This window comes from Trachypithecus francoisi, unplaced genomic scaffold, assembly GCF_009764315.1.
Source record: "Trachypithecus francoisi isolate TF-2019V2 unplaced genomic scaffold, Tfra_2.0 Lachesis_group13, whole genome shotgun sequence".
Classification (NCBI taxonomy): Eukaryota; Metazoa; Chordata; class Mammalia; order Primates; family Cercopithecidae; genus Trachypithecus; species Trachypithecus francoisi.
In genome coordinates, this window is record NW_022681458.1 from 13,212,068 (window position 1) to 13,284,156 (window position 72,089).

Genomic DNA, 72,089 nt, shown 5'->3' on the forward strand with positions numbered 1-72,089 from the left:
GTGTGAGCCACCGTGCACAGCTCAAGGACAGACTTTTGAAGAAATACAATTATTTAGAGAAGAATGAGCATGCACGGTGGTCTAAGGAGAGGAGAGGGGGGAAAAGCAGGAAAACAGAAAGGGTTTGGCTGCTCAGGGAAGAGAATGTTTGAAGCAGGAAGAAGTGATCAGTAGTGGCCAATGAAAATGAGAAATCAAGTAGCAGGCTGCTGGAATGTTTTCATTGCAGTTGCAAACATGGAAGTTATTTTTGACCTCAGCAAGAGATGTTTCTATTTAGGAGACAGGATACCTTCAGGTGAGTTTTAAAATGAGAAGGAGGAGAGCAGATAGAGACAGTCAACAAACTGCACTTTTGACCTCCCAAAGTGCTAGGATTGCAGGTATGAGCCACTGTGCCTGGTCAGATAATTGCACTTTAAAACCCAGAAGTGCAAGTGGAAATTTTTCTGTAAATGTATATAATGTTCAGATTATCTGGGTACTGTTAGAACCATTTAATAAAAGATACCAATTTTTACCATTTTAACATATTTAACATTATATATATGTATAATGTGTTATGTATACTTATATATCAATATGCTGGTTCCATTTCTCTGGAGAACTCTGGCTAATAGAATAACCAATTATATATCAATATGCTGGTTCCATTTCTCTGGAGAACTCTGGCTGATAGAATAACCAATCTTACGGTATATACTTTGAAAATATTAATTCATCCAGTTTATGTTCATTGAGCACCTACAAAGTACTAGGAATATAGCAGGCACTAAGCTGGATAAAGTCCCTTCTGCTCTAGCTCTATTTTAGAGAGAAGCAGCAAACAAAAAAATCATTAAGCATATAACAGGCAGTGACAAAGCAAGGTACAAAAATAGACAGTGACCCAAGGAGGCCCATTTTGGAGAGTGGTCTGGGAGGTCCTCTTTGATAAGGTGGCATTTGAGCACTCCGCGTGCAGTGAGGCGGCAAGGCTGCAGGTGCCTGGAGTAAGAGCGTTCTAACAGGTGGAATAGGTAGACCCAAGGCCTGAAGACGGAGTGCACTTGACTGGCCTGGGGATTGTCATTGCACATACAACCGCAGGTAATAATATTTTGGTCCTACGGAAAGTACCTTGAGCTACAGTCCAGAGAAAGTTCCTGTCACTACATAGCAGTCATTTTTCTCTTCCGGTTTTTAATTCCTTAAGGAAAAGATGAAGAATCAGGACCAGGTAGGTGTTTCCTATCCAAAATACCCAGAAGGCATTCCTCCCACAGCAGTCCTGCCTTCCGCATCCTCCTCCCAGTGGTTTCTAATGTACAAATACAGGTTCTAAGAACATTTTAATAAAGGAGTCTGTGTAACTTTAACTCAGTGTTTCCAGCTTTATTTGGTCTCAGACCCTATTTCTACTATGAACAAAACTGGAGTCACTGAAAACACGTTTAGAAAGAGTGAGCTCAAAGAGCAAATTTATCTCTAATGTTCTCTGAATAATGGAAAATAAAATTGTACACCTCAACAGCCTCAGCTCTCCAGCTAATGAATATATATGATGGTATATATATTCCCCTTTGCCCCAAAATTCATGTCCTTCCCACGTGCAAATTCAAATTAGGTGCACCAGAATCTGTGTCGGCTTCCTAGGGTGGCTTTAACGAAGTACCATAAATACTGGTTGGATTAAAACAACATAAGTTTATTGTCTCACAGTTTTGGAGGCTAGAATGATGTTAAAATAAAAAGGCTGGACATGGTGGCTCACGCTTGTAACCCCAGCACTTAGGGAGGTTGAGGCAGGCGGATCATCTGAGGTCAGGAGATCGAGACCAGCCTAGCCAACATGGTGAAACCCCATCTCTACCAAAAATATGAAATTAGCCAAGAGTGGTGGTGCATTCCTGTAATCCCCGCTACTCGGGAGGCTGAGGCAAGAGAATCTCTTGAACCCAGGAGGCAGAGGTTGCAGTGAGCCGTGATCGTGCCATTGCACTCCAGCCTGGGCAAAAAGAGCGAAACTGCATCTCAAAAAAATAAGTAAATAAAATAAAAAGACAGGAGAGAGAAAGAGAAAACTTTTAACTTGTTTTTAGCAGCAGAACCTTTTCTGCCTACATGAAACATCCGTAAACAAAATTAAAAACCTCGGTCTGGATTCAGCGTGAAGTCAATCCGCTCTCCATCGCAGTAGCTGTAATCACACTGCCCTCTAGTGTAACCCTCAGGGGAATTACAGCTAAAATGACTACAGAAATCTCTTTCAAACTTTCAGCCTGAGAGCTGGCCAAGACGGCTGTGAGCTACGCAGTGGTTCTCAAGGTGAGGTCCACAACCAGCAGCAGCAGCAGCGGCGACACCTGGGAATTTGTTAGAAATAAAAAATTTTGGTTTCACACCCTCCTAACACGTCCTACTGAGTCAATAACTGGGGATGGGCTTAGCCAAGCAGTCCTTAATCCCGCCAAATGAGAAACAAAATTATGGCTCTGCCCAGCACCCACAGGTAATTTTTTTTTCTTTTTTCTTTTTTCTTTTTTTCAGACGGAGTCTCACTCTGTCTCCCAGGCTGGAGTGCAGTGGCACAATCTCAGCTCACTACAACCTCCGCCTCCCAGGTTCAAGTGATTCTCCTGCCTCAGCCTCCTGAGTAGCTGGGACTACAGGCGTGCGCTACTATGCCTGGCTAATTTTTGTATTTTTTAGTAGAGATAGGGTTTCACTGTGTTAGCCAGGCTGGTCTCGAAGTCCTGACCTTGTGATCCGCCCGCCTCGGCCTCCCAGAGTGCTGGGATTATAGGCGTGAGCCACTGCGCCCGGCCAGGGGTAGTAATTTTTTGTACCATGTTGTATTCAATTAAGAACAAAAAAGCAGACTCAGGGCAGCCTATTGAAAACCAAAAAGTTCATAAAGAGAAGAGTTTCTATGCTTAGCATTTGTTCAGCAGTTTTCACTTGATGCTGTGCTTTCAGATTCAATAGGAGTTACATCCACCCCAACAATAAATCCCACTAGACCCAATTTCATTGTAGCACTGCCAGGAAGTGTAACAACAGGTTCTAGAATAGACTGAGTCATCTTTGCTTTGAAAATTTCTGCGGATGGAGGTAATGCTAGTTATGAAAAACAGGTTTTGTATTGAGAAGTCGAGGTGAAAATTCTGTAAAACTAACCTGTGTCGAACATATATATAGGTTGGTATTTCCAGCTCAAGTGTTCGTTCTGGCCAGCCGTGCAGCAATTAGGCTCTGTTCATGACCGGGCAGGCTGAATAAAAGTGTGGATCGGTGCAATTTCCCCACAACTGCAAAAAAAAAAAAAAAAAAAGTAACTTTCTTCCTTCCAATCATCCTTCTTCCTTCTCCAAATGCTGCCTGAGCACTTAGGGTAGATGAAGCCTGTGTTAGCTGAAAGCATGGATCCCACCCAAGGTTCCCTTGGAGCATCACCCTCCCGGGCAAGAGACATCTTCATTTCTATCATGTTACACTTGCTCCCAAATATGATAACTTGATAAAGAAGAGAGACCTGTAAAAAAGACAGCAATGGTTACAAACATTTGAATCTCAGAGGGGAAAATCCATATAAAATAAATTACAAATCGAGTAATGACTAAACTATTTTAAAATGTATACATTTGTATATGAAAATTGCCATTTTCTTAAAAAGGCAGGTCATCTAAAAGGGTTAAGCACTCCTTTATCATGTCAGCATTTCATATAGTATCTAGTTTTAAAAAATAACACTGTAGGTCAGGCGTGGTAGCTCATGCCCGTAATCCCAGCACTTTGGGAGGTCAAGATAGGAGGTCAGGAGTTCAAGACCAGCCTGGTCAACATAGTGAAACCCCGCCTCTACTAAAAATACAAAAATTAGCCAGGCGTGGTGGCATACACCTGTAATCAACACCTCTTTTTTTTTTTTTTTTTGGAGATAGGATCTCGCTCTGTTGCCCAAGCTGGAGTACCATGGTACAATCATGGCTCACTGCAGCCTCAATCTCTCAGACTTAAGCAATCCTTCGGTCTGTCTTAGCCTCCTGAGTAGCTGAAACTATAGGCGTGTGCCACCACGCCTGGCTAATTTTCTATTTTTTGTAGAGACAGGGTCTCACTATGTTACCCAGGCTGGTCTCAAACTCCTGGGCCCAAGCAATCCCCCCACCTTGGCCTCCCAAAGTGCTAGAATTATATTCATGAGCCACTGCGCCCTGTCAAAAATATAAACTCTTTATGGTGGAAAACAGCCTTGCCTAATCTTTCAGTTGTGCAAAAACAATACTCCAGGACTTCAATGCATATTATCATTAACCTAAAATGAAGCCATCCCCACTAAAGAGTGTAAGTCTGGCTGGGTGCGGTGGCCCACGCCTGTAATCCCAGCAATTTGGGAGGCCGAGGTGGGCAGATAGCCTGAGGTCAAGAGTTCAAGACCAGCCTGGCAACATGGTGAAATCCCACCTCTACTGAAAATACAAAAATTAGCTGGGCATGGTGGCCAGCACCTGTAGTCCCAGCTACTCAGGAGGCTGAGGCAGGAGAATCACTTGAACTCGCAAGGCAGAGGTTTCAGTGAGCCAAGATCGCACCATTGCACTCCAGCCTGGGCAACAGAACAAGACTCCATCTCAAATAAATAAATAGATAGATAGATAAATAAATAAATAGTGTAAGTCTTAGAGGATAAAATGAAATTTTGTGGTGAGGGTGGCGCAGGAGAAAAGTTACTGACAACCATGTGAAAAATCCTCGCAAGATTTTCCCCTCTTTATTTATAAATATTAAGGCTGTTTTTAACTTTTACTGCAGTCACAGGAATAAAAGTCCTAAGAAGCCTCTAAGCCAGTGCTTCTCAAAGTGTTGTCTCTGAACCAGCATATCAGCATCATCTGGAAATTTGTTGGAAACGTAAATACTCAGACCTCGCCCCAGACTTATTGAACCTGAATGTCTGTTTGTGGTGGTGGTGGTGGTGGTGGTGGTGGTGTTTGAGACAGAGTTTCGCTTTTGTTGCCCAGGCTGCAGTGCAATGGCACGATCATAGCTCACTGCAGCCTGGAACTCCTGGACTCAAGCAATCCTCCTGCCTCAGCCTCCCAAGCTGCTAAGACTACAGGTGCCAGGCTAATATTTACTTTTTTATTTTTTTGGAAAGAGAGGGTGTCACTGTGTTGTCCAGGCTGGTCTGGAACTCCCAGACTCAAGCAATCCTCCCACCTCGGCCTTTCAAAGTGCTGGGATTACAGGCACGAGCAATTGCACCCAACAATTTTATCTTATTTTGCCTCTCTTTCCTAGCCACCATCTACGTTCACCCACCTCACACCAAGTAGATTTTGCCTTCTAAACCAATCCACCTTTTTTCTTCACAATAAACACCAGTACATCCCATTAGGTACAAACTGGTTTAGCTGGAAGCTATGACTGGGCTGGATTCAAACACCAGAGATTGTCACAAAAAGCATATCTGGCATACAGCTTTTCCCATGTTGGTGACTATACCCAAAAGCCAAAAACAGCAAGAATAAAGTTCTACCAAACTTCAAGAGTGCTTGGGTAAAAGTCTACCTGGGAACCCAAAGCGTAAGGACACAGATTAGGTCATAGCAAAGGGCATTCTCGGGCTCAGTAAATCTATGGGTTTATTTCGGTTGTCTAGAAATTCAGAGGACAGGGATTTGAGAAGGTCTACCCCAACCACCTTTACGTCATCCTCCACCCACTGTACATTCCCCTTAGAGAAAATAAAATAATCACTTACTACAGATGGGCTCAGATAATTGGCCAATGCCACCAGTTCCAAGAGAAACTGGGGCCAAAACTGACTTGAACGAGAGAGCTACTAAGTAGTTTCTTATGATTCCTCCAGGGCAGCCCAAAAAAGTAAAGCGAAGAAAACGGGAAGAGTAGAAAATAAACTCACACATACCTCTTTCTCTGACATTCAGTCTCAAACTGGTCATTTGTTCCATATTTTCCTGATCACCGAGATGGTATCGCAATGGGCTCCTCATTTTTGTACTGATGGGTATGAAAGGGAAAGAAGGTGGTCAGGTTCTTCCAGTACTGAAACACCCTTTTTGACCTTTTGGTTCTGACTGTGAAGAAGAATAAACTACGCTGTTACATGCTAGTAAGCAACAGTGTCTGAGCAGCCCTAGCTTGTTCTGGAAATCCTGTCAAGTGTAAAAAGATTAATTTATCCATTACGGCCTCTTTTCCTAGCCTCCATAGCTTATTGCAGATCAAATTACATTTATAAAGTTTAAAAGGTAGATAACTAAGATAATAGCTGCTGTGGTTTTTACACCGGGAAGTATAAATTCACACCTTATGAATATCTGTCATTCAATTTTTTCCCCTGAATTTCAGTTTCCCATTGCTTTCCAATGTATTGTTAGAAATTAATGTAAACCATGAAACTAGATCCACTTTGGCAAAGGCCAAGCAGTGCATCCTGGGGTTGATACATGTCATCTTGATAATGGTAAGAGTCAGAGCACCAGGGTATACATCACATCCTGATTTTTTTTTGTCTCTGTACTCTCCCCACTTAATCTTGCAGATGACAGATGAGATCTTCCCCATTTGGACGTACTGCTACCTGGTGCTGCTGCTGCTTGTGTTTGTCCTCACTGATTATGTCTGCTACAAGCCGCTCATCATCTTGCAAGGTATCAGTTTCATCATTACCTGGCTGCTGCTCTCGTTTGGCCAAGGAGTGAAGACCATGCAGGCTGTAGAGTTCCTCTACGGGATGGTGACCGCCACCGAGGTGGCCTACTATGCCTACATATACAGCGTGGTCAGCCCCGAGCACTACCAGAGAGTGAGCGGCTACTGCAGGAGCATCACGCTGGCCGCCTACACGGCAGGGTCCGTGCTGGCCCAACTCTTGGTATCCCTGGCGAACCTGTCGTACTTTTACCTCAACGTCATATCCTTGGCCTCTGTCTCCGTGGCCTTCCTTTTCTCACTTTTTCAACCAATGCCCAAGAAGAGCATGTTTTTTCCATGCAAAACGCAAAACAGAAACTCCTCAGAAGGCACCGGGAGAGGATGCCATCTTAGAGGGATCTCACAAGGATTACAAAGCAGTTCACGGAATTATCCACTGTTTCCGGGGACCTGGATGCCAGCAGTGGGGCACCCCAAAGCCAAGCAATGTGGCTTTGAGAGATTTGGTGCAGTGGTCCGCGGATTTGCACGAGTGCTACGCCTCAAAGCGTCTTTTTTAATGGCCCCTGTGGTGGGCTTTTTCCGCAGCAGGTTTTAACCAGATGTTAAACTATGTTCAAATCCTGTGGGATTACAAGGCACCATCTCAGAGTTTCACAATACATGTATTAGTCAATTTTCATGCTGCTGATAAAGACATACCCAAGACTGGGTAATTTATAAAGGAAAGAGGTTTAACGGACTCACAGTTCAGCACGGCTGGGGAGGCTTCACAATCATGGCGGAAGGCAAAGGAGGAGCAAAGTCACTGCTTTCCTGGCAAGAGAGAATGAGAGCCAAGCAAAAGGGGAAACCCCTTATAAAACTGTCAGATCTCGTGAGAGTTATTTACTACCATGAGAACAGTATGGGGGAAACTGCCCCCGTGATTCAATTATCTCCGACCAGGCCACTCCCACAACACGTGGGAATTATGGGAGCTGCAATTTAAGAAGAGATTTGGATGGGCATACAGTCAAACCCTATAAATATATAATGGAGCAGTAGAAGCCCTTGAAACCTTTGGGTCTAGGTATATAAGACTTTATCTAATTAATGTGCAGAAAATGTGCTGCTCCATGTTTTTAAGATACTCCACGGTAAAAAAAAAAAAATTAGGCCTGTTTGGAAGTAACTCCAATCAATGCATTTCAGTGCAATAGAGCCCTGAAAAAAGTAAGATAGTAAGAACTGATATTACAAGACCTAAGCTATGTCAACTATACAACATATATTTGACATTTTTGCTGTTTATAATGAAGCTAGTGAGTATATTTAAAACACACACACACACACACACACACACACACACACACACACTGGGCTCAATCTTTATTTATTTATTTATTTATTTATTTATTTATTTATTTATTTTGAGAAGGAGTCTCACTCTGTCGCCCAGGAGGGAGTGCAGTGGCACCATCTCAGCTCACTGCAACCTCTGCCTCCCGGGTTCACACAATTCTCCTGCCTCAGACTCCTAAGTAGCTGGGATTACAGGTGCACATTACCACGCGTGGCTAATTTTTTGTATTTTTAGTAGAGACGGGGTTTCACTATGTTGGCCAGACTGGTCTCGAACTCCTGACCTCGTGATCCACCCACCTCAGCCTCCCAAAGTGCTGGGATTACAGGCGTGAGACACCATGCTCGGCCCCTGGGCTCAATTTTTTATCTATGTTCTATCATTTGCCAAGTAGGCAAATCAATGAAAATTCTAGCAGTCTGTGTTCTCTTCTCTTTTTGAAGGCCAGAACAATATCTACTAGTTTATTTCACAGGATTGCTTTTTTTTTTTTTGGAACGGGGTCTTGCTCTGTCACCAGGCTGCAGTGTGCAGTGGCTCACTGCAGCCTCTAACTCCCTGGTTCAAGCGATTCTCCTGCCTCAGCCTCCTGGGTAACTGTACAAGATTGCTTTTAAAGATCAAAAGATATCATGCATTGGGAAGTATTTGTGTACTGTAGTATCTTAGGTAAAAATTAGTTGTTTTTATTTAATTTTCCTGAATGTAAAATAAATAATACAACTTTCAAATTTGTATTATTCAATAATCCTGTTGTAGTGATTTCAACACCAACTACCAAATGGTTTGAAAAAGAAGAGTTTTGTCACAAATTTAAAAGAGGCAACTTATGTAATAAAACTTTGAAAAAGATATACGTGGAACATAAAGTTACACTCATCCCTAAAAACAGGAGCTACAAACTGATGTCCTACTGGTCAAATATGGTTGGACCATGCAGAGTTAGATGGTTTAAGGTTAAACTATCAAAACTCTTTTCAGGCAGGCATGGTGGCTCATGCCTATAATCCCAGAGTTTTGGGAGGCTAAGGTGGGGAGGCCAGGAGACCAGCCCAGCCAACATAGTGAGACCCTGTCTCAATACATTTTCTTTTTTTTTTTTTTAGTTAGCTGGGCATGGTGGTGTGTGCATGTAGTCCTAGCAACTGGGGAAGCTGAAGGTAGGAGGGTCACTTGGGCCCAGGAGTTCTAGGCTTCAGCAAGCTATGATTGTGCCACTGCTCTCCAGCCTAGGTGACAGAGTGAGACTGTCTCATAAAACAAACAGACTGGGCAAGGTGGTTCATGCCTGTAATCCTAGCACTTTGGGAAGCCAAGGTGGGTGGAGCACGAGGTCAGGAGTTCAAGACTAGCCTGGCCAACATGGTGAAACCCCATCTCTACTAAAAATGCAAAAATTAGCCAGGCATGCTGGCATGCACCTGTAATCTCAGCTACTCAGGAGGCACAAGAATTGCTTGAACTTGGGAGGCGGAGGTTGCAGTGAGCCAAGATCTCGCCACTGCACTCCAGCCTGGGCAACAGAGCAAGACTCTGTCTCGGAAAAAAAAAAAAAAAAAAATAGAAAAAAAGCCTTTTTTCTTTCTGGAGTCTTTCAATAACTCTAGTCTTTAAAATGTGGTTTGAAAGGCCAGGTGTGGTGGCTCATGCCTTTAATCCTAACACTTTGGGAGGCCGGGGCAGGTGGTCCAGCCTGGACAATATGATAAAACCCCATCTCTACAAAAAATGCAAAAAAATTAGCTGGGTGTGGTGGTGTTTGCCTGTAGTCCCAGCTACTCGGGAGAATGAGGCAAGAGAATCACTTGAGCCCAGGAGGTCAAGGCTGCAGAGAGCTGTGATTGCACCACTGCACTTCATCCTGGATGACAAAGTGAGACCCTGTCTCAAAAAATAATAATAATAAAATGTGGTTTGCAGACCACATTACCATGAGGTGGGCACACTCAGGTAATGGTCTGCAGACCTGATATGCATAAACTGACCTAAGCCATCGGTGACCGCAGCTCATAGTTTTACCTTTTTAAGGGATTGTAGAAAAAAAAATGCAACAAGAGTTGTAAAAAAGGATATGTGGCTCATAAGCTGTAAATATTCACTATCTGGCCCTTTAGAAATTGTGGATCTTGAACTCAATATAGTGGGTTGCTGACCAGCATTTTTAAAACAGAGTAGACTAGTCTAATATAGAATAGGGAGCATATCAGCTCGTAAGGATACATTTTGTTTTGCAAGAATTCTGTTCACACACATATATATGCACTAATTAATATATAAAATATATTTTCCTCAGGCTATGGTTAAAGAAGTTTGAAAGCTTCTGCTCTTGGAGCTATCTTATACATATCATAGTTCCCAGCAAGACAAATAACATATTTGCATATTTCCTTAACTGTACATACGGGGATTTGCCAAAGCTTGTTGCCCTCTGATTTAAGACTGTTCTCTACACCCAGCTTCCTCATTCTCTACCATATCCAGATATTTATTTGCTCAAACAACAATTAACCCCAGAATGAATTCTTTTTGTTTGTTTGTTTGTTTTTTGTTTTTTGAGACGGAGTCTTGCTCTGTCGCCCAGGCTGGAGTGCAGTGGCATGATCTTGGCTCACTGCAACCTCCACCTCCTGGGTTCAAGCCATTCTCCTGCCTCAGCCTCCTGAGTAGCTAGGACTACAGGTGCCTGCCACCACGCCTGGCTAATTTTTTGTTTTGTTTTGTTTTTAGTAGAGACGGGGTTTCACCGTGTTAGCCAGGATGGTCTCAATCTCCTGACCTCGTCATCCACCCACCTCAGCCTCTCAAAGTGCTGGGATTACAGGCGTGAGCCACCGCACGCCCGGCCCAGAATGAATTCTTATAACTGCTCATTCTATCTTCTTTCCACAACCAAGTTATTGTATTATCCTGTATAATTTTCTGTTTGGCCTTGTATGCATATTATGTTTTTATTCCATTGTCTTTAATAAAAACCTCAGACACAGCACCCCTTAACAAGTAGTAATCCTCAATTATGGTGATAATGACAGCAGGAAACAAGTGCCCTATGAGAAAGGCAAGGTGGGGGGTGGTGGATGAGGCTGGCCCTCCCAGTGGGTGTGTGTGCCTGAGCATCATTGCTGTCCCTTGAGTTGGCTGGTGTCTCCTTCCTCCTTATCTAAAGATGAATTTCTGGTACTGTGTGTTGTCTGACAGGAAAAAGGCAGGAAGACTGAGCAACAAAGAGAAATCTTGGGCTGGTCTCTGGGGGATTGAGGATTTTCAGCTTCCACTACTGGGTTCACCCTTCAAGCCCCCTCCTGGGCCTTCTGCTTGGGCAAAACCTTCCTCCTGGCTCAGAAGCTACAGTAGTTTGGAGAGTTTTAGATAATTGTCCAGGCACTCCTCGTCTCTCACAGAATATACTTTGTGAGGTTTAAAACACTCTTCCAAAGAGAATGTGGTGCAAGGAGGGAGAGGTGGGCTGACACCGACATTAATACTCCCGGGGACAAAGGGCAGGCCCCAGAGCCATCTTTGAAGTCAGCCCAACAATCTGCATGTACTTTCCTGACAAAACAAAGTTTTCACATCAAATGAGACTTTGAAGCTATTTATTCTAAAGCTAAGTTGTTCCACACCCACCTGTTTATTGAACAAAGCGGGCCCCATTGTTGAGCTCACATTCTTCTCACTTCCCTCCCTGAAAATTCCTAACGTTTGATTGGTTAGGTCAGGGCTCCGATTGGTGTTTCATCCTCTGCACTGCTGGCCTCTTGGGCTGGGCAATTCTTTGTCGAGGGGGACTGTTCTGAGCTCTGTAGGATGTTCAGCCACATCGTATGCCTCTAAGCCACTAGCTGCCAGGATGCACCCCATTGTGATAACCAAAAATGTCTTCAGATATTGCCACCTGTCCACTAGAAGGCAAAAATACCCCTGGTTGACAACCACTAGATAAGATTTGGATTAGGGTCAGAGCTTTTCTTTGGGGGGGAAGTGGGGAGGGATTGGAGGGGGACGGAATCTCGCTTTGTCACCCAGGCTGGAGTGCAATGGCGTGATCTCAGTTCACTACAACCTCCACCTCCCAGGTTCAAGCAATTCTCCTGCCTCAGTCCCCCTAATTTTTGTATTTTTAGTATAGATGGGGTTTCACCATGTTGGTCAGGCTGGTCTCAAACTCCTGACCTCAGGTGATCCACCTGCCTCGGCCTCCCAACAGAGCTCTTTTATAATCCTTATCACACTGTATTTTTTTATTTATTTATTAACTTAAATTTATTTATCTAATTTCCCCACTAGGCTCTATTGTTTTCAAAGCAAGGACCCAAAGTTTACCACTGTATTGTTCCACAGAGAAGCTCAAAAGTACTTGCTGGTTTAACAAATGAAGGAAAGAAGGAAGGCAGAAAAGAAGGAAGGAAGGAAGAAATAAAGAAGGGCATGATCAGGCCAGGCATAGTGGCTCACATCTGTAATCCTAATATCTGGGAGGCCCAGATGGGAAGATTGCTTGAGGCCAGGAGTTTGAGACCAGCCTGGTCAATATAGCGAGACCCCATCTCTACAAATAAATATATATATTTATAGATTTATAGATATAAATATATAGATAGATAGATAGATATAAATATATATAGAGAGAGAGAGAAATATATATATAGAAAAGTTTGGCATCTGTCAGGCATCTTGAGGAAATTTTTTTTTTTTTTCTTTTTGAGATGGAGTCTCGCTCTGTCGCCCAGGCTGGAGTGCAGTGGCTGGATCTCGGCTCACTGCAAGCTCCGCCTCCCGAGTTCGCGCCATTCTCCTGCCTCAGCCTCCCGAGCAGCTGGGACTACAGGCGCCCGCCACCTCGCCCGGCTAGTTTTTTGAATTTTTTAGTAGAGACGGGGTTTCACCGTGTTAGCCAGGATGGTCTCGATCTCCTGACCTCGTGATCCGCCCGTCTCGGCCTCCCAAAGTGCTGGGATTACAGGCTTGAGCCACTGCGCCCGGCCGAGGAAATTTTTTTAAATGGTGTTGCAGAAAGGAAAGAGAAAACAGAGACAAGGGCAAAGAGAGAGAGGCCATCCTTCCTAAGGCATTGGTAATAGGCTCAGAGAAAGGGCGTGGGAGAAAAGAGCGGCACCACACATTAGGAAACTTTAGACTGCAGACCTTGTGCACCTCAGTCCAATGACCGGGCATTCACAGTTCCCCATTTCTTACCCTCTGTTTGTCTTGACCAGACTTTATTCAAGCTCCTGGCTTTCCTACAGGCCCCTAAATGTTGCTTACTCCAAACCCTGAGCAAACACAAAAAAATGTGGAATGTGTCCCCCTTATCAGCTCCAAACGGGAATTGGCTGACCACAGTGGGATACTTTCCTGTCAAACTCCACTGACCATTTCCCCCTGTGAATCCAGCTTCCTTTACAGAGATTCTGCTTATCTCTGCTTGTACCCTCTTTACCCTATAAAAGAAAATCCTTTTTCTGTTTGATCTTTTTTGAATCATGCAGATTTCTGCAATCAGAGAGTTCTTTTTATTGCAATAGCCTTTCTTCTAAATAAAACCTCTCCTATCTAAGTCACATTTTTTTTTTTAATTTGACACCAGGTTTCTAAGCCTGAGTTTTAACATCTGCAAAGGGAAGAGGAAAGAAAAAAATGGCCCTCTCCATGGGTCCTCTCCAGTCTATGATTTATGGAAGCCTAAATTCGGCTGGTCTATTTCAACCCTTAAGAGAAAATGATATGTACAGTTCACAGAGGTGGATCAAGCAATTTTTCATTCAAAGTATACAATAAGTCAGCATTTTTTTTTTTTTACTGTATTCTGAAAATGCTTCAGTGCTTCTGTAACTGTGGATTTTAACAAAACTGTGTGCTATTTTACTATACATGGATTAACAAGATGTAGTTTATCTTATTTTTTAATTTTAATTTTATTTTAGGGGCCATGGCAGCCTTCACAGTGGCCACATCAAAGTCGACTGGGATCTTCTGGGTGAGTTATCCTTGGTGATCTTCTCAGGAGCAGATGCAGATGCTCTATTTCTCATGCATTTCACAACATATTTGGGTGTGCTATGCTGGTCTCTTGATATTCAAGTCAAGTGTTATGTTCCTTACAACCATAGCTGTGTAAGTATTTGCCATCTATTTATTTTAACTACTTAAACTACTTAAAGCAACAAAACATGTTTATTTATTCTTCCAGCTCCTCTGAATAGCATTTTGCAATGTTATACCTAAGGCTTCCTACAAGAGACAATGAAACGATATTCCCACTTGAATCAACTTTCTCTTACGACTTGACTAAGATTCCTAATCAGGAGGATAAATGAAGTTCTTACAATTCATAAGCAGTAATATGTTGTTAGGCTTTGATTTTGTCTGATTTAGCAACATAGTATAAGATACGATTCTAATTTTGAGTAAGTTTAGTTTTCACTCCCATTTTTCCTGCTTGAATAGTCAGAGCGTATCTATTTCTTTTTGAAACAACTTATCAGATATTCTCAGGGCTGTTATAGAAGTGAAGCTGTTCTATTAACCTACATATAAATACTGTATCACACAGTAGTTTAAAAATATGAAGTATTTGATTTAGATGAATCATAAAGTAAAGAAAATGAGCTAAGGAGGTGGTAGATACTGGTCGGAGAACACTTCAAGGAATTCAATGCTACTTCTCATTTCCTGTGTAACAATGTATTTCATTCTATACACCAAGTTAATCAGAAATAAACATCGGAAAATATTTTCATTGGCTAAACACTACCGGCAGCATTACTGCTCTGTGGCCTTAAAATTTTCTAGTCTATTTGTCTATAAAATGAAGATGAGATGCATTTCTTTCTAAGGAGTATTAGTAATAATGACATCTGAATTTTCCACAGAAATACTGGAAGCCAGAAAACAATGAAACAACATTTTAATTTTTGTTTCTATTTTTTTATTTATTTATTTATTTATTTTGAGACGGAGTCTCACTCCGTTGTCCAGGCTAGAGTGCAGTGCACGATCTCAGCTCACGGCAACCTCTGCCTCCCAGGTTCAACTGATTCTTTGCCTCAGACTCCTAAGTAGCTGGGACTACAGGTGCACGCCACCATGCCTGGATAATTTTTGTATTTTTAGTAGAAATGGGGTTTCACCATGTTGGCCAGGCTGGTCTCGAACTCCTGACCTCGTGATCCGCCCACCTTGGCTTCCCAAAGTGCTGGGATTACAGGTGTGAGCCACCACACCCAGCCTATTATTTTTATCTTTTAAAAATAATTGCACCTTTTAGTTTAGATTCAGGGTGTACATGTGCAGGTTTGTTACGTGGGTATATTGCATGATGCTGAGGTTTGGGATACAATTGATCCCATCACTCAGCTAGTGAGTTAGTACCCAATTGGTAGTTTTTCAACTTTTGCCCTCTGCCCAAGAACATTTTTAAAGTGTGAAAACTAAAAAGCTGCTAGCCTAGAATTTTATACTCGGCAAAAATATTCATCAAAAATTAAGTCAAAATAATGATATTTTTAAGACAAAAGTTAAGCAAAATTATTGTGGTTTACACTAAAAAAATATAAAGGGAATTCTTTAGGCAGAATGAAAATGATCACCATTAGTATTGCAATAATATAGGAAAAATAATACTGGAAAAAATAAATATGTAACTAAATCTAAGCAAATCTTGGTTTTTGAGACAGAGTCACACAGGCTGGAGTGAAAGGGTGCAATCTCAGCTCACTGCAACCTCTGCCTCCCAGGTTCAAGCAATTCTGGAGTCTCAGTCACCCAAGTAGCTGGGATGACAGGTGTGCACCACCATACCCGGCTAATTTTTTTATATTTTTTGTAGAGAAGGAGTTTCACCATGTTGGTCAGGCTGGTCTCCAACTCCCGGCCTCAAGTGATCCACCTGCCTCAGCCTCCCAAAGTGCTGGGATTACAGATGTGAGCCACCACACCTAGTCTAACATTTCTAGTTTTAAAAATATATGTAGAGGCCAGGCCTGGTGGTTCATATCTGTAATCCTAGCACTTTGGGAGGCCAAGGTGAGTGGATCACTTGAGGTCAGGAGTTCGAGACCAACCTGGCCAACATGGTGAAACCCTGTCTCTACTAAAATACAAAAATTAGCTGGGTGTGGTGGCAGGTACCTGTAATCCCAGCTACTTGAGAGGCTGAGGCAGGGAATCGCTCGAGCCCAGGAGGTGGAGATTGCAGTGAGCCGAGATCCCACTATTGCACTCCAGCTTGGGCGACAGAACAAGACTCCATCTCAAAAATAAAAATAAAAATATATGTAGAGTTAAAATTTATGATGGTAATAGCACAAAAGGAAGGGGAAATAATAGATTTAAAATATTGCAAAATCCTTTTATTGTCAAAGAAGTGGTGAAAATACTATTTTAGGGTAGATTCTGCTAGGTCAAAAATTCATGCTGTAACATATATGGTAACTACTAAAAGAATAATACAGTAAGATAGTACTAACAAGCTAATGAAGGGAGGGAAAGTGTTTTTAAACTTAATTAATGTAACAAAAGACAAGAAACAGATCAAGGAACATAAATCAGGCAGGACAAATAAATGGTAAATTTAAAACCCCGTATAGCAGCAAAATCATTAAAATGTGCCTGAACTAATTACTCCAATTATAAGATAAAAGCCAGCTGAATGGATTTTAAAACTCAAAACCTAATTATGTTTCTTTCAAGACACACTTCTTGAAAATAAGGGCTCCAAAGGTTGAAAGTTAAAAAATGGGAAAAAATATACTGTAGAAACGCTAATACAAGGAAAGCTAATTTAGTTATCCCAGTATCAGATGAAACAAGCAACAACACCAGAGTGATTTGTCTTTTCGTTATAAGTTTCATAGTCATTTCATAATGATAAAAGTGTTAATTAACAACCAGGTAAATAAAGCTGTTCTTTTTTTTTTTTTTTTTTCTGAGATGGAGTCTTGTTTTGTCACCCAGGCTAGAGTGCAGTGGCATGATCTCAGCTCACTGCAACCTCCATTTCCTGGGTTCAAGCAATTCTCCTGCTGTGGCCTCCTGATTAGCTGAGATTACAGGCGTGTGCCAACACACCCGACTAATTTTTGTATTTTTAGAAGAGACGGGGTTTTGCCATGTTGGCCAGGCTGGTCTCAAACTCCTGACTTCAAGTGATCCCACCCACCTCGGCCTCCCAAAGTTCTGGGATTACAGGCGTGAGCCACCATGCCTGGCCAATAAAGCTATTCTGAATTTGTATGCACAAAAATCATAGCCTCAGAATGTATTAAGCAAAACGCCAAAAACATTTTAGAGAAATAAAAAAGTCCACCCTCACAGTTGCAAACATGAACACAGCTTTCTCAATAACAAGCAGACGAAAAACATCAGTGAGGATTAGGAAGATTCAAACTACATGTCGAATAAAGTCGCAATGATGGATATGTGGCAACTGTACACACTGCAGGATAAAGACTATTTTCAAGTTAACATAGAAGAGTGACCAAAAACAGGTTTGGACTGGTCCAAAAAGTAGCCCTCAATAAATATCAAAAGATTGAAATCATACGGAAAAAGTATTCTGACAACCATAATTAAGCTAAAATCATTAGCAAAATTATAATTTAAAAATACCCAAATGTTTTATAATTAAAGAAAGAACATGGTCAAAAAATTATACTTGGAGTTAGAAAATAATTTGAACTGAATGACAATGAAAATATGAAAAATCACAGCTTACAGGATACAGTTAAGCAGTGCAGGGAGAGAAACATACAGTCTCTAATGCATTTATTTTTTTAAAAGAGAAAGGACAAAAATTAAGTTACTTAAACATTCATCTTCAGAAGCTAGAAGAGAACAGCAAATGAAACTCAAAGAAAAGAAGAAAATGTTAGAGATAACAAAAAATAAAATCAATGGAATAGAAAATAGTACAAAAGGAGAAATTACCAAAGCCAAATTAGTCATTTGAAAAGTCTAATAAATGTGAGAATGCTCATGCATAGAAGGGAAAAACTACAAGTTATCAATATCAGAAATGATAAAGGGGAGATGATTACGTATCTTTCTCAATTCACTGCAACTTCTGCCCCCAGAGGTCAAGTGATTCTCTCCCCTCAGCCTCCCAAATGGCTAGGACCACAGGTGCGTGCCACCACACCCAGCTGATCTTTTATATTTTGTAGAGACAGGGTTTCATCATGTTGCCCAGGCAGGTCTTGAACTCCTGAGCTCAAGCAAGCTGCCTGCCTCAGCTTCCCAAAGTGCTGGAATTACAGGTGGGAGCCACCATGCCTGGCCTCTTTTGCCCACTTTTTAATCGGGTTCTTTGATTTTGGCTCATTAATTTGTGTAAGTTCCTTATAGATTCTGGATATTAGATTTTTGTTGGATGCATAGTTTGCAAATATTTTCTCCCATTTTGTAGGTTGCCTGTTTACTCCGTTGATAGTTTCTTTTGCTGTACAGAAGCTCTCTAGTTTAATTAGGTCCCATTTGTCAATTTTTGTTTTTGTTGCAATTGCTTTTATTTTAATTTTAATTTTTATTATTTTTATTTTTATTTTTATTTCGAGACAGAGTCTCACCCTGTCGCTGGAATTGGAGTGCAGGGGTGCGATCTCGGCTCACGGCAACCTCCACCTCCTGGGTTCAAGCGATTCTCCTGCCTCAGCCTCCCATGTTAACTGGGATTACAGGCACCCGCCACTATGCCCAGCTAAGTTTTTGTATTTTTAGTAGAGATGGGGTTTCACCATGTTGGCCAGGCTGGTCTCGAGCTCCTGACCTCGTGATTTGCCCGTCTCGGCCTCCCAAAGTGCTGGGATTACAGGAGTGAGCCACCATGCCCGGCCTATTTATTTATTTTTTTGAGACCCAGTCTCACTCTGTCTCCCAGACTGGAGTGCAGTGGCACAATCTCGGCTCACTGCAACCTCTGCCTCTCAGGTTCAAGCTATGCTCCTGCCTCAGCCTCCCGAGTAGCTGGGACTACAGGTGCGAGACACCACACGGTCTCCCCAAGTGTTGGGATTACAGGTGTGAGCCACTGTACCCAGCCTGCAATTGCTTTTAGATTTTCTGTTTTTATTTGATTTTCACCAGTTTATGCCTATTTTTTCTTTATGGAAAAATATGATTTTTAGCTTACCTTGCTCTTTACTTAGTGTAACAGGAAGTAAATCTCTATCTTCCCCCAATATTCATGCTAAATATTTTGTTTTCTCTTAGCAATCTCTTGATTAGGAAAAAATAATTCTAGCCAAACCTAAGTCAGTTTCGTTTCATGGTCAATGGCTATACTTAGGAAGGAGAACCTGAAAGTTAGTAAAAATAATAATAATGATTTTCAGTCATTTTTACTATTCCTGACTATAACTTCCACGTTGTTAAAAGATAAATATATATTAGTATTTCAGAACATATTGGTTCACAGCCATATTGCATTTCTACTGCATGTTAACCTCATTCTACCGATGGATGCAAGTTAACATCATTCTACTGAGGAAACAAGTAGGGAAATTAGAAAAATATTAAAAACTAACTGTCAGGATGTGAGATATTTAGAAAAAACAAAATTCTTTAATGAATTAAGAAATGCTCAGAATGTTTTGTTATGGACATGAAAGCAGGGAAAGTTTAAGCCACATGAATAGTGAGAATCCTGAGATTCTAAGAGGCCGTCAAATGAGACTCGTTGTCTAACTGTTAGGGTTCTCCCAGAGAAAATGTTCAGAGTTTTCTACCAAAGGTCTGCACAGCCATCTTTTATCTAATTTGTCAATTTGGTCAGATAGTCAGTAAGTTTAGTGAAGAGAAAAATCATGTCAGACATAATTAATTTGGGATACATTTTTTAAAGTAATTACTGGGCAAGGATTGAATAAACCTAGTATTTTAGTGTCTGGAGACATACTCAGTAGAGGAACAAAAGGAACTTGACCAAATAGATGTGTGAACTTTGGCACTAAATAAAATGATCATTTACATATCTAACTCAACATACTGACAAAATATCATTTTCTACATATGTGAATTCAATCTCTGTAAGTTCATTTACATCTAATTACTGCTCCAACTTCTAGGCAACTTATAAATTTAGCAAGTGTAGAATAAATTTATCTCATGCAAAGGGTTAGTATTCAGGTTTAGAAGAAAGTCTAAGACTGTTGGCCATCCATGATTTCAATCATTATGTGATAGAAGTTTACATAAAATAATTTGTGATTTCTTTATTTTTATTTATTTATTTATTTATTTTGGAGTCTGGCTCCATCATCCAAGCTGGAGTGCAGTGGTGTGATTTCAGCTCACTGCAACCTCCAACTCCTGGGTTCAAGTGATTCTTGTGCCTCAGCCTCATGAATAGCTGGGATTACAGGCATGCGCCACCACGCCTGGCTAATTTTGTATTTTTAGTAGAGATGGGGTTTCGCCATGTTGCTTTCGCCATGTTGGTCAGGCTGGTCTCAAACGCCTGACCTCAAGTGAGCCGCCCGCCTCTGCCTTCTTAGCTGCTGGGATTACAGGCGTGAGCCACTGCGCCTGACCTAATTTGTGATTCTTATATAAAAAGATACTTACTTCGCATTTTTTTCATGACATAAAAACTGATCAATTTAATTAAAAATTAATCAAAGCAGTTATCTGGTACTAATTTATTCCCTGATGGGGTGCAAGCTCCATGGGTGCCTCATTGTCTGGCTTGTTCCCTGTTATGGCTCTGGTGTTTCCTCTAGTTCTCGCTTTATGTAGGCACTTGGTTAGTATTTCCTCCAAAAAAAACAAAAATACATACATACAATATGAAAATAAAACTTTGAGCTATTGAAATTTTTTCTGTGTGTGTGGTGGAGTCTCTCTCTGTTACCAGGTTGGAGTGCAGTGGCATGATCTCGGCTCACTGCAACCTCCGCCTCCCGGGCTCAAGCCATTCTCCTGCCTCAGCCTCCCTAGTAGGTGGGACTATAGGCATGTGCCACCACGCCCAGCTAATTTTTGTGTTTTAAGTAGAGACGGGGTTTCACCATGTTGGACAGAATGATCTTGATCTCTTGACCTCGTAATCTGCCCGCCTCAGCCTCCCAAAGTGCTGGGATTACAGGTATTAGCCACCGAACCCAGCCTGAAATTTTTTTAATTTAACCATTTCATTGTCATACAGGCACAAACTAATTTTTTTATGCTTTAGCATATGTTCCTATTACTTTCCTTTAAGTTATAGAGTAAATTGGGAAATGCTAATCTCCCACTTATATAATACACAATATATAAATGATTGAATACAGCTTCAAGGTAGTTCCATTTTTAAAATTACAGACAATACTCCAGAGACTCATCTGTACTTAGTGCCAAATACCCAATGGAAGAACATAAATACAGCAATTATTTTCTAAGAACTTGCTAGTCCTAGGCAATGTTCTCTGCATGGTAGCTCAGTGTCTCCACAGCAACCAAGTGGAGGCCACTGTGAAATAACCCAGCCGGAGCTTCAAGATAAGGTTTTAGATAGTATGATTACATGCAATTTCAGGTATCTTGGAAATAATTTGGGGGTTTGGACTAAAAATCTTAGGATTCAAAGCCACTCTGAACCCACCCTCAGAACTGTGTTTTTCTCTAATCCATCACATGTAGAGGTCTTATCCAAAACCAAATAAATCACTGTCAAGCTGCTTAGGCATCTGAACAGATTAAATCAAGATTCCAACATGAAATAATTTGCATACTAAAAGGAGGAAATCTGCCATTTGATTTCATCTAAGTTTTAAAAGCGTCAATGTAGTTCCACATTTGTTCAAGCGAAAAATTGTTAGCTGAACAAGAAAGACCTGAAGTTACAAGTCCCATTTGGACCACCTGTCATATTCACTGTGTGGGACCTCGGGTCATTTATGGGTTCTGCTGTGTTTAGTTGGTAGTATCTTGCAGGGAAATAATGCCTTTTCATTAAATTACATAGTTTTAAAATGCTTCTATTTGTGTTTTTATGTAAAGAATTTTGGAAGGGACACAAAAATAGTTCACATTTTTCATTTGGTTCATTTTGTAAATAGATTCACATTACAAATGTTTTAGCTAAATTGCATGGAAGAACTTTAACTATGTATGTCAATCTTGACGGACTAAATTTAACATCCCAGTACAATTATTTAAAATGAATTAATTACCAGATTGAATAAACTATGAAAGGAAATAATTTGTGGATTTTGTGGAGAAATAGTCACTAATTAGACTCTGAAATTGCTAACTCAGACCATCAATAATCCAGTGATTAAATCTTTAAAAAAGTAAAAAAATTCATCATGCTGACCTGTTTTCACATATTGATAAGCTTAATCTTTTTTTTTTTTTTTTTTTAACAGAGTCTTCCTCTGTCTCCCAGGCTGGAGTGCAGTGGCACGATCTCAGCTCACTGCAACCTCCGCCTCCCGGGTTCAAGGGCTTCTCCCGCCTTAGCCTCCTGGGTAGCTGGGACTACAGACATGCCCCACCACACCCAGCCAATTTTTGTATTTTTTGGTAGAGACAGGGTTTCACCATGTTGGCCAGGCTGGTTTCAAACTCCTGACTTCAAGTGATCCGCCTGCCTCGGCCTCACAAAGTGCTGGGATTAAAGGCACGAGCCACCGTGCCCGGCCTGATACGTCTAATTTTACAAGTGACTTGCTAAGTCATATTTATCTCAAATAACGTTCAATGTTTTCTAGTTGCAGAGTATTTTGAAAATATGGTTTAATTTTAGATTTGGTTAACTAGTTTTAAATTCTTAGCATACTATGTCCCATCCCACGGAACGTTAAAATACATTGCACCATCCCATTTGTCTATTTCTTCAGGGTATCTCTGCTGAAAGAGCTTTTAGAAAGAAACTGTCAATAGAAACCTGGGCTTCCTCAGCAGAGCAAAGCCTTGAGAAGAACACAATTTGCTGTTTTGTATTTGAATGCGCATGTGTGCGTCCTTTTAAAACTCTTTCCATCTGTACAATGACAGATTTCAGATTGGAGTTAATCTGAGCATGGAAGACTACGCCCTGGCATTTGGAATTAAACCCTTCATTGCCTTGATGATTCAACCCATCATGACTATGACTGTGGTTGACAACAAAGGACTGGGGCTTCCCTTTGACATTCAGGTAAGTTCATGGCCACTGTGCTCTCATGGACAAAGAGGCATTTTTTTTTTTTTTTTTTTGAGACGGAGCCTTGCTCTGTCGCCCAGGCTGGAGTGCAGTGGCCGGATCTCAGCTCACTGCAAGCTCCGCCTCCCAGGTTTACGCCATTCTCCTGCCTCAGCCTCCCGAGTAGCTGGGACTACAGGCGCCCGCCACCTCGCCTGGCTAGTTTTTTGTATTTTTTAGTAGAGACGGCGTTTCACCGTGTTAGCCAGGATGGTCTCGATCTCCTGACCTCATGATCCGCCCGTCTCGGCCTCCCAAAGTGCTGGGATTACAGGCTTGAGCCACCGCGCCCGGCCATATTTTCAAAACTATGTATCTATATCTATTTATCTTTATACTTTTAAAAATCAGATTTATTGATAAATAATATATGTGCAGTAACTTCACACTTTTTATGTACAGTTCTGTGAATTTGGGCAAATGTACAGCTGTGTGACCACCACCACCATGAAGATAAAGCAGAATTCCATCAGCCCAAACAGTGCCCTTGTTTCTCTGCCACCAATCCCCTGTCCCCACTCCTCGTCCCTGGCAACCACTGATTGGTTTTCTACCCATATAGTTTGTCATTGGTTTTCTATCCATATAGTTTGTCATTATAGAATGCCAAATCAATGGAATTATTTTTTATATAGCCTTTTGTTTCTGATTTCTTTCCTTTAGGACGATGTCTTCAATAGAATAATTTTGTATTGAGAAATGGAAATATGATGTAGTTAAGGTTCTATTTCTTAAGAAACATTTTCATTAAACAGGTGACCTTTTCACTAAACAGGTGAAGGAATGAAAGACCTGTGTAAAATTAAAGCCATGAAGTCATTCCAGTGGAAGTGGTTCTCATTAGCTACAGCTAAAGGTTTTTCCTTGCCCTAGCTAAAGTTCAATCTTATTAAAGCTTAGTTCACAAATTCTGTAAATCTACTCTGTCTCATGGAAAAAAATCGTCATTCTTACCTATCTATAAATAGATAAGAATTCCCACAAAATATTTAGAAGCTATCTTCTTTAAAAGCAAAAAGGCAAAAAGAAATCATTTCAGAATACAAAAAATGAAGTAATGCCAGGACATTTTTTAAAAATCTATTTTGTAGTCACACTTGTTCAACAGAGGAAAGGATTGCTTCCATTTAATAAATGTTAGCACTAAGATTCATGTAGATTCAGTACTACACACTTGTTCAATACAATATGCTTGTTTGAGGCTGTTCAATGTGCAAGCATTACTTTCTAAAATAAAATTTAAATTCCTCATTTACTATCTGGTTGGCAAATTGCTCTTCAGTTTTTCAGAAATTATTCTCTGTATCATATGTTAGCAAGAGAACAAGCTTGAAATCAGCAAAATCTGGTTTTGAATCTTGATGTTTATAGTGATGTGTTAAAAACTTTTCATTTTGGAAAACTTCAAATACATACAACATTTTGAAAAAATAGTATAATGAAACCTCATTTTCTCCTTACTCAACTTTAACAAGTATCAATTTGTGGTCAATCTTGTTTCATCTGTACCCCACTCCCCATGAAATTTCTCACCCTTGCTTCTAGATTATTTTAAAGTAAACCCTAAAGATGTAATCTTTTCTTAATATCTCAATTTTCTTATGAATAAAATGACTATAAGAATAGAAATGAATATAAGACTTACTGCATGAGTTCTTACATAGGTTAAGCGCCGGCCTCTAAACCACACTATTCCTGGCCTTTAGTGTTGTCAATATACAAACATCTCTCTCTCTTTTCCTAATTGAAAAAATAACATCTATTTACATTAATCAACATGGTTAGGAGGCACTTACCTTTTCGAAGGATTTTACGTTAATCAGCTCCAGATATTTCCTTTACTTTTCGACAAATGCATTATATCCTAAGTTGAAATGAATGCATTCCTATAACTGAATTAGTTAAAATACGACTAGAAATAAAAATGACCCATCAATCCTTCTATTCTCTTTTCTGCCACTATTTTGTGTATCCTAATTTAAAATTTAAGTGTCTTCTTTGTTGGCAAATCAATACCTTTTGCTCTTTCTTCAAAAGGCAGGGGGCCACACAAGCATTAAAACCTGAAAACAAGTCTAAAATTTGGCAGAAAAATGCAAGTTTTACGTTTTGTATCCCCTGATACTTCAATATTTCTGAATCCTTTTATCTTCTTGACCAAGAGGAATATATTTAAGTCACTCCTTTAAAATATTTGTATTGCCACCAGATCTTCTCTGCTAGTCTCTGCTGACATCCTCAATGCTGGAACAACTTTCAGATCGGTTCTTCCATGGAAAGCTATTTTTAAGCTCAGTTGCTAAAGAAGAGGCCAGTTTACCCAGGTACAGAGCAGGATGAGCAAAAATATACAGCTCAAAGGTGTAACAGAAGACAAACCCTATTCCTATATACAAAGAAGAAAAGATGCTATTATGAATGGCTGGTCTTGAAAACTGTGCTTCTTAAAAATTGATTTTTGGGGGGCCGGGCACGGTGGCTCAAGCCTGTAATCCCAGCACTTTGGGAGGCCGAGACGGGCGGATCACGAGGTCAGGAGATCGAGACCATCCTGGCTAATATGGTGAAACCCTGTCTCTACTTAAAAATACAAAAAACTGGCCGGCGACGAGGCGGGCGCCTATAGTCCCAGCTACTCGGGAGGCTGAGGCAGGAGAATGGCGTAAACACGGGAGGCGGAGCTTGCAGTGAGCTGAGATCCGGCCACTGCACTCCAGCCTGGGTGGCAGAGCAAGACTCCGTCTCAAAAAAAAAAAAAAAAATTGATTTTTGGTAGGAATCTAATTAAATATGCTTTCAGTAAGTTTTTAAGAGCCAGTAATATGGAAGTACGTTGATTAGTAATTCCCAGATCTCAATCATAATTGTCCATTTATCATTGACTCTATCTGCACTCATGATATTCCACTAATAGGATGCCAAATGCCATTTTTAAAAATTGGGATATAAAAGGTAGAAAGTGCAAACTGAATCAGCATTTTTCTCTGACACAGAGATTCAGCAAAGAGTAGGATGCAGCAAGACTTCCAGAAGCGATTCCTTCATTTTCCCAGCGTCTCTCAAACTGCTATCACAACATGGAACTATTTATGGATTTTAAAAGATCTTAATGGATTTATGAAGATCTTAAAAAGAGGTTTTAAGACACATCTTTGAAGATGACTGAAAGACTAGAGGAAGAGGCCCATGAGAAAAGCTAAAAGAAGCATTTTTATCTCAACTAGAAAAAGCTGAAGAGTAATTTAGTAATAATCACCAAGCCAGTTATGGACAGAGTGGTAGAGATAATCATCTTTACTGAGGGCGTAAGAATATACTGTGGTTGACTAATGATATAAAATGATTTTCTGGCAGAATCTTATTTCCAAAAATAGATGAAATTCACAAGTTTGAATATAAGAGGGATTTGGAGGGGATGGGTAAATAACCATACAACATCTTGAATAAGGTTAATTTTTTAAAATAAGCCTTTAATTAGGTAAACAAAGCAATAACAACCCACAAGTTTTACACCAGAACACCCACCTCTTGGTTACCTGTTACCAGAACTCTTCATCCCTCTCATCAGCCCCCACTTCCCCACTTTCACCCCCCAGTTTGCAGAGATAACTTTTGGAATGAGAAACAGAATGAGTAAGCGCCATTTCTTCTTGATCAAGGGAGTTGAAAGTAAGACCCCTCCGTCATTCACTAATTTCTTTGCCTTCACCCTTCTCCTCCCCGGATGGTCTTGAGGCTTAAGACATGAAAAGCAACTCTTATCACCAAGTTTGGGGAGTATACACAAAAAAGAAAAGGGAAAGGCCAGTGGCCCCAAGTGCCCCCTTGATATCACAGAAACCACAGCTGCTGTGCTGCTCTGCCTTCATTTTCCTCACTGGGAAATACACAGAGACCCTGCCCAGTGCTCACAGCCAGCAGCCGTTGCACTCAGCCACTCTGGGACCAGCTGATGGCCTCTGATTGCACCCTCCATTAGATTAACCAGCTACAATAACTGGTACTTTAATCTACCTTTAATTAAATAAAAGTTAGAATCATGAAAATGCATTTTTAGTTGCAACCCCAAAGGGATTAGTAAGGAGAGGGGCACTCTGCGTAGAAAGATGACCTCCCAAAAAGTCAAATACAGCGATGACATTATTTTAAGTGCATGAAATGGGGATTCGTCTGGATTTGGAATAGGCTCACATATATCAAAATGGATATTGTTCAGTGTGTGTGGAATATGTGGTATTTGACAGTCCAGATAGTCCAGATGAGTGTTCTCACTTCATAGTCATGGACTCAAATGCAGGATGTGTGTGGCCCATCAGCCTTAGGTTCCACTATTTCATAAGCTATTTTTTGGTGTCTTAACTCAAAGGACAGCTGAAGTCAAAGGCCAGATTTTCTTTCTTTTCTTTTCTTTTTTGAAACAGTCTTGCTTTGTCGCCTAGGCTGGAGTGCAATCTCGGCTCACTGCCACCTCAGCCTCCCGAGTAGCTGGAATTGCAGGCACACACAACCACACCCGGCTAATTTTTGTATTTTTAGTAGAGGCGAGGTTTCTCCATGTTGGCCAGCCTGGTCTCGAACCCCTGACCTCAGGTGATCCACCCCCACCTCAGCCTCCCAAAGTGTTGCGATTACAGGCCTGAGCCACCATACCTGGCTCACATTATCATTATTAAACAAAATAAACTCCTTAAATGGATTTTCAGTGAGTTTGGGTCCTGATCATTTAGACATTGCCTTGTTTTCTTACTTTTCTATCCTGATGGAGATGGTCTCCATGCAATTACCTTAGGGGGAATGGGATTGAGGGGTTGAGCTTAAAGGAGAAAGGGGTGCCATGGCTGGAATACGACACCAAATCTCATGCTGAGGCTTGGTCCCTAATGTGGCAGTGTTGAGAAGTGGTGTCTTTAAGAGGTCACTAGGTCATTCAAGAGGGATCAATGCCTTTCTCCTGAAAGTAAGCTCTTGCTCGCTTGGGAATGGATTAGTTCCACTCGAGTGAGTTGTTATAAGCAAGGCTGCCTCCCATGTTTGGTCTCTGCACATGCGCTTCTCCTTCCTTAATGGATTTACCTGCTGTGTTATGACACAGCACAAAGCAAGGCCCTCACCAAAAGCCAGCCAGATGCTGCCCCCTGATCTTGGACCTCCCAGCTTCCAGAACTGTGAGCTAAATAAGCGTCATTTTTTAACAAATGTTTTAGTCTCAGGTATTCTCAGTCAACAGAAAATGGACTAAGAGGGGACTTTAGGGTTGTTTGAAGTTTAAACAAATTTCAGTAAATGTTTTTAAATTTTTTTATTAAGAAAAGCTTATTTATTAAAGGCAATAAGCTTTTTAAAAAATGTTAAAGTAAGAAAGGCTTACTTGCATTAGGCAACAACAGACTGGATATCAGAAAAATCTTTACACCACAAAACCCTTGGATTTCATGGATATACATTTAATTTAAAAAAAAATAAATGGCTGAACTGGTAAGAAACTAAAAAAAATCCTCAGATGCCAAAGCAAGAACAGGAAGCCAGATAGCTAAGGAAGCATTGACTCTGCTGTGTGCTCAAGGCATCTGCTGGTTCCCCCAGAACCTAAAGTTTTGGTTCTAGTGGCAACCCCAAAGGGCCACATCATCAGTGAATGATGAATCAGAACAAAATACAAAATGACAGGGGGAAAATCCCCTAAGGAAGAAGACTAATCTGGCTAGAGTCTGGAAAATATACGCTCAGCATTTGTCTGTATAAACCAGCACTCACATGATTCTGGAGTCCTATTCCTACAGGCTAAACTTTTTTCTTTCAAGCTGAAAATTTAGTTTAAAGTGGTCCTGATTGGCAATGTCTCCAGGCACCTATATGTAACAAAGACAAATGATTTCTGAAAGAATGTACCTCAATACAGGAATCAAAATATTGCCACAAATAAAATTCCATCGAATATGAGATTATGATTTTTAAAAATTCAGAATCATACAAGGATATAAAGTTTCAGGAACAAGCCAACTGAAGTAATAGCAAAATCAAACTAACAACGATTTGACATAGAAGAACTACCAGTATTCGAATATAAAATGTTTAATATGTTTACACAAGGAGGAAAATAACACCATAAGAATAGAACAAGATACATAAATAGAACATCCTAAGAATAGAACAAAATAATCATGAATTTGGGGAAAAATAGAACTACAATCATGGGAAGCGTAAGTATGTTTTGGTTAATGATGGACCATGTGTATCAGCAGTCCCCACCCTTTTTGACACCAGGGACTGGTTTCGTGGAAAACAATTTTTCCACAAACCAGGGTGGGGGAATGATTTCAGAATTTCAAATGCATTATATTTTTGTACATTTTATTTCTATTATTATTGCATTGTAACATATAATGAAGTAATTATACAACTCACCATAATGTAGAATCGGTGGGAGCCCTGAGTTTGTTTTCCTGGGAGACAGTGACAGATCATAAGGCATTAGATTCTCATAAGGAGTGCACAACCTAGATCCCTCACATGCAAAGTTCACAATAGGGTTCACGCTCCCATGAGAATTTCATGCCGCCACTGATCTGACAGGAAGCAGAAGTTCACAATAGGGTTCACGCTCCCATGAGAATTTCATGCCGCTGCTGATCTGACAGGAAGCAGAAGTTCACAATAGGGTTCACACTCCCATGAGAATTTCATGCCGCTGCTGATCTGACAGGAAGCAGAGCTCAGGCAGCAATGTGAGCAATGGGGAGTGGCTGTAAATACAGATGTAGCTTCTCTTGCTCACCCGCCACTCACCTCCTGCTGGCGGCTGGTTCCTAACAGGCCAGGGACTGGTACAGGCCCTTGGACTGGAGGCTGAGAACCCCTGGCATATATGACAGTGGTCCCAGAAGATCGCAGTGGAACTGAAAAATTCCTATCACTGGCCGGGCGCGGTGGCTCACGCCTGTAATCCCAGCACTTTGGGAGGCCGAGACGGGTGGATCACGAGGTCAGGAGATCGAGACCATCCTGGCTAACACAGTGAAACCCCGTCTCTACTAAAAATACATTAAAAAAAATTAGCCAGGCGTGGTGGCGGGTGCCTGTGGTCCCAGCTACACAGGAGGCTGAGGCAGGAGAATGGCGTGAACTCGGGAGGCAGAGCTTGCAGTGAGCTGAGATCTGGCCACTGCACTCCAGCCTGGGTGACACAGCGAGACTCCGTCTCAAAAAAAAAAAAAATTCCTATCACCTAGTGACGTCGTAGCCATCATGATGTTGTATAGCAAAGCATTACTCATGTGTTTGTAGTGATGCCAATGTAAACAAAACTACTGCACTGCAAGTCTTCTAAAAGTCTAGCACATGCAGTTATGTACAGCATATAACACTTGATAATTATAATAAGTGGCCAGGCACGGTGGCTCACGCCTGTAATCTCAACACTTTGGGAGGCCAAGGTGGGCAGGGCAGATCACCCGAGGTCAGGAGTTAGAGACCAGCGTGGCCAACACGGTGAAACCCCGTCACTACTAAAAATACAAAACTAGCCAGCCATGGTGGCAGGTGCCTGTAATCCCAGCTACTCGGAGACTGAGGCAGGAGAATCGCCTGAACCTGGGAGGTGGAGGTTGCAGTGAACCGAGATTGTGCCACTGTGCTCCAGCCTGGGTGACAGAGCAAGACCTAAAAGAGCAACTTCCAGCCCTGGAGTTCCATTCATGTAAGTGCCCTATACGGGTGTACCATGTTTTATCTCTTATATGTATTTTTACCGTATCTTTTCTATGTGTAAATACGTTTAGATACACAAATGCTTACCATTGTGTTATAATTGTCTACAGCGTTCAGTACAGTAACATGCTGTACAAGTTTACAGCCTAGGAACAATAGGCTATGCCATTTAGCCTAAGTATGTAGTAGGCTATGCCATCTAGGTTTGTATAAGTCTACCATATGATGTTTGCACAATGACACAATCACCTGGCAATGCGTTTCTCAAGAAATATCCCTGTTATTAAGGATGCATGACTGTAGTCAAGAATAGAAGCTTAATAAACAAGAGCTATGTAGAAGTTAAGAGCAATAAAGAAGAAAATATTAAACTGGAAGAGCTCATTTAGAATACAGCACAGAGATGAAAGTGAAAAAATCATTAACACGTATGGAGATTAGAGTGAGAAAATTCCACAAACGTCTATTTGAAGTTCCTTGGGGAGATAATAAGATAGAAATGACAGACAGACAAAGAAATATCCATGGAGAATTTTGCAGACGAGATGAAAGGCATGAATTAGATTTAGGAAGCCTAACAGCTCTCCAAAAGAGTAAATGAAAAGAAATTCAAATCTAAACACACCGTAATGAAACTGCAGAATACCAAAGAAAAAGAAATCTTATAAACAGTCAGAAGAATAAAAAGAGCATCGCCTACAGAAAAATGATAATTAGATTGACAAATGACTTCTCAATGGCACACAATGGAAGCCAGAAAGGTAGTGGAATAATGCCTTCAAAGTGCTGGAGAAAATAATTGCCAGCTTAGGGTTGTATACAAAAAGAAACACGTTTCAAAAAATGAGAGTAAAATAAAGACACTTTCAGACAAACAGAGATGGAGTGAGTGACACATACTCACTCAGTAAGACTGTAACAGACCCTTCCAAAAGCAGCTGCTAAAGGATGCACTCGAAGAAGAAGGAAAATTACCCCAAAAGGAAGGCATATGATGCAAGAGGGAGTGTGAAACAGAAAACACGTGAGTAAATCTCAACACTGGCCATGTCAAACAGTAGTTAACGTTTTATATCTTGAAGAGTTTTCAAAAACATAAGACTAACATTCTGGACAATAATAAATTAGAAATTAGAAGAATGTTCAAAACCAAATATTTTTGTACTGTTCTGGAAAAGGTAAAGGTTATTAATTAGACACTGCCAGGGTGGCATGCCAAGCCGGGAGGGGAGCAGCCCACCTGGTCGGGAGCATACTTTATCACCATCATTATTTAGAATTGCTGGTACATGGCAACAGTAAAATGCAGACAGACCCTTCATCAGTTTTACTATTGCTTTTAAATTCTCTACAAGTAGTTCTCCTCCTTACTGCCTGTACCTAGGGAAGACCACTTCATCACCACCACTATAGTCCTAGCTAGATGGGAGGTTGAGACAGGAGGCTCACTTGAGCCTAGGAGTTCAAGGTTGCAATGAGCTATGGTTGTCATAGGAGTGCACAACCTAGATCTGTCACACACACAGTTCGCTATAGGGTTCACGCAGCCTGGGCAACAGAGCAAGACCCTGTTTCTAAAATATATGTATATCTGTGTTTATACACATACACATATATAAAACTATTTTATATGACTATAGTTGGACATTCTTACATAGATTGTTTTGCTTAACATTATGTTTGTGAGATTAAGTCATCTCTTTGCTTCCCTTTAAGGCAAAAATTTATGGAAGTGTTGTCTATTTCCTGTCTCTCAATTCCTCTCCTCACACTTTTTCTTTAAACCCATTCATATCCATCTTTTGTCTTCAATGCTTCGCCAAAACCATTCCTGTCCAGATCACTGGTATCGATCCAGCAGTCATTCGCCAGTGCTCACCTCACTTCACACATCTCGCTTCACCCATTGGTAACACTGTCACCATTATCACTCTCTGCCCCTTGAAACAGTTCCATACTCCCAGGACACCATGCATTCTTAATTTTACTCTTTCTTCACTGGGTGCTCCTTTCTGTCTCCTTTGCTGGCGTCTCCTCTTTTTTCAGAGGTGTTAACCCTAGAGCTCCTAAAGTTAAGTGCTTAGAAACTCTTTTCTCTATACAGTCTTTGCAATCTCTATATTTGTATACTAATGATGCCAAAAATGATAGCTCAGACCTTGACTTTTCCCCTTGAACTTCAGACCACTGTATTCAGCTGCCTACTACTCAGCATTTCCATTGGGATGTCTAGTGGACATCTGCAATTCAGCCTGCTCTAGATGGAATCCTCATCTTGCTCAAAACGGTGCTATCTACCATTTTCCCCCATCTTTCAAGTTGCTTAGGCCCAAAACCATGAAGTCATTTTTGACTCCTCCTAGTCTCTCTCATCTCAAATGTAATGTGTCAGAAAATATTCTTTTCTTTATTTTCAAACTAAATCTAGGAGATAGTTACTTCTCACCACCTCCATGGCTACCGCTCTGGTCTGAGTTGTCACTATCTCATCCACATGGTTTATTGCAAGACCTTCTAACTCATCTCTTCTTTAATCCTTTGCCCTCCTCAACCTAGCCTCAGAATAGCAGTCAGAGCTCTCTTTATACAATATACATGAGATCATGTCACTTTTCTGCTCTGAACTCTCCAATGGCTTTCCGGTTCATACACAGTAAAGAACTACAGGCCTGAGGGTAATCTGCAAACCCCACCTGGTCTTCCTTCCCTCCCCTTTACCTATCTGGTCTCATTTTCTACTATTCTTCCTCTCACTCAGTTCAGCTACCCTGGGCTCCTTGAGCGTCTTTAAATATTTCAGAAACCATCTTTGGACTTTAGCTTCCTTTCCCTGGAATACTCTTTCCCCCAGATATCCACATGGCTTGCTCTGTGACTCACTTCCTTTAAGTCTTTGTTCAAATGTCTCCTTTTCAATGAGGCCTGCCATGATGATCGGATTTAAATTTACATCGCTTCCCACCTTGCTATACACTCTTTCTGAATCTTTATTTCTACATTCTGGATCCTTATTTTTAAAAATACAAACGGAAATACTTATTAAATATTAAACATTAAATTAAAAAATATTGTTAAGTTATATGATACAGGATTCAAATTAACCCATGGGGGGAAGGGTAAATGGTTGGGGCATGGATGAAACAAGATTGGCCATGAGTTGATAATTGATGAAACTGGGTGCCTTGAAAGACTGGACCATCATGAGCCCCTTCAAGACCACATCCATTGGCCAGTGAACTGGGTACCACCAAATTATTTAATTGAACAGATTGAAGCAAACCATCTACATGGCCTCAGTGAGCAACTGAAACCCAAAATGCTGTTTCAACACATTCAAGTCCACCCCCAGAACAACAAGGAAACCAAGAGTGGGACCATGTAACAGCACGAACCTCGGCGTTACTGTGAAGCATTTTACAGATGTGATTAAAGTCTGTAATCAGTTGATTTTCAATACAATCCTGGCTGGGTATGGTGGCTCACGCCTGTAATCCCAGCACTTTGGGAGGCCGAGGCGGGCGGATCACGAGGTCAGGAGATCAAGACCATCCTGGCTAACATGGTGAAACCCCGTCTCTACTAAAAATACAAAAAAAATTAGCTGGGCATGGTGGCGGGCACCTGTAGTCCCAGCTACTCGGGAGGCTGAGGCAGGAGAATGGCGTGAACCCAGGAAGCGGAGCTTGCAGTGAGCCAAGATTGCGCCACTGCACTCCAACCTGGGCAACAGAGCGAGACTCTGTCTCAAAAAAAAAAAAAAAAAATACAATCCTAGAGGAACTGATTCAATAATCCAGGTAGACCCGATTCAATCAGGGGAAAGGCCTTACCAGCAGTGCTGAGGTTCCTCTGGAGAGGGAGATTCAGTCTGTGTTCAGGAGCTTCAGCCTATGCCTGTGAGTCCTAGCCCACCCCTTCTGATGGCCTGTCCTGTGGAGTTTGGACTGCCTTATCAGCCTCCAACACCATGGAAGCCAACTTTTTAAAATTAATTTCTTAATTTATATCTCCTATTTGTTCTGTCTCTCAGGTTGAACCCTGACTGATGCAGATTTAAACAAGTAATGTACTTTTTTTTGCTTAGTTTGTAGTACTGCTTTTGTTGAATAACCCATCAGGTTTGGGAACTTAGGTAGCCAGCAGCAGTGGATATGTTCCACTATCACAGCTCAGATTCTTAGCTGTAGGAGGCCGTACCCCCTCAGGTCACAGTGATGGTCTGTGCCACAAGCAGCCTATGTTAGTGCTTATAATACACTAAGTGGTAGGAACCGTGGTCTCCAGCACCCAAAATGGCCTGAGGACGCCACCTGGAAACAGATAAGCACCACAGGTCACCACGTTTGTCCTCAAACCTCCCAATGTCACCAGGTTAATTTTTCCCCTAAGGGGACCTGGAAATTTGCCATATGGATTCCAGTAGCCAAGAACCCCAGAAACATCTGAATTCCCCTTCTTTCCCTTTCTGTATGGACAGGAGTATAGCGCCACTGACCTCCAGTGGAGACCCAGAGACCTCGGCCTCAATCCAACCACGCCGTTCGGCCTGAGACATTGGGTCTGCAACGTCTTTTTATCAAACAAACACACCAACCAGGCCACATAAGGCATCTCTGAACCATTTCCATACCTGTCCTTTAGCTAGAGAGTCTCCCCTTCTGTGGCAGCCTGCACTGCATGGTTGGTTCCTGCTCAGATGCCTCAGGACCTGAGTACCTCTTTCCTCATCCTTCTCAGGTGCCTCAGGGTCCATCAGAGCATTCTCTTCCTGAGCTCTCCAGCCCCAGGAATGAATGATCACGTCAGTGCCCAACAATCAGGGGTCTGTGCGCCACGATCTCGTTTCCACATTCCTTCCCGGCAGCCTTAGTCCATGACCAGTTCACTCACATCCAGGAGTCCCACATATAACCCCTCCTGACCCATAAGATGTCCAGCAGTACCGTCCAGCTCTTGTGCCCCCAGGCTGACATCTCCACCTTCAACCAGGTACTGGGAGGTTTTGCCCCTTGCTTCACCAATAAGCCATGATTCTGTCAGACTGGACCCTGCCTGCTGTGTCAGTTTTGGGGAGCAGATTCACTGTGCACTGATTACCAATTTGTCTGAGTCTAGGGAGGCTCACACCCACACACACAACGAATGACATGAAGCAGGTTGATTCCTTACAGGTAGGCAGCGAGGGGCATCAGAAGCCTGAGATTCATCATGATCAAGAAGCCGGGCTCAGGAAGCCATGCGGGGCCGATGAAGTCTGTCAGTGTCATAATTTTCAGTGCAAGGCATTTTTGTTTCCATTGCTCTCACTTTCTCTCCTCATCCCACTCACACACACACCCCGATCCAGCACCACCTGCCTCTACCTGTCTAGCAGTTTTGCGGTTGTCTTTTCCTGTCCCATCCCCAGGCCCCATCCCGTAGTGCCAATGGGGATAATAATAGGTTATTCTCAAGCCTGCAGAGGATTTAGGTCAATCTGTAGTCTAAAGACTGTCTCTGGGCTCGGCATGTTGGCTCATGTTTGTAACTCCAACACTTTGGGACGCCAAGGCAGGCAGGTGACCAGAGATCAGGAGTTTGAGACCAGCCTGTCCAACATGGTGAAACCCTGTCTCTACTAAAAATACGAAAAAAAAAAAAAAGTTAGCCAGGTGTGGTGGCAGGAACCTATAATTTTACCCCAGCTACTCAGGAGACTGAGACAGGAGAATCGCTTGAACCCGGGAAGCAGAGGATACAGTGAGCTGAGATCCCACCACTGCACTCCAGCCTGGGTGACAGAGTGAGACTCTGTCTCAAAAAATAAAAAATAAAAAGACTGTCTGTATCCTGCAGTCTCTCTAAGGCAGTGGTCCCCAACTTTTTGGCACCAAGGACTGGTTCTGTAGAAGACAATTTTTCAATGGGAAGTGGGGAGATGGTTTCAGGATGATTCAGGCACATTACACTTACAATGCGTTTTATTTCTATTATTATTACACTGTAATATATCATGAAATAATTGTACAACTCATAATTGTAGAATTAGTGGGAGCCCTGAGCTTGTTTTCCTGCAAATAGATGGTCCCATCTGAGGGTGATGAGAGACAGTGACAGATCAACAAGCATTAGAGTCTCATAAAGTATGTGCAACCTAGATCCCTCAAGTGTGGAGTTCACAATAAGGTTTGTGCTCCTACAAGAAGCTAATGCTGTGGCTGCTGATCTGACAGGAGGCGGAGCTTGGGTGGTAATGTGAGCGACGGGGAGCGGCTGTAAATACAAATGAAGCTTCGCACGCTTGCCCACCGCTCACCTCCTGCTGAGGGGCATCAGAAGCCTGAGATTCATCATGATCAAGAAGCCAGGCTCAGAAAGCCATGTGGGGCCGATGAAGTCCGTCAGTGTCATAATTTTCAGTGCAAGGCATTTTTGTTTCCATTGCTCTCACTTTCTCTCCTCATCCCACTCACACACACCCCGATCCAGCACCACCTGCCTCTACCTGTCTAGCAGTTTTGTGGTGTCTTTTCCTCTCCCATCCCCAGGCCCCATCCCGTAGTGCTAATGGGGATAATAATAGGTTATTCTCAAGCCTGCAGAGGATTTAGGTCAATCTGTAGTCTAAAGACTGTGTCTGGGCTGGGCATGTTGGCTCATGTTTGTAATTCCAACACTTTGGGAGGCCAAGGCAGGTGAGTCCTGGTCCGTGGTCTGGTGTTTGGGGACACCTGGTATAAGCGGTTAGCAGTTCAGAAGCCACAGCCCTGGGCAGCAAAGAACAGCAGGTTTATTCCAAGATGAAGGGGGCCCCACTCTGACACGTATCTTCAAAAGCAAGACTGGCTCTGATCCCCACTCTCATGGGGTATCTGGCCTCTCTTGTATCCTACGCACGTCATATCTGTGACCCAGAACCCAGCAAGCCCACAGTTTCAGCCCCGCATTTTACATTTTCAGTCTGTGGTCCATAGAGATAGATGTCTTGTTTTTGAGTTCAGCTATGTTGTTATTTTATTTTTGTATGTTATATACACATATCTATCCTGTGTATATAACACAAAAACAAGCTTTCTTTTTCCTGTTTTGAACAGAGAGGCCACATCAATGTGTGAAAACATGAAACCATCTTGATCCCAAATCTCCTCAGCCTAAAGTCTACAGCAAACAAGACCATAGAATCTCAACAGTCAGAAAAAGTGTGGAAGCTGGAGAAAATAATCAACAAGAAAAAAAGAAGGGAAAGGAAAGAGCAACATGCTCTTCATTAAATTAAAGCAGTTGAAGAAAAAACTTCCTCCTTCAAAGAAGCTTGAAAATCCCCTTCCCACAGGTTTTCTTTTATTAGGCCCTTGATTTCATTTCTTACTTTTACTAAAGATAGTAGAGAAGATGGTGTCACTGGGAGAGTTTTTTCACAGTCGAATGTATTTGGTTCTAAAATGTTTCAATAAATATTAGCCAGGTATGGGGGTGGGCACCTGTAATCCCAACTACTCAGGAGGCTGAGGCAAAAGAATCGCTTGACCCTGGGAGGTAGAGGTTGCAGTGAACCGAGATCACGCCATTGCACTCCAACCTGAGTGACAGAGCAAGACCCTGTCTCAAAAATAAATAAATAAATAAAATGTTTCAAATGTCTTCCACGAAATGTTGCAGTGTATGGAAAAAAAAAGGAAAAGAAGCCTCACACACAGGAGAAAGTGAGGATGAAGAAAGAAGAATATGAAATATATGAATGAAAGAAACCCATCGAAACTCAGTTGAGCTTACCCCACCGTTAAATTCCATATTTGTTCTTGATTGGAACGCCTGAGTTTGGTATGTGGGTCTGTCGCTGAAGGACTGTGTCATCTTACATCAATAAAACAGAGGCCCCAGGCAGGCTCCTGTGGCTCACGCCTATAATCCCAGCACTTTGGGAGGCTGAGGCGGGTGGATCACTTGAGGTCAGTAGTTTGAGACCAGCCCGGCCAACATGGCGAAACCCTGTCTCTACTAAAAATACAAAAATCAGGTGGGTATGGTGGCTCACACTTGTAATCCCAGCTACTTGGGAGGCTGAGGCAGGAGAATGGCGTGAACCCAGGAAGCAGAGGTTGCAGTGAGCCGAGACAGTGCCACTGCACTCCAGCCTGAGGAACAGAGTGAGACTCTATCTCAAACAAAAACAGGACCCCAGATCTCCAAGGAGGAAGACACACTTCAGGGCAATGTGATGTGTCTCTGAGCAGGGCTGGTCCCCAGAGGCCTGGCCGCAGCTTCTTACATGATCCTTTGCTGCATTGCTGCCATAGCAAGTGTTTCTCATTTTTTTTGCCTTTTTTTGTTGTTGTTGGTTATTGTTTTGTGTGTGTGTGTGTGTGTGTGTGTGTGTGTGTGTGTGTGTCAGGGTCTTGCTGGGTCACCCAGACTGGAGTGCAGTGGCGTGATCTCGGCTCACTGCAGCCTCAACCTCCTAGGCTCAAGTGATCTTCCTGCCCCGGCCTCCCGAGTAGCTGAGACTACAGGCACGCACCACCACACCCGGCTAATTTTTGTATTTTTTGTAGAGACGGGGGTCTCACCATGTTGCCCAAGTTGCTCTTGAACTCCTGGACCCTCCTGCCTTGGCCTCCCAAAGTGATGGGATTACAGGCGTGAGCCAGGGCACAAGTGTTTCAAAGGCTTTGTTCAAAGATAAAAAAGATAAAATATCTCTCCAGTTTCTGAACAGACAAACCAGAATTCAGTGTGATTAAATGGAAGAAAGGCAAAAAAGAGAACTTTTTATGGGCACTTAGTTTATTTTATTAGGAAATTTGGACAAGGTTACATGATAACTAAGAACACAAAAGCAAAAAACAAAGAAGCATCGCATGCCGATGGGAAGAGTGGAACTAAGATGGAGCTGCATAGCCATGAGTATGTCCGTCAGACCAAACACGAGGCGTTGTGATTTCATTTTCCTAAGGTCAGTTACTTGGACAGTTACACAGGTGCTGCGCTGCTCTCATATTTTTCCATGAGATGGTTCCTATTAGTTTGGTAGCTTTTCAGATGGAAAGACATGAAACACCAAACAAAAACAGCAACAGAGTTCAGGACCATAGAGGAGGGAGAGACCAGACAGGATGGGAAGGATGGGAGTCTTACCTACAGGACAGAGGCAGGTGCCCCGCCTAGCAGCAGCATTGCTTCTGGCAGCAGCCCTTCTGCTGGCAACAGCCCTTCCCACAGCCACAGCCACACGAGCTGCAGGTGCGGCGGCAGCAGCAGATCACGGGCGTGCTACAGCAGCCCCCACAGCAGCCGCGGCAGCAGGGGCAGCAACTGGAGCAGCAGCCCACCCGGTAGCACCTGCAGGTGGTGCAGCTGCCACAGCCACCACAGCCACCACCGCAACCACCGCAGCCACCACCGCAGCCACCACCACAGCCGCCACAGCCACCACCGCAGCCACCACAACTTCCACAACCACAGCAACCCATGGTGTCAGTAGAGAGCACTCAGGTGAAGTGAGCGGAGAGGACTCAGGAGAGGTGAGAAGGTCTGATGCCTCCTCCTTCTACTAGGGGAGGCCCTTATGTACCATCTTGGGAAAAGGAAGAGGGAGTGACCCAGGACACATGACCAGTGGCCACTTCCTTGTTGTTGCTACTGCAGTTTCCATGATAAGGTTATCTAGGACTATTCCTTGTTTACATCCTTATGGGCTATATTTGACCCAAAACGTTTGCTAATTTTCACTTGTCTCTGTTAAAACCAGATTAAAAGCAAAGCCAAGAGATGCTAACATGTAGGAGAGAATCTTCATTTTCTCAGAAACCAGCGGAATCGTTGAGACTTCGGGTTAAGCCGGAACCCAAGGTTGCTGCCGGCTGCTTTTCCATCTCTCTGCAATGGTTCCTCTCCAGGAAATCACCCTGGTTTCTTGGAAACTCCCGAGATGCAAAAGAGTAAATAAGAGCATCCAAATAAAACATGTTGTTTTTGCAAAAGTGCTCACTTCCCAGCTATATTTCTGAAGGGATCTTTGTAGTAAATGACTTTTTCTTTTTTGTTTTCCTCACAATTGTCTATGATAAGGCTTGAAGCAACACTCCCTTCTCTTCTCGCTCTGTCCTCCCTCCCGGAGCGTTCACATTCACACCCACGGTGTAGATTTCCACATGTGTATTCCCTGGTTAGTTTCTCCAGGGAGAGCCTCCAGCTCAGACTCTCCTGCAGACTACAAAATCCATCAATAGCCACTCTCCATTCCGTCTTCTCCCCTTGGGGTTTCAGAGACATCTCCAGTGTCACATGCTCCAGACTCAAGTCATAATTCTCCCTGCCTGATCACCAACTATCTACCAGAAAAAAAAAAAAAAACTGCTTTTTTCCTGCACTGCTCCGTATCCATCAAGGTACGAAACCATGTTAAAAATTATCTTTGAATCTTTCTTTTCTCTTAGTTCCATTTCTGGTCTTTCACCAAATTCTGTTGCTTCTGCCTTGTTAATAACTTCAAACCTATTCACGTATCTCTAGCTCCACTGTCCCTGCGATCCCAGTTCAAGCAACTCCCTGACAAGTTGAAAATGCTCTGTTTACTCCAAATACCACAGAGACAGCTTGGAGTCATTAATAAACAACTCTAATCAGCCATAGGGACGTGGCAGCACTTTCTCTTGCTCAAATTTCTGAAGAACAATTTTACCAAGTTGGGAAAACAGGCTTTGGGCAGTGAGCCTGTTACAAAATGAACTGGAGGATGATCTCGTCTGCAGCAGAGATGCGGACTGCTGTCTGCTGAGCACTGACTGATTGCCAGAAGCCTCTACCTCAGCACGCATGGAGAAGACCCTGCTTGCACTCACATTTTTCTTGCCTTTTTTACAGACTTTTTGTTGGTCACAAACTCTCATGAGGTTTGTGATCCACAAACCATGTCCACAGACACAGGCTTCTCCTTGGAGCCATAAACTCCTTTCCTTCCCAGGCTGGGCCTTCATTCAGCTCAGCAAGCTTCTCTGACCTCTGGACCATGCATCCCTCGATGTTCCCACTCTGTGCTCTCTAAATAGCCCAAGAGCCTATTCTCTAGGGAGCCCAGGCCAGGCTGTTTAGCACAGACTTGTTTCTCTTAGTCATCAGTTGACATCACCTAATCAAGGACAAAAATGAATTCCTGGCGGGGCACAGTGGCTCACGTCTGTAATCCCAACACTTTGGGAGGCCGAGACAGGAGGATTGCTTGAACTCAGGAGTTCGAGACCAGCCTGGCCAACATGATGAAACTCTGTCTCTATTAAAAATACAAAAATCAGCCAGGTATCGTGGCACATGACTGTAATCCCAGCTACTCAGGAGGCTGAGGCAGGAGAATCGCTTGAACCTGGGAGGCAGAGGTTACAGTGAACCAGACCAAGAATTACATCACCAAAATGCAGACTCCTAAGAGGATTGATTTCTGCTTTTGAAATAAGCATTAAGACCTCGTGTGCAGAAGACAAATCACAATGATTTGCTTCAAATGAGGAGGGAAGGAGCAGCATCAGTTCCTTCACTGGTCAATAAATGGGACGATGGCATCTAACTTTGGCAGTGACCTTTGAATCTGCTGCCATTTACACCTCCCAGCTAGCGGGGTTACTTACTGTTGCAAGCCCGTTGAAGTCAGGGACTGTGCCTTCAATATCACTGCACCTGTCGCTGAGAAGCTCTGGGATTGTTTGGTCCAGGGGCTGCCTGGTGCTCTGTGGGGTTTGTAAGCCCCGCTAACAACTCATGGACCTATGCACATGGCACATAATCCCAGGGCATGTTAGGAAGAAGGAGAAGGCTGTCATTGCTAAGGACAGCCTCACCACACCTCAGCTCGCAGAACGCTTCCCTAGAACTTTTAGGCCTTTTTAACTTATACTGGAATATAGTTTTATGAAAAAAATAAACAATACCGAAAATGCAGTGAAGACAAAGACGTCTGAAAGTAAAGTCAATATGAGATGGAGAGATTTCTCCATGTACATCAAGTCAAATGACAACAAGGAAGTTGTCATGTGTCTTCCCTCTCCTGTCTCCAGAGTTGGTACATAAGGGCCTACCCCAGCAGAAGGAGGCATCAGACCTCCTCACCTCTCCTGAGTCCTCCTTCCTCACTTCATCTACATCCTCTCTACTGACACCATGGGCTGCTGTGGTTGTGGAAGTTGTGGTGGTTGTGGTGGCTGTGGTGGTGGCTGCGGTGGTGGCTGTGGTGGCTGTGGCAGCTGCACCACCTGCAGGTGCTACCGGGTGGGCTGCTGCTCCAGTTGCTGCCCCTGCTGCCGTGGCTGCTGTGGGGGCTGCTGTAGCACGCCCGTGATCTGCTGCTACCGTCGCACCTGCAGCTCGTGTGGCTGTGGCTGTGGGAAGGGCTGTTGCCAGCAGAAGGGCTGCTGCCAGAAGCAATGCTGCTGCTAGGTGGGTCCCCAGCTTCTGGCAGCTGCTGCAGGTAACTGCTGTAGGTAAGCTCTCCCCTTCTGTCTGCCACTGACTAATAGGACACAAGCATGACCTGAACCTGTCACCTGCCTGTGAGTATTTTACATTCCTACAGTTTGTTTGTGATTCTGCCTGCATTTAATCATCACCAACAAAAATAATAACCATGCAGCCTTCTATGTTGAATACAACTCAAGTCATGACCTCAACGAAATGGAGTCAAAATAGTTAGACCTTCTTGAAATGCCTCTAAGGTTGCCTTCATTTTCGTGCTGTTTTTACCACTGCCTGGGTATATTTGTATACACAAAGCAACACTTATCTTAATAAATTATACTAAATCATTCTCAAAGAGCTATCTCTTTTGTTCTTTCCAGTCTCTGAACTGTCTGTCCATGGGGAAAAATGAGTTTTATCCCAAAAGATAAATCAAAGAATAAAAAACTAGATGAATTCTTTACAACAGACACAGATTCATGGATGATTAATCCATTGTGGGTTTGTAAAGAAGGAAGGGTCTTGGGGGCACATCCTCAGCCTGACACTTCATTATCATAAACCAAAACTTTCCCCAAATCTCTCTCTTGATAGAGTCTTAGAAACAGATGTCTGGAGTCATAAATACCTCTTCAGACTGCAAATGGTCATATGGTCATTCAGGTGCCTGGTCACCTTTGGGCAAAGATGAAATTTGGCTCTTAGCCATGTCAGGTATCATGGAAGTCCGTGGTATCAACCACTTCAAACTACAAAATTAACTTTCATTGTAATGTGAGAGTATCAGCATTAGAATCAAAATAATCATACACCCTACTGAGAGTGTCTTCATGCATAATAAAAAATGTCCCCGAACACCCCTTCTGCTAATTTTTCATAGAGATTCCCTGATTCTTTTCTTTGCAGACTCCAGATTCTTGATTTATTGTGGCTGGTAGAGCAGCAAAGTGAGAAGGGAACGAGGTAGAGAGTGGGGAATCCCAGCTTAGGCGAGCAGTGGGGTGGGGGCCAAGGGAAGCCAGGCTCCTTGGGTGTGTCTCCAGGAGAAGCTGGTTCTTGCTCCAACCCCACCAGGGCCACTTAGGGTTTTTCCTTGTTACTCTAAGCAGAGCTTGGCACTGGATAGAAGCTTAAACAGGTTGAACTGACCACATGAATGTTATAAACAAAGGGAACATGGGTCAAATAACCATGTCAAATAAGATTTCCAAAGAGGGGACGATGCTGTCACAGAAAGACAGTTTTCCTTCCACCCTGAAATTCAGAAGAGAGGATTCGGAGGCGGGTGCAAGATGAGCCTCCCAATGTCTAAATTGACAAGATGGTTTTGGGCACTCATCTGGCTCTGTCTCTATTCCCTTTCCAGCTCCAAGAGCCCTGTGCCTCTAGGACCCTCAGGTTACCCAAAGCCCCTTAGTTACTCTCAGCCTTTAGGATTTGCCTCTAGGGTCCCACCCTCTCACTCATTCTTCCTTCCCAGTCTTCACCCGTAGAACTGCCCCCTCCCTTGTGATGGTTCTCAGCTGGAAGAGTGGGGTCAGGAGAGAAGCATCAGTTCATCCATCTTACACGAAGGCAAGGGGCATCTGCTTTTCCTCATGAGGGAGGACCCCTCAAGTCGCTTTTCCCACACAGTAATGTTGACCAACCCAACGGGCAGGATTCTGGGACATGTGGCTTTTCCAGACACCAAGACCCAACACTTCTTAGGCACTTGCTCCTCCTGTCCCACTCATTGAAAATGTGAATTTGTTTCCAGTCAGCATAAACAGTGGCTGTCTGCCAGAATTTGCTGGGTGTCATTACTCATGTTGACATAGATTCCTGAAAAAAGAGCCCAGGTGGCCTGGTGTAAGGTTTGTGTTTTGTGTGTGTGTATACATACACACACACACACACACACACACACATATTATGAGATAGTCAGATGGTCCGTCAGGCACAGCCACAAGAAGAGGCAAAGGAGGCTGGGCGCGGTAGCTCATGCCTGTAATTGTAGCACTTTGTGAGGCCGAGGCGGGCGGATCACCTGAGGTCAGAAGTTTAAGACCAGCCTGACCAATATGGTGAAACCCCAATTCAACTAAAAAAAAATACACAAAAATTAGCTGGGCGTGGTGGCATGTGCCAGTAGTCCCAACTACCGGGGAAGCTGGGATAGGAGAATCACTTGAACCCATGAGGCAGAGCTTCCAGTGAGCCAAGATCGTGCCACTGCACTCCAGCCTGGGCAACAGAGCGAGACTCCATCTCAAAAATTTAAAAAATAAATAAATAAATAAAAAGAAGAGACAAAGGAGAGGTTCAGGAAAACAGTGTATTCCAATCACAGGTCCTAAGGAGATGGAGTCACTGCGTGCCAAGAGGGGGTCACATAGGAGGCGGCACCGGGGGAGTGGTCTCAGCCAGGCAGACAGGGAGAGAGGGCCCACGGGCTCGCTCACGGGTGTCAGGGTGGAATATATGAGCAAGAGGTGCAGGGGTGCCCATCAGTGCATCTGAACGTTCCTGGGGCTCAGTCAGGGGGGGACAGGGAGGGGAACCTGTGGCAGGGGCTAAACATGCCACGCTGGGGCCCACCTGGGAGAGACGGGCAAAACTCACAATGCAGTGCAGGGGGGCACCTGTCTGCATCTCACCTCAGCAGAGGAGTAGCTGAAGGCACCTCCCTGTAATCCAGTTGTGAATTTGAGTCTTGGTTTAGGTTGTCTGAATAAATAGCACACATGTTGTCACCTATCCCTTACTGTGGGGGAATTTATAGGCAGGGCTTATAGGGATTTGCGAATCAAGTGAGAATACTAATAGATTGAAAAATGAAAACAGTTTGTTAGGAACAATTGAACTACAGAAATATCTTCTTTAAATTCTGACCCATCTTTTTTTTTTCTTTTTTTAGTATTAAGTCCATCTGAGAAACTAGAGCCTTGGGACCCAGGGATGAGGAAACTTACGGTACAGACATGCGGGCTGACCTTCGCCCTGCGGGCCACGGCCTCTGCCATGCAACTGCACAAGCTTCAGCCTGAAACTCTCTCTGGCATCGCCCTAAACAGACCAAGCGTGAGGGAGGGAACATGTAATGAAAAGTCCACAGAGAACAAGAAGCCACAAGATTCAGTGCTCTGAAGCCATTCTAGATGGTTTCAGGGAAACTAGCTTCCCACCTCTGATGGGGATACCATGGCAAATACCACACTTTGCTTAGGATGATCATTCTCCGTGCACAACGCATCCCATCCCAAAGACAGTCCACAGCAGGACTTGCTCCATCTCTGAACTGGTCTCACCCCCTTAAACCTGCCTTTATATCTAGGAGTTTCTTTATTTTATTTTATTTTTTTGAGACAGAGTCTCGCTCCATTGCCCAGGCTGGAATGTAATGGCGCTATCTCAGCTCACTGCAACCTCCACCTCCTGGGTTCAAGCGATTCTTGTGCCTCAGCCTCCCAAGTAGCTGGGATTAAAGGCATGTGCCACCATGCCTGGCTAATTTTTGTATTTTTAGTAGAGATGAGGTTTCACTATGTTGGCCAGGCTAGTCTCAAACTCTTGACCTCAAGTGATCTGCCCGCTTCAGCCTCCCAAAGTGCTGGGATCACAGGTGTGAGCCAGCAGGCCCAGCCTACATCTAGGAGTCTCTTGATAAGTGTTGGTCAACAGAAAGAAGAAGTCTCTTCTAAAAATTGTTAATGCTTTTATAGACTACTCATGGTCTGAGTCATAAAACGTCATTTGCCTTTCAATTTATACCTTCCAAGTGAATGATGATTATTGAGGATTATCTAATTATTATCTACTTTTCTCTCTGGGTATAAAAAACACCACAGATCCTACACACACAAAAATGGTTTTTCTATCAGAAATGGATTCACTTGTCTGACAAAAAGACACAGATTAGATTATTCTAATCTCAAGTCCCCTTAGGCTTATGAATTCAAAAAAAAAAAAAGAAGAAGAAATGAATGAAAACATAAATCACAGATTAAGTTATTAAGTAATATCTGAAATGAATTAGGAAGAAACCATAAGCCTTAACAATACTCCAATCACGGTTAAATTAATTTAGAAAGAAAAGCTAATAGCAACTGACTTGAAAATAAGAAGTGGGGCCCAAGATGGGTACAAGAAAGCCAGGAGGGCTAAGATAAAGCCCAAATCCAATGTTCATCAATGTCTACACAGTCAGTAAAACCTGATGGCATTAATTTTGTGGTTAGGGAAATGTGAAAGCTAACTCGATAATACCACAGTTCTAAATGTGCACTGTTGGCTGAATTTATGGTGTGGTGGGGGGTGGTAAAAATTAGGCTTCTAAGAAAGGATGGAACTCTGCCCTCCAGGCAAGGAGTAAATGGCCTCGGTAGATGGAAATCTAAAGCAAATGTAGTCACCCGCATTTTGCAAAGAGGTGTGTTTCTGAAAAATTGTTCAAATCAGTTCTTTGTGAATAAAACGGGATTTTGAATGCATTCAGGAAGCTTGTCTTTTTTTTGAGACAGAATCTCGCTCTGTCGCCCAGGCTGGAGTGCAGTAACACGATCTCGGCTCACTGCAACCTCTGTCTCCCGAGTTCAAGTGATTCTTCTGCCTCAGCCTCCTGAGTAGCTGGGATTACAGGTGTGCATCACCATGCCTGGATAATTTTTTTGTATTTTTAGTAGAGATGGGGTTGCACCGTGTTGGCCAGGCTGGTTTCGAACTCCCAACCTCAGGTGATCTGCCCGCCTCGACCTCCCAAAGTGCTGGGATTATAGATGTGAGCCACCGCGCCTGGCCCAACTTATCTCTTTTTAAAGGAACCTCCCATCTCAAAATTGAATACAAACTGTAGAGAAATGCTGGACATTCAAGTATTCTGTTTGGTAACTGGAGGGCACAAACAACAGAGGCAGGAAGCTACTCTCAGGGTCTCTGACTTGCTCCACTTCACTGCCCATCCATGAAAGGCTTTCTAAGAGAGCCTTAGAATTTTCTAGAATGTGAGATATGTTCAAACCAAAATAAAGGCAAAGATAAACTTTTAATGATATGTTTTTATTAGGAGATTCAGAAAGTAGCTATTGACAAATAGGAATACAAGACAGAAAGGAAGCAGAGAAAAGCACGCACATGGAAATGAAATGATCATATACATCAAAAAGTCTGTTGGGAATCATAATCCTCATTGAGCTCAGTGATGTGGACTCTTCCTGAAGAGGTAGGTTGTCCTCGCGTCTTTGTTTTGGCTGCTTGGTATTAGAGAGGAAACTTTTCATGTAGGAAGACTGGGAACACCCAAAGCAGAAAATACAGGAACCCAGAATTCAGGAGCAAAGTCACAGTCCAAGAGCATAAGTGCTAGGATACCCAGAGGACAGGTAAGGCAGGTGAATGGGGTGAAGGAAAGTCCCCAGCATATCCTGCCACAGAACAGAGGCCAGGCCAGCCCACCTAGCAGCAGCATTGCTTCTGGCAGCAGCCCTTCTGCTGGCAACAGCCCTTCCCACAGCCACAGCCACACGAGCTGCAGGTGCGGCGGCAGCAGCAGATCACGGGCGTGCTACAGCAGCCCCCACAGCAGCCGCGGCAGCAGGGGCAGCAGCTGGAGCAGCAGCCCACCCGGTAGCACCTGCAGGTGGTGCAGCTGCCACAGCCACCACAGCCACCACCGCAGCCACCACAGCCACCACCACAGCCACCACCACAGCCACCACAGCCACCACCACAGCCACCACAACTTCCACAACCATAGCAACCCATGGTGTCAGTAGAGAGGACTCAGGAGAAGTGAGAAGAGAGGACTCAGGAGAGGTGAGGAGGTCTGATGCCTCCTTCTGCTGGGGGTGGAGCTTATATACTAACTCTGGGGAAGAATGTTGACCTAAGACTCAGTGCTCCTTCCCTGTTGTTTATGCAAATATCTAAAGCAGAATCTCACATGGCCTTTTGTACACTTCCTTAATGGGTCCTTCTGACTTCAAAAACTTGCTAAATTTAGGTTTCACTTGTTTTTTTAAAGCCATCTATAATATACAACAGTAAACATCTAACAACTCCCTTTTCTTTTTTGGTAATTGTAAAAGTCACAGTGGGATTACAATTTCCCTAGCCATTGTACATTTCTCCATTGGATCAGCCCAGGGCAAAGATCTTTCATGCCTACATTATTTGTAACTATTTATTAATTTGCAAAACATCTCTTTAGATGGAGGAGAGCACTTCGAATACGGAAAAGGAAAGAGTGGTCTCAGGTGATGTTATTTTGTCTCCCTAGGCAGAGCTCCTCGCCTATTTGCTAACCCTGTACCATTAGCCAGGACTCTCTGATTCAGAGAAGAAGGGATCCTGCATTATCACGGGTTATGACAGGGCATCCTTCGTTTTGTGCAGATGATAAAAGCACATCCTGAGCAGAACGTTGCCAAGTCACTTGCCAAACTCAATGAGGCTTCTATTATCATCAGCCTGTTAAGGAAGGACGATAATGCTGAAGGCATGTTTCTGGTAGTCCCCTGGTGCCTGGTTGATCCTGGACCAGTCCTCCATGGAATGCTTACTCGAAATGATTAGTTCCAGTTGGCTATCCCTATGCAAACTACTCTTTCCTGTCAAAGAAAAAATGAAAATGAAAAACAGAATAGTGAAGGCCATCAATGAAATCTACATTTCATTGTGAAGTATAGAATAGTGAAGGCTAGAATCTACAGGTTCTAGCCCTGTGTGTCTGTTCTCAGAATATAGTGCTCTTATCAGTCACCCCAGGCCGTGCCAATGAGCACAAGACAAGGAGAACCCAAGAGTCCTCTCAGGTCCCCGCAGGACCCAGAGTTGGAGGAACTATGGTTCCCCCGCATGATGGCAAATTTTGTGTGTCAACTTGACTGGGTTAAGGAATGTCCTGATAGCTGGTCTCTGGATATGTCTGGGAGGGTTTTTAGAAGAGATTAGCTTTTGACTAATGCTGTGTACTGAGTAAAGATCACCTTCACCAACATGGGTGGGCATTGCTATGGTCTGAACGTGTTCCCCGAAAGTCAGGTGTTGGAAACAATCCCAATGCAACAGTGTTGGAAGGTGGGGCTTAATGGGAGGTATTCAGATCGTGAGGACTCTGCCTTCATGAAGGAATTAATACCACTATAAAAAGGGCCTGTGAGGCCATGTGCTCAAGACCGTAATCCTAACACTTTGGGAGGCCGAGGTGGGTGGATCACTTTACGACAGGAGTTCAAGACCAGCCTCGCCAACATGATGAAACCCCATCTCTACTAAAAGTACAAAAATTAGCCAGGCATGGTGGTGGACGCCAGCAATCTCAGCTACTCAGGAGGCTGAGTCAGGAGAATCGCTTGAACCTGGGAGGTGGAGGTTGCAGTGCGCTGAGATTGCACTCCAGCCTGGGTGACAGAGCCAGACTCCATCTCAAAAAAAAAAAAAAGACAAGGGCCTGTGAGAGTGAGTTCAGCCTGTTCTGCTCTTCTGCCAAGTGAGGACACATAGTTTATCTCTCTCTTGCCCTTTTGCCTTCTACCGTGTGAAGATGCGGAAAGGCCTCACCAGATGCCAGTGCTTTAATCTTGGACTTCCCAGCCTCCAGAACTGTAAGAGAATAAATTTCTGTTCTTTGTAAATTACCCAGTCTCAGGGATTCCATTATAGCAACAAAAAATGGACTACGACAGGTATCATCCAGTCCATTAAGGGCCCAAATAGAACAAAAAGATAGAGTGAGGGGAATTCTCTCTCCCTCCTCTTAAGCTAGAACATCCATCACCTGCTCTCAGACATCAGCACCCTGGTTCTCGAGTCTCAGTCGGACTCTGATTGGGACCTACACCATTGGCTGCCGTGTTCTCAGCCCCTCTGACTTGAACTGAATTTCACCACTGGATTTCCTAGCAGAGAGTGGATCATGGGACTTCTTGGCATCCATAATCACATGAGCCAATTCCCATAATAAATCTATCTATTCATGTTTCCTACTGGTTCTGTTTCTCAGAACCCTGATTAATATACCCTGGAATAATATTATGATCTGGATCTTTTTTTGTTTGTTTAAGTTGGAGTCTTGCTCTGTCGCCCGGACTGGAGTGCAGTGATGTGATCTTGGCTCACTGCAATCTCCGCCTCCCATGTTCAACAATTCTCATGCCTCAGTCTCCCAAGTAGCTGGAACTACAGGCGCCCACCACCAAACCTGGCTAATTTTTTGTATTTTAGTAGAGATGGGGTTTCACCATTTGCCCAGGCTGGTCTTGAACTCCTGAGCTCAGACAATCTGCCCACCTCCCAAAGTGCTAGGATTACAGGCATGAGCCACCACACCCAGCCATATGAGCTAGATCTTCTTTAACACTGGCCTTTCTTGAGATTAATTTTTAGATACTGTACAAGAAGTCTTAAAATTGACTTTTTTGAGAGCTCAACTGTGTACTACTTTTCAAACCAGAAAGATAATGAAGTGGTTCAGCACTGTGGTTCTGTTGTACAGTCCTCTAAGGCCTGCCTACACTTAGTTGGCTTCAGGTACCATGTTTCAACGATGAGACCCTGTGTAAAATAGTCAGTTTTTGGTTGATATTTTTCCCGCAGATTTTGGAATGTAATAATTTCCTGCCAATGTTTGGTAATTTTTTTCAATATTCCAGATTAAAGACAGAACAGTTAACTTGCTTCAATAACTATATTGTAAAACACACATTGAACAGGCATTTCTTCCGTGCCTTCACCTGGTATACATTTCTTTCCAACTCTCTAATCTCCAGGATTGTCTGTTTTTACTTAAAGAGGCCCATGAACCTCTACTTTGATGTACCATAATACTTTCCCATCATATAAACTTGCAGGGAACAGTGTACTCAATTTAACAGTTGTTGGATTTGTCCTCCTCTTAATAGAAAGTGGCTCTGCAGGGCACTGTGAGAACCTAACAAGATGAATCCACAAGCTCCCAGTCTGATAAGAAATGCATGAAAAGAAATTCCAGTAAAAGCACCTGCAACAAGAACCCTACCGATTGACTTTCTTAGATGTATGGGGAAAAATGAATCAAATCTGAGTGTCTATGGGAGAAGGGGAATTGGAAGGACTCTGACAGGGACTGTCTATCACAGGAAAGGGCTTCAGTAAAGATTGGAGACAGGGGCCGGGCGCGGCGGCTCACGCCTATACTCCCAGCACTTTGGGAGGGCAAGGCGGGCGGATCACCTGTGGTCAGGGTTTGAGACCAGCCTGGCCAACACGGCAAAACCCCGTCTCTACTAAAAATACAAAAAATAGCCAAGCATGGTGGCAGATGCTTGTAACCCCAGTTACTTGGGAAGCTGAGGCAGGAGAATCAGTTGAACCCAGGAGGCAGAGGTTGCAGTGAGCCAAGATCGCACCATTGCACTCCAGCCTAGGCAAAATTCCATCTCAAAAAAAAAAAAAAAAAAGATTGAAGACAGGGAAATATGAGGAGTAGTCAGGAATCACCTACTTGCCGTTGCTCACTGTTCTCCTACCAATCCTCCATACAATTAGGTCAAAATGTAAATTTCTACGTGCAGTGAATGTGCTAAAAAGTGTATTTATTACAAGTCAAGTATGGAGAATTGCTTCATTAGGTTTCCCCACCCCTACAGCCAACTTTCAAACCAGGTGTTCAGGTAATTAATGGGGTATGAACAAGTATCACAGTAATGTGGAAATTGCCATTCGGAGGCTGTGCTCTTGATTGAATTGATATCGAATGGATTAACAACAATTAAAAGTTTCTTGTCTCTAAACAAAGTTGAATTATTTGTTTGTATCTTTAAAATTGTAACTCTGTACTTTTTCTATATTTTGTAAGTAGTGGGAGCATGCTTATTTAAAAAAAAAAGTAATCTGCTTCTCTTTCCTTCTTATAGGAAAGGAAAGAAGGTTTCTGTACACTGCTACACTGCCCTAGAGGAAAAATAGACATCAATGGACATGGCGAAAGGTGTCCATTAAAGACACTTCACAGAGCCAAAGAGATGATGGATTGGATGGGTTAAAGTTGAGAAAAGGTAGACAGAGGTTGAAGGAATCTGGACTCAGGGCACTCCAACCTTCTGGTGAATCCTGGACCACCACGTGTATATATAATATACATTATATGTTATATAAATGGGTGTGTGTGTGTGTATATATATATATATATACACACACACTTTTTTTTTTTTTTTTAAGACAGAGTTTTGCTCTTGTTGCCCAGGCTGGAGTGCAACGGCACAATCTCGGCTCACTGCAACCTCTGCCTCCCAGGTTCAAGCAATTCTCCTGCCTCAGCCCCATGCATATATGTTTGATTTTAGATGCAGGGGGTACATGTGTAGGTTTGTTGCATGGATATATTGCCCACCACCATATTAATACTAACAACAATGCCTTCCATTGTAAGAGGAATCCAAAGACTAATGACCCAAAGACTAGACCAGACTCCCACACAGATCACACATACCATCTAATAGGTTCTTTGCTTTTCTTGAACTTTTAAACCAAAACTAGAAGAAAAAAAAAATGATATTGGGCAGTGACTAGAACTCATTCAAAGTGTACCTGCTTTCAGATTCACCAACATATAGGCAGGCAGCTCAGCTCGGCTTCATGGGGATACACAGCGGTCCCAAGTCCCAATCAGCCAACCTGTAAAATCCAGGTCATTGGAAACCACAGGGGATTCACATATGTGACCTATTAGTCAGTAGCATAAGTTCCTACATAAAGCGTGGCTCAAGTGCATAAGCAAGCCAGTTAAATACAATCAGGTGTTGCCGTCCTAAAGAGAGGAGGCTATTCAGTGCCGCTATCCATTAACTTCCTGCTTGTAATCCTATTGTGAAAGATAAACATTTGAGCAAAATCAAACCTAATCAACAAGCATTTGCTGAACCCTTGCGTGCAAGGCAATACAGGTGATACAAAGATATATATGTCTAAATTACTTCAAATTAATAAGAGCAATGATAGCGGGCACAGTGGCTCACGCATGTAATCCCAGCACTTTGGGAGGCCGATGGGGGTGGATCACCTGAGGTCAGGAGTTCAAGACCAGTCTGGCCAACATGATGAAACCTCATCTCTACTAAAAATACAAGTGGGAGCCTGTAATCCCAGCTACTCGGGAGGCTGAGGCAGGAGAATGGCTTGAACCAGGGAGGCAGATGTTGCAGTGAGCTGAGATCATGCTATTGCATTACAGCCTGGGTGGCAAGAGTAAAACTCCATTGCACTCCAGCCTGGGCAACAAGAGTGAAACTTTGTCTCACATAAATACATAAATAAGAGATATGAGAAGAAATAATTGGGAAAAGTAAGGAAGAAAAAAGAATTAACTAGTAGCCCAATAAGAGTTGCCTCAAAGTAGTGGCTGGTGAATATTAAGACTTAACAAGAGAACAGACAAACTACTTCCAATTGGACAGTGAAGAAAGGGAGGTTTTATGAAGAAGACAGAGCCTTCTTCAATGGAAAACTGGACTTGAAAAGGTGGAGAGGAAGGAGAAGCAGAGGGTAGAGGGTGTGGTGCAGTACAGTCTGGGATCATCCTGTGTAAACTGATCCTCTGCCTCTAGAAAGATGTGATCTGATCTTTTTATACCTGAATTCCATGATGGAAAAATAATATCTATATCATAGGGTTATTATGAAATGTAAATGTGATAACACATATAAAGCACACAGAATAGGGCTTGGGACATAGTAAGCACTCAATAAATGCTAGTTATTTTTAGAATTTTAAGGTAGGTTACATGTTGTTAAGGGAAAATAGAAGACTTATTCAGGAAACAGGAAGGAAAGCAATTTACCTACAGTGGAAAGTTTATCCCAATGGAGTTAGTAGATATTTAAGCTGGAAATAAAATTTGAGAGTAGTTATGAACTTTAGACTGTGAAGACTTTGATATTTCTTTTGCAAGTGAATTATATAGCACAATAAAAAATGGCTTTTCAGGAAGATACATCTGACAGCAGCTTGTAGGATCAAATGAAAAAAGAAAACCTAGAGATGGGTCAGTTAGATGGTTTGAGAGAACTTCATTCCCATTAAAAATTCTCAAATGCCAACAGTCTTCTCGAAATTCTTGTTCATCGTACTCTATTACACTAATGAATACAACAAAGATAATTCCCCAAAGCCATTACAGTCAACAACAGAAACACGAGCTGAACATGTGCCCTGTTATTCTTAGCGACAGAACAATCACACCGTACTGCACACTTCTTTGCCAGGTGTTGTGCTGGGTGCTGGGCATGGGTGGGAATGAGAGGGATGATCTACAAAGGTGACTGAGAGCCTCACGACGGCACATGTGTGCATGAACTCGGGACGATCAAGATGGGAGATGAGGAAACGGAAAAAGGAAATGGTTCTCATAGGCTCAGGGCAGAATGAGAGGTTCCTACTCCAATGTCAAAAAGTTTTGTTAGAGATATCTGAGGGGCCCATGGGTCACTGGGAGAGCAGTCGCAGGGCCTGTCTATGGAGGGAGATGAGATCTGAGCTGAACCCTGAGGAATGAGAGAAGAACCCACTCCCTGAAGGAGCTCTGGCGCCCCACGTGGTCCTGCTAAGATCAGGGTCTACCAGGACATTGGAGCACAAAGAATGTGTTCTCCTAGTTGCTAAGAAAGTCAAATCTATGTTACGAGTATTTCCATAATGCTCAGACCTTTCTGGTTCTCTCTGGAAATCTTTTTGAACTCTTCTAATGTTGTGGGCACAATTCTAGGTATTTTACATGTATCATTTGATTTAATTCTTGAAATAACTTTGCAAAGCATATACTGTTGATACCCTCATTTTACAGATTAAAAACAAAAACAAAAACAAAAAACATTGTCCAAGATCACAAGGAAATTGGAGAGCTGGAAACAGGTCCAGGCAGGCTGACCTCAGAGTCAGTCCTCTTAACCACTGTGCAACATTGCACTTACCTTTGCCGTCAGTGTCGAGACCGGGGGTCAACAAACTGATGCCCACTTTTGCCCTGCCACCTGCTTTTGTACACAGTATTTTCTTGGAACACAGTCACTTACACACTTAATTGTTGTCAGTGGCTGTTTTAAAGGCAGAATGGCTGAGTTGACAAGTTGCAACAAATCATGTGGCCTGCAAAGTTGAAAATATTTACATCTGATACTTTACAGAAAAAAATTGCCACAGCGTACTCTAGATCATGAAGAACGTTTAGTCAAAAAAAGATTTTTGAGTGCAAGCAAATTGCCTTGGGCCTAATACACTGTGGTGAGCTGCAATCCAATGCGAGTTTGGCAAATTTGTTCTTTCTACCACCTTGAATGAGCATGACACTTCTCTAAGCTTTTGTAGCCCACCTCCCTCCTAAGTGGAAGCTGTTTCGTTGCCATAACCAGTGTTAGGATGACTTTCCTATTTATTTATTTATTTATTTAGAGACAGGGTTTCACTCTGTTGCTCAAGCTGACTGCTGTGGAGTGATCACGGCTCATATAGCCTCGATTTCCTGGGCTCAAGCAATTCTCCTGCCTCAGCCTCCCAGGTTGCTGGGAGTACAGGCATGCACCACTATGCCCAGCTAATTTTTGATTATTTTTAAAGACAGGGTCTCACTCTATTGCCCAGGCTGGTCTCAAACTCCTGGACTCAAGTGATTGTCCCAGCTCAGCCTCCCCAAGTGCTGGGATTCCAGGCTTGAGCCACCACACCCAGCCCCAGCTTTCTTATTTATTCACAAGTCTTTATGACTACTGATGCCTCGTAGTGGTCTCAGAGGCCATGCCAAGGGCACTAGCAAGGACGTGAGCTACATGGAACCACCCCACCCCCCACAGTGCTCAACCTCCTTGTCCTAGCAAACACTTTCCAGTCATTTCAGAAACCACTGAGCACAGCAAGGCAGAGGCTACATCTGTTCCCCCTTCCTTTGGGGCTCATTTTTCATTTCCTAGATAATTTTTCTTTTTAGATAGTGTCTCACTCTGTCACCCAGGCTGGAGTGCAGTGATGTTGTCACAGCTCATTGCAGCCTCCGCCTCCTGAGATCAAGTGATCCTCCTGCCTCAGCCTCCTGAGTAGCTGAGACCATAGGAGCACTTCACCATACCCAGCTAACACTTTGTTTTTTTGCAGTGATGAGGTCTCCTGTATTGCCCAGGCTGGTCCTGAACAACTGCTCCCAAGGGATCCACCCATCTTGGGCTCCCAAAGTGCTGGGACTACAGACGTGAGCCACCACACCTGGTCTCCTGGATACATCTCAAAGAGAAACAGAAACACATCACCACCATCAACTCACACCACCCTCATCCCACCCTAGAAAATCCTTAGGAGAATCCGAGTACACAGACCCCACAGGTAAGACATCATGTCAGGGCAGCACTGTGTGCCTCTCTGATTAACAGCTACAGGTTCAGGGGCTGGGCCCATGGCCAGCTTCAGGAGGGTGCAGGAGTGGGAGGGCCAGAATGGAACTCACAGCACAGGACAGATGAGCCGACGAAGGAACTGATAAAAAAAAAAAAAAAAAAAAAGACGAATGAAGAGATTTTTGTGACACACCAAGTCATTTTATTGGGAAATTTTAAAGAGCCAGTATAGACAAAAGCAATGGAAAAGATTGCACACACGCAGTGAACAGAAAAATGGTGAAATCCAGGACTGACCATTTAGGAAAGCTTATACATTACAAAATAAGAAAACACTAGGTTTCCTGGTTGGCTCTGACTTTCTCCAGTTATCACTGGTGGCTTGGTTGCCCGTTTGTTTCACATTGTGTGATCTGGGCAAGTCTGTGCAGAGTGTGGGCAAAGGAAAATCCCAGAAGGGCAAAGCACAAGGCACATGAAGCAGAAGCCAAGGAGATCTGCTGGTGACAGATAGGTTAGAAAAAGGATTAGACAGAATGGGGTTAAGCAGAGCCTTACCAGCGGGAGACAGCGAGGGTTACCACAGCTCCTGGGCAGGGGTGGAGCCAGGCCGGCCGCCTAGCAGCAGCATTGCTTCTGGCAGCAGCCCTTCTGCTGGCAACAGCCCTTCCCACAGCCGCAGCCACACGAGCGGCAGGTGCGGCGGTAGCAGCAGATCACGGGCGTGCTACAGCAGCCCCCACAGCAGCCGCGGCAGCAGGGGCAGCAACTGGAGCAGCAGCCCACCCGGTAGCACCTGCAGGTGGTGCAGCCACCACAGCCACCACCGCAACCACCGCAGCCACCACCGCAGCCACCACAGCCACCACTGCAGCCGCCACAGCCACCACCGCAGCCACCACAACTTCCACAACCACAGCAACCCATGGTGTCAGTAGAGAGGACTCAGGTGAAGTGAGGAAGGAGGACTTAAGAGGTGAGCAGGTCTGATGCCTCCTTCTGCTTAGGGGAGGCCCTTATGTACCAACTCTGGGGAGAGGAGAGGGAAGACACCTGACCACTTCCTTGTTATTGTTTATTCCAGTTTCCGCAGGGAAACCTCCTATTTATGTCCCTATTAGGTACCTTTCATCTCATTAAGGCACTTATCTTCAATTTAGCTAAATTAACCTATGTTCCATCCAGTGGGAATATTCAGCCAAAGACCTATCCCTATTTTCAAATACAGCCAGTCTTGAATAGATGAGCCAGAGAGACTATCTGTCATTGATGGTTTCCTTGCTCACTAATCTTTTCCCAGGAGAATCACATATTTCCCTGGACATCGCTCCAGAAAAAAATTCCTAGGGTTTACTTGATTAGGAGAAGGAGAACACAGAATTTCACATAAAGGAAGTTCCCCATCTTTGCTATTTTCTATCTGGTCTGGAAGTCACAATTCAAAGAGGCCACCTGCATCTGGGTGAGTGGCTATGTCTGATTCTTCTACCTGGGAGAGCCCTCAGCACACACAGTGAGCTCATTTAGGGAATTATCAAGATCAGCCTCACTAGGGAAGCCCACAGCCCTCAGATCCAGCTTCAGTACCTTCTGGTCCTCGGGTTTCTGCCTCCTAATGAATTCTTCTCACACGAGTCACATTTTGTAGGTCCTACCTTAATGACAGAGCTGGCAGCAAGGCAACTCCGAGGTAAGGGTCCAGAGGCCCCAGGAAGCTCCACTGCCCCAAAGACAGCCTGATCTGGACTTGCAATGTTGCTCAGAACTCAGGAAGAAGGGGACTAAGCAGTGGCAGGCTTCCCAAAACATGTTTGCTAGAAGATTCATTTCACAGGATATTAAAAGGCAACACACAAAAAAGATTTGACTATTTTTGAGAAATAATGAATTTAAATAAAGCCCAACAGACTTTTTGACTCTGTTCTTCTCAGTGGCTTGCCTTTGTCACGTGCTCTGTGACTCTCTAAGTGGGAGGCGGAGTACCCCGCACCCCGCACCCCGCCCCGAACTTCCTTTCAGTCTGGAAAGCAAGGCTTTCATTTACTTCTCAGGCGTGGAGTCCCAGGACGTCCCACGTTCAGATTTTGATGGTGGATTTTGAAAAGCACATTCACACATTGTCCAAAGAGCAGAGAAATGGTAGAGCAGCAGTTCTCAAACGTATTACTCTCTGGATCCCTATGCTCCTAAAATGTATTGAGAACTCCAAATTGTCCTTGTTATATGGCTTATATCTATAGATATTTAATGCATTCTAAGTTAACACTGAGACTTTTAAAAAGTTTATTAATTCATTTTAAAATAACAATATAAGCCCGTTACGTGATCACCTATATAATACATTTTGGAAAAAAAACACTGCATTTTCCAAAATAAAAAATAATGAGTACAGTGGCCATTATTTTATATTTTTGCCAATCTCTCTTTTTTTTTTTTTTTTTTTGAGACAGAGTCTCACTCTGTCGCCCAGGCTGGAGTGCAGTGGCCGGATCTCAGCTCACTGCAAGCTCCGCCTCCCGGGTTCACGCCATTCTCCTGCCTCAGCCTCCCGAGTAGCTGGGACTACAGGCGCCCGCCACCTCGCCCGGCTAGTTTTTTTGTATTTTTTAGTAGAGACGGGGTTTCACCGTATTAGTCAGGATGGTCTCGATCTCCGGACCTCGTGATCTGCCCGCCTCGGCCTCCCAAAGTACTGGGATTACAGGCTTGAGCCACCGTGCCCGGCCTGCCAATCTCTTTAATGTCTGTCTTGATCAAAGACAGCTGGATTCTCATTCTCCTTCTGTGATGAATCCATTATCCTACAGTGTTTTGGTTGGAGTAAAAATCCAGCCTGACACAGATATGCAGTTGGAAAAAGGAGGAGTATCTTAATAAGCTCAGGGCCTCCAGAGGTCCTTAGATCACACTTTGAAGACTGCTAGAGCAGAGACTTGGAAAACTTTGGTCCTTGAGGAAACAAACTACTTTAAAATAGTCCCTTTTGTTGATTATGACCTCATGAAGTATAAATCCTTATACATGGTCAGTATATGGTATAATGATGTTAACACAATTTTATGAAATTTTTGTGCTTCTGTATTTTAAAAGCTATCTTGTGCTACTCTTTATTCTAATGTTCAACATTTCTTTCCTACTCAACAATTCAGACTCACTAGTATGGCATTAAAATGCCCTCAAAAATCCAACTTCAGGCCAGGCGCGGTGGTTCACACCTGTGATCCTAGCACTTTGGGAGGCCGAGGCAGGCGGATCACTTAAGGTCAGGAGTTCGAGACCAGCTTGGCCAACATGGTGAAACCCCGTCTCTACCAAAAATACAAAAATTAGCCCTGTGTGGTGGTGCAGGCCTGTAGTCCCAGCTACTTGGGAGGCTAAGGCAGGAGAATCACTTGAACCCGGGAGGCGGAGGTTGCAGTGAGCCAAGATTGCGCCATTGTGCTCTAGCCTGGGTGACAGAGTGAGACTCCATCTCAAATAATAATAATAATAAACAATCTAGCTTCAATTTATCTTTGCAGCTTAATCTCCTGTCTGGGGCTCCTCGGGCTCTAGAGTAGCCAAAGGCTACATGAGAAGGGCGAGTTTGTAATTAACATCATGACTACTAGTAAAAGTTAGTATTTATGGTGCAGGTACCACGTGTTCAACACTGTATTATACTCTTAGAAATGAAACAGAGACAAGAACAATGAAGGGGGCAAGATTCACCAAAGGACAGGCCATTGGCCAGGAAGGAAACCAACAAAGCAAAGGACACTTGGGAGGAACGGGGCAAATGCAGGGCAAGCACCAGGTTGCTCCTCTGACACAGACCTTTTGATTTCATACAGGAAACACGCCAGCCACATCATCGTAACTTGAACCTGCCTCCTCCCCCACCTCCCTTGTGGCTGTGCCTTCGTTTAAAGGGCCTTCCTCCAGCAGGGACGTCCCCCGCATCCTCAAAGACACAGTTCAAATGTCACCTATCCCCAGTCACCCCAACTGAAACTTATCTGTCTCTTTTATTCCCCCTTCTGTTGTGGTCATATCTCCATTAAATTATAACAAAGGAAGGGAGAGCAAGAGTAGGAAAATGAGGAGGCAATGGTGTGGGGGTAGTAGAATAAGGAGGAGGCTGTGGTCTGTCATCACCACCACAGATGGCAGCAGCAGAGGGAGCTGGCCTTCCACCTGCCCTCCTCCAGGCTCTCCCCTTCTCCCATCAGCTGGCCTGCCCTCTTCCTACAATGACTACTTCCTGTCTTCTCCCCTTTCTTCAGATGTTGGATGCCTTCTCTGACCCCGTCACTCCAAGAAGGCACTTCCTACCATAATGTGCAAAAAACTGCTGGAATCCAGTCGGCCCTCCTCTTCTTGGGTAACCATGGAGGAGGAGGTGGGTGTGGGTCCCGCTCTCACAATCCAAGACTGGGCCCTGCCCCTGTGCACTTGAAATCCACTCCATCTGGCTTTCTAAATCTCCTTTCTCAGGCATCTCTTCCTCTCATTCCCTCACTCCACGGGTACATGCTGAGCACCTAGGAAGTGCCGCCCATCCTAGACACTGCAAACACAGCAATGAACACTCCCCCAACCTTTCAGACTCTTCCATCCACATCAAAACCTTGAAAATGGCATTTCTCCTACCTTCAAGCAAAAAAAGCACACTGTTGAGCCCAGTCCCCCTCCAGCTACTGCTTTTGTGTCTCCTCCCCTTGACAGCCACACTTCAGAAAGCATTGTCCAAAAAAACCCAAGAAAACAACAACAAAAAACCTCCCTCTAGATGATAGGCATGAGAACAGTGACACTAAAAAATAGGTGTTGGGTGAGGAAGCAGGAATGTGGGATGAGGAGTCAGCAAAGTATGCATAGGATTATATACAACGGCCTGGTGCAATGGCTCACGCCTGTAATCCCAACACTTTGGGAGGCCAAGGTGGGCAGATCACTTGAGGCCAGGAGTTCGAGACCAGCCTGGCCAACATGGTAAAACTCCGTCTCTACCAAAAATACAAAAATTAGTCAGGCATGGTGGCACACACCCCCAGCTACTTGGGAGGCTGAGGCAGGAGAATGGCTTGAACCTGGAAGGTGGAGGTTGCAGTAAGCCGAGATTGCACCACTGCACTCCAGCCTGGGCAACAGAGCACAGCTCCATCTCAAAATGAAAAGATTATCCACAAAAAGCCACGCACAGTGGAGCAGGTCTACAGTGCCAGCTATTCAAAAGGCTGAGTTTGGAGAATCCCTTTGGCCCAGGAATTTTAGGCCAGTCTGGGCAACATAGAAAGACTCCTTCTCTTAGAACAAATTTTAAAAAAATTTTTTAAAGATTATACATAATAAAATGTGTTGGCATGTCTTTTAAAATATAAAAAAAGAAGCAGCACAATATTACCTATAATTCTATTTAAGTATAATTAGTGATAATATTTTTCCACTATGAAAGTTATATATGCTCATTGTAGAAAATTGGAAAAATACACAGAAATATGAAGAAAAAAATTATCCACAATCACATATCCACATATGGAAATAACCAGTCTTCACTTTTTAATTTTCTTCCAGAATTTTATGTCCACCCATCTGCTCTACTTAAAAACAAAATTGGGGATTATGGTACATATATTGAGAGTTATTGTTTGTTCACTTACTATAAAAAAATAAGAATCTTCACCAAAAATCCTCCAAAACTTCCCCACTTCTCTCTAGACAACTCCTGCGTGTGAAATGCTCAAATCCCTGGTGGCCTCCACTGTGACGGAGTCCACAGTATGCTCTTTGCTCTTCGACAATGTCACAAGATGACTTCTCAGACTATGCGACTGACAAATCTTTCTTAACACATTCTCACCTCTTGACTTTTATGAGACAGAATTCCTTGTTTTTCTCCTACTACTTCTGTTAATCTTCTTCAGTCTACTTTGCAAAAAATGACTCTGGGAGGTTTGAGACTTGGTAAAGAAGTCTTCCTTGTTGTGTCTTTGGGAGAATTTCACTTTCTTTAGATTTCATTGACTTCTTTGTCGAATACTTTAGACTTTATTACATGGATCTACCTTTCTAAAATTCTGATTTTTCAGAAGGCCTTCAGTCTCAAATATTTTCAATTATGTCTTCCTAAATGTAGGACCATTTTTTCTTTTTGTAAGAACAGGAGGCAGGGCATCACCGGGTCTTCCTACAATGATCTGAATAATAAGGGAGCTATAATTCTCCATCCTCTTGGATCTGGACTAGAGCTGCCCAGTTGGACTTTTTGGGAAGATGGAAATGTTCTGTTCTGAGCTGACCAATATGGTAACCACTTACCACATGTGTCTATCAAGTACTTAAAATGTAGCTAACGAAGCTAAAGAACAAAATTTTTTACTTTATTTAAATTTGATGAATTTGAACTTAATTAGCCTACATTGTGAGTGGCTGCCATATTGGACAGAACAACTCTGGTATCAATTTATGCAAAGTTTAATAATTGTCTACTGTTACACATTTCAGACTCTGTGTAGCACTTGGTGGAGTAAGATAAACAAGAGATAAAACTGGCCCTAAAGAAGCATGTAAGGTCCATCAAATAAGATAGACACAAAAGCAGGCCGGGCGCGGTGGCTCAAGCCTGTAATCCCAGCGCTTTGGGAGGCCGAGACGGGCGGATCACGAGGTCAGGAGATCGAGACCATCCTGGTTAACACGGTGAAACCCCGTCTCTACTAAAAAATACAAAAACACTAGCCGGGCGAGGTGGCAGGCGCCTGTAGTCCCAGCTACTCGGGAGGCTGAGGCAGGAGAATGGCGTGAACCCGGGAGGCGGAGCTTGCAGTGAGCTGAGATCCGGTCACTGCACTCCAGCCCGGGCTACAGAGCGCCAGACTCCGTCTCAAAAAAAAATAAATAAATAAAATAAAATAAAGACAGACACAAAAGCAAACCATAAGAATTGAATATGAAAAGCCCTGAAACAGAAGGCCAAATGGAAAACATACAGGGAATCAATTACTCAAATTCCCAATGCCTAGCACAGTTCCTTATAATAGTCAGTTCTGGTGTAACACTTGTTTTTGAAAATGTAAATGTGTTCCAAGGAGGCTAATGTATTGGGAAACAACTGGAACATAATGCAAATTTTGCATTTGCTTATATGTGATTTTGTCCAAGAGAAATACCGAGCAGATACAGAAAACTGCACCCAGCTAAAATGCACACATGCATACTTCAAACAACTACCTACTGGCTACCTGTTCACGGATGTGCTGTGGGTGAAATCCATCCAACATACAGCTACACCTTTCTGTTTCATTTCAGATACCACTCCCTTCCTATCACTTGACAATACCACAAGCTACAACCCTTCTTATGCCCACTTCCATAAGCAAACTTCAGGTAAAGTGCCACATTTATTACAAGATATATGTATATCCTGTAATATACACACATACACATATATACACAGGTGTAATGTATAGAACTGTGTACCCTTTTTATTAAGTTCTCCATCTTTTCTTTAATGAGTCACTGTCAAAGTTTTTTGAGTGCTGTTCCCAAAGCTGAGCATTAGCCATGAGTCCTATGATTTTTTTGCACAATTTTGTACAATCTCATGATTGTTAGGAGCACATATGTTGTGTTACAGAAGAACTGACTGTAGGTGCAGAAAAAAAATCTTAGCAATGAGTGCAGTTAGTACCCAGATCTTGGATTCTAAGTATCATTATCCAATAAAAGGAACCAGAATCCTTGGAGAACAGGCTGATTCCAGATCTGGGACAGGAAAAGGATGAAATGTGACCTTGAACATGTTGTGTCAGAATATAAGTTAGTACTTCAAAAATTATGGAGATATTTTTTAAAACCACAGACCAGCTTGAAGGTGCTACCAATGGCAAAATTTGGGACAATTTAAGTATCAAAATAATGGCAGTAACATATTTATAACTCAATGAATAGAATAGGGTTCGATCAACCAATATTGATGTAAATGATTAAACGGGAGAATGCCTATCTTTGACCTAGCCAGACATTGCTTAATTGCTCTCAGAATTGGTTATAGCAATTTACAATCCCACCCAACAAAGTATGAGAATTCTAATGGTTTGACATTCTCACCAATATTTGGTATTGTCAGATTTGAACATTTTGATAATCAGATGGGTATAACCTGATAATCAGGTGGGTATAAACCACACTGTGGTTTTAATTGGCACTTTTCTGATTACCAGTGAGGTTGAGCATCTTTTCGTGTTGAGTTTTGTTTTCCGTAACCCCCTCAATTCATATTCTTCATTCATTTTTCTATTAAGTTGTTTGCTTTTAAAAATTAATTTGTTCTTTAGACTAGAGTTTATTTTAATTTTTATTTTCCGCATTTTTTGTTGTTGTTGTTTTTTGTGTTTGATTTTTTTTGAGACGGAGTTTTGCTCTTGTTTGCCGGGTTGGAGTGCAATGGTATGATCTTGGCTAACTGCAACCTCCGCCTCCCGGGTTCAAGTGATTCTCCTGCCTCAGATGCCCGAGTAGCTGGGATTACAGGTATGCACCACCACACCCTGCTAATTTTTTGTATTTTTAGTAGAAATGGGGTTTCAACAAGTTAGTCAGGCTGGTCTCGAACTCCTGACCTCAGGTGATCTGCCCACCTCAGCCTCCCAAAGTGCTGGGATTACAGGTGTGAGCCACTGTGTCCGGCCAATTTTCAGCATGTCTTTATGTGAAAATGTTTTCTTCTCTTTCATTTGAAGTATTTTCTACTTAATTCATATTTTTCTTTATTGTTTGGATTTCTCTATTCTAAGAAATAATATGTCCTTGATGAACACACATGCAGAAATGCTCAACAAAATCCTGCAAACCGAATCCCACAGCACATCAAAAAGCTTATCCACCATGATCAAGTAGGCTTTCTCCCTGGGATAAAAGGTTGGTTCAACACATGCAAATCAATAAATGGGATTCATCACATAAACAAAACTAAAGACAAAAACCCCATGATTATCCCAATAGATGCAGAAAAGGCTATTAATAAAATTCAACATACTTTCACGTTAAAAACTCTCAATAAACTAGGTATTGAAGAAACATATCTCAAAATAATAAGAGCTATCTAAGACAAACACAGCCAATATTATACTGAAGGGGCAAAAGCTGGAAGTATTCCCCTTCAAAACTGGCAAAAGACAAGGATGCCCTCTCTCACCATTCCTATTCAACATAGTATTGCAAGTTCTGGACAGAGCGATCAGGCAAGAGAAATAAATAAAGGCAACCCAGCACTTTGGGAGGCCTAGGTGGGCGGATCACCTGAGGTCAGGAATTCGAGAACAGCCTGACTAACACGGAGAAACCCCATCTCTACTAAAAATACAAAATTAGCCAGGTGTGGTGGTGCATGCCTGTAATCCCAGCTACTCGGGAGGCTGAGGCAGGAGAATCACTTGAACCTGGGAGGCGGATGCAGTGAGCCGAGATCACGCCATTGCACTCCAGCCTGGGCAACAAGAGTGAAACTACGTCTCAAAAAAATAATAATAATAAAATAAATAAAGGGCATCAAAATAGAAAGAGAGGAAGTCAAACTATCCCTGCTTGCAGACAACATAATCTTACATCTAGAAAACCCCACAGTCTCTGCCCCAAAGCTCCTTAAGCTAATAAACAATTTCAGCAAAGCTTTAGGATACAAAAATCAATGAACAAAAATCAGCAGCATTCCTATACACCAACAACAGTCAAGCTGAAAGCCAAGTCAGGAATGCAATCCCATTCACCATTGCAACACAAAGAATAAAATACTTAGGAATACAGTTAACCAGGGAGGTGAAAGAGCTCTACAATGAGAATTACAAAGCACTCCTCAAAGAAATCAGAGTTGACACAAACAAATGGGAAAATATCCTATGCTCATGGATAGGAAGAATCAATATCATTAAAATGGCCATACTGTCCAAAGCAATTTACAGATTCAACTCTATTCCTATCAAACTACCAATGACATTCTTTACAGAACTAGAAAAAAACTATTTTAAAATTCACGTAGAACCAAAAAAGAGTCTGAACAGCCAAAGTTATCCTAAGTAAAAAGAAAGTATCTGGAAGCAATATGTTACCCAACTTCAAACTGTACTGCAAGGCTACAGTAACAAAAACAGAATGGCACTGGCACAAAAACAGACACATAGATAATAATGTGCTCACCTACAACCATCTGATCTTTGACAAAGCTGACAAAAACAAGCAACAGAGAAAGGACTCCCTATTCAATAAATAGTGCTGGGATAACTGGCTAGCCATATGCAGAAGATTGAAACTGGACCCCTTCCTTACACCACATAAAAAAATCAACTCAAGATGGATTAAAGACTTAAATATAAAACCCAAAACTACAAAAACCCTAGAAGAAAATCTAGGCAATACCATTATGGACATTGGCATGGGCAAAGACTCCATGCCAAAGATGCCAAAAGCAATTGCAACAAAAGCAAAAATTGACAAATGGAATCTAATTAAACTAAAGAGCTTCCATGCAACAAAACAAACTATCAACAGAGTAAACAGAAATCCTACAGAATGAGAGAAATTATTTGCAAACTTTTCATCTAACAAAGGTCTAATATCTGGCATCTATAAGGAACTTGAACAAATGTACAAGCAAAAATCAACATCATTAAAAAGTGGGCAAAGGAAATGAATGGACACTTTCAAAAGAAGTCATATATGCAGCCAACAAGCATATGAAGAAAAGCTCAGTATCACTAATCATTAGAAAAATGCAAATCAAAATTACAATGAGATACTGTCTCACGAGTCAGAATGGCTATTATCAAAAAGTCGAAACATAACAGACTCTGGTGAGGTTGCAGAGGACAGGAAATGCTTATATACTGTTGGTTGGAGTGTAAATTAGTTCAACCATTGTGGAAAGTAGTCTGGTGATTCCTCAACGAGCTAAAAACAAAACTACCATTTGACCCAGCAATTCCATTACTGGGTATATACCCAAAGGAATATAAATCATTCTATCATAAAAATACACACACACATGTTCATTGCAGCACAATTCACTATAGCAAAGACATGGAATCAACCTAAATGTCCATCAGTGGTAGACTGGATAATGAAATTTATCCATTTAGAAATTTCTTTATCCAGTCTACTATTATGGAATATTTTGCAGCCATAAAAAAGAACGAGATCATGTAAGGACATGGATGGAGATGGAGGTGATTATCCTTAGCAAACTAATGCAGGAACAGAACACCAAATACTGCGTTTTCTCACTTATAAGGGAGAGCTAAATTATGAGAACACAAGGTTGCGAAGAGGAGAACAGCAGACACTGGCGTCTACTTGAGGGTGGAAGTTGGGAGGAGAGAGGGGATCAGAAAAAATAACTATTGGGTACTAAGTTTAGCACCCAGGTAATGAAATAATCTGTAAACCAAACCCTCATGACATGAGTTTACCTGTAACAAACCTGCACTTGTACCCCTGAACCTAAAAGTTAAAAAAAAGAAAAAAAATAATTTATTGTGTCTTAAAATATTAAGCTTTGCTTTTCATTTTTAGATCTCAAAATCATCTGGAACTTTCTTTTTTGTACGGTGTGAAGAAGGATGCTAGTGTTATTTTTATCCATATGGATAACCTGTTATTTCAGTTCTAATATTGAATAGTCAATATTTTCTTCTGATTTTAACAGTTCCGCCATACACCAAATTCCAAAATCTATGTGATTCCATTTCTGGGCTCTCTATTCCCCTCCATTAGTCTGTCTGTCTCTCTCAGCAACAAAATTTCTCACTGTTTTAATGGCCATGGCCTTAGAATGAGTCCTGACATCTGATAGGACACACTTTGCTTCTCATTCCTCTTAAACCATGGATTGGATATTATTGACTTTTGTTTTGTCAAGTGTATTTTAGGGGCAGCTGTCAAGTTAAATTAAAACAAGAAAAGTTTTTACACCTCTTCGTGTTTTTAACAGAATTGCAATCCATGTATTTATTTGGGAAGGATCGACGTCTTTTAGATGTCAGTGGAGACTTTCCATGCACAAACGTCTATTTCTTTCTTCTTGTATGTCCCTCAGTAGAATTTAATCATTTTTTCCATCAAGATCCTGCATGTCATTAGATTCATATATTATTATATTTTAATTTTAATTTTGTTGCTATTTTAAATGGATTCTCTAAATCCTTGTTTTGAGTAAACCCATTCAAAAAGTAATTTTTTAAATTACATTTTCCCACTATTTGATATTGAAATCTCTTTACGTTGAATACTGGTTTTTAAGACCTCCTTTTCCTCCAGGACTTCCTATTACATTTAATATATTAATGTGAATTTCCCAAATGGAGACAATATGCAACATTTCCTGGGCTTCTCTGATGATAACACTCATTTTAATAAAGACTCTATATACCTAATGTGTTGGGGTTTTTTTAAAGGATGATTAAGGATAATACATATAAAATGTATATACTTAGAGTAAAAGACAGCTACATTTCGAATGAGGACTCTTTCCTCTGGGCAGCTATTACTAATTTGCAAAAGAGGAGGAATGGCTGAATCTCTTTGGCTTAGACCATCAACTACCATCAACATAATGTTACCCTCAGGTAGACAGATTGAAACAATGCAGTGTTTTCTGAAAAAATATCAGTCAATTCTGATTCCATTTTTGAAATAGAAGTGAATTTATCTAAAATTGAAATTTAAAAATCAAGGTGTGTACACCCCTGAGGAAGTAACAAACAGAAAACAAAAGTTTGCCACAGAAAGTGGCCAAAACAACAAGGAAGTGACTACAGTCATGTGCCAAGCCCCAGCAGGAGTATTTAAGGCTCCCTTGCAGAGGCAAACAGCAGACCTCATCACCTCTCACATTCTCCCTCCTCACTTTACCTGTGTCTTCTCTATTGACACCATGGGTTGCTGTGGTTGTGGAAGTTGTGGTGGCTGCGGTGGTGGCTGTGGTGGTGGCTGCGGTGGTGGCTGTGGTGGTTGTGGTGGTGGCTGTGGTGGCTGTGGCAGCTGCACCACCTGCAGGTGCTACCGGGTGGGCTGCTGCTCCAGCTGCTGCCCCTGCTGCCGCGGCTGCTGTGGGGGCTGCTGTAGCACGCCCGTGATCTGCTGCTGCCGCCGCACCTGCAGTTCGTGTGGTTGCGGCTGTGGGAAGGGCTTTTGCCAGCAGAAGGGCTGCTGCCAGAAGCAATGCTGCTGCTAGGAGGGGCACCTGCCTCTGGATGAGTTTGATGGATCTTGCTTGCCCATTGTAAACCTTCCCCCAACTCGCCCCGGTTCTCTTTCCATCGCTGGGAGTCACGCATGTGCACTCAAGGGCTGCAGATTTGATACCCTCCTCTCTGTCACATCACAAATCTATAAGTTCAAAATATTGAGTGATATTGACGTGAACAATGAAAACTATGAAAGCAAGGGACAGCCCAGCTCCTGCAAACAATTCACGTGCTGAATAAATGGAAAATGAAATCATAGTTACTAACTTTTGTGTTTTTCTGAAATTCCTTAACACAAACTTCAGTGCCTGCCCTTCTCTTCATTGTGCTGTAAATTACATACTATTTCTATGCTAGTCTCATATCCAGCAGTTCTGTACTGCTAAAAACTAAATGCATAGAATAATGTACCATATATTGATGGCTAAACATCTCTTTTACGTTTACTTATTGGCTTGCTGTAAGAGGACTTTTCGTGCTTTATAAATTCATGCAAGTTAAATAAAGAAATCCTGTTGGAAAGAATTTCCTCTACTGTCAGATTCATTTCTTTTATGATCAAACTTGTGCTAAGATCCATCACGGGCTCAATATCCAGGGCAGAAACATTTCACATGTGGAGCAGGTCTCAGGGAAGCCTTATTCCCCCAGCTTCAATGTCCCTATCTCACTGTTTGTGACACTCATTTCTTTGGAGTCAATGTTAATGTAATTTACTCCCAAATTGCCTACATCTCACTTCCATTCATTGGGTCAAGTCAAAGGAGCATGAATCCAATTTGGGTTGTGGACACGCCAAAAGAATAGCAGGTGCTTTACCCCAAATCAGCCTAACCCATCCGTGAAAATGATAACCTTAAAACAAATGTAATACATTTTCAAATCTGTCTTAAATCTTTCCTTTTCTAATCCCAATTAGAAGTATATGACCTTAGGGCTGGGCACAGTGGCTCACGCCTGTAATCCCAACACTTTGGGAGGCCGAGGTGAGTGAATCACCTGAAGTCAGGAGTTTGAGACCAGCCCGGCCAACATGGTGAAATCACATCTCTACTAAAAATAGAAAAATTAGGTGGGCCTGGTGGCAGTTGTCTGTAATCCCAGCTACTCAGGAGGCTGAGATGGGATAATTGCTTGAACCTAGGAGCTGAAGGTTGCAGTAAGCCAAGATTGCACCACTGCACTGCAGCCTGGGTGACAGAGCAAAACTGACTCAAAAAAAAAAAAGGAAGTATATGAC

The 72,089-nt window shown here is 42.7% G+C and overlaps 2 protein-coding genes, 1 long non-coding RNA gene and 1 pseudogene across 3 annotated transcripts; 3 read left to right on the forward strand and 1 right to left on the reverse strand.

Moving 5' to 3' along the window:
• Positions 1-6,550: 6,550 nt before the first annotated feature.
• Positions 6,551-11,263, forward strand: LOC117094160 (annotated as a pseudogene).
• Positions 11,264-22,622: 11,359 nt separating this feature from the next.
• CUNH2orf83 (chromosome unknown C2orf83 homolog) lies at positions 22,623-47,767 on the forward strand. The gene is made up of 4 exons (XM_033229979.1): positions 22,623-23,120; positions 28,258-28,330; positions 44,776-44,870; positions 46,195-47,767. Exons 1-4 carry the CDS (start codon positions 23,004-23,006, stop codon positions 46,198-46,200), a joined length of 291 nt encoding a protein of 96 aa, XP_033085870.1. The 5' UTR covers positions 22,623-23,003; the 3' UTR covers positions 46,201-47,767.
• On the forward strand, positions 39,192-40,831 carry LOC117094424 (ice-structuring protein 4-like). The gene is made up of 2 exons (XM_033229978.1): positions 39,192-40,343; positions 40,600-40,831. The coding sequence occupies exons 1-2, from the start codon at positions 39,965-39,967 to the stop codon at positions 40,602-40,604; spliced, it is 384 nt and encodes a 127-aa protein (XP_033085869.1). The 5' UTR covers positions 39,192-39,964; the 3' UTR covers positions 40,605-40,831.
• LOC117094426 lies at positions 39,618-49,133 on the reverse strand. The gene is made up of 2 exons (XR_004441544.1): positions 48,729-49,133; positions 39,618-40,012 (listed from the first exon to the last, which is right to left on the reverse strand). It is a non-coding gene; the product is annotated as an uncharacterized LOC117094426 (long non-coding RNA).
• Between the last annotated feature and the right edge of the window lie 22,956 nt (positions 49,134-72,089).

Coding starts and splice junctions, on each gene's coding strand:
- CUNH2orf83 (XM_033229979.1), top strand. CDS start 23,004: ATGGAAGACTACGCCCTGGCATTTGGAATTAAACCCTTCATTGCCTTG. Junction 23,121..28,257: donor GGCTTCCCTTTGACATTCAG/GTAAGTTCATGG, acceptor GTTATGACACAG/CACAAAGCAAGGCCCTCACC. Junction 28,331..44,775: donor ACCTCCCAGCTTCCAGAACT/GTGAGCTAAATA, acceptor CTTCCTTCCCAG/TCTTCACCCGTAGAACTGCC.
- LOC117094424 (XM_033229978.1), top strand. CDS start 39,965: ATGGGAAGGATGGGAGTCTTACCTACAGGACAGAGGCAGGTGCCCCGC.